We start from the raw sequence: 70460 nt of genomic DNA, 5'->3' as shown, positions 1-70460 counted from the left end.
AAAGCAAAACTGCGTTATAACAGTAAAGAGTATCCAATGGGAAAATGCTCCTTTTTTAAAACTCACTGTTCCCGTGACCTCATGCTCACACTTGTTTATAACTCACAGCTGGACTGCACACTGGAACCAAACAAACTTTTGCTCACATGCTAGCAGACAGACTCCCTGAAAAGGAGAATGACTGGATTATGTACCATACCAAATGCAGATCTATAACTCTGACTTTCAACAATCTGAAGATATTTTTGAGGCTGGAAAATATCTCCACCGAGACTAATTTCCTTCCTGAGGCTCTATCTGGTGACTGATTTATACCAGGCATGTGCTGCGGCCAGGGCACACAGTAATAGTGAAGTCATCATGAAGTCAAGTGAACCCACCATGAATCAGCGGGAGCTGTGTTAAAGCCTGGAACAGCTGGGAATGACGGTAGAAAAAAACCAGCATGCTCTTATGGTCACTTTTCGAGCCCAATTTACTTTACACACAAAAGAAAATGTATTTTTGTGCTGTTGTGTGGACTCTTACTGTGCTCTGGACTCTGAAGTCGGACAGAGAAGCCATCAGTTTGTCCAGTTCCAGTGTGGCTGATGTTGCTGAAGGCTTCGCAGAGCTAGAATAAAAAAGACAGTTCTTGTTTGCATAACCCACAATTACACAATTTCATCAGATTTTACTTGTATACTGCCCACAATGTATCTTTGTGAACATTGTTGACAAAATATTGATGGCTGTTAGTGTGCAACTATTTCAACTGGGAAAAAAGTCAAATGTAAAACCTGCATAAAACAGTATATGTTGCAAACGAACATGCACTAAAAGCACGCACGGCGGCCTCTCAACAAAGCAAGGAGACGCTCTGATGACAACAACCACAGAAGGAGAGCGACTTTATTCTCTTCTCAGGTAGACATTACTCCACAATATTATTTTACAAGTATTTAGTTGTTTGCTGCTATATAAATTCTCGCTCTGTATCCCGTATATTGCACCTATAAGATGCACAAAAACTCTACATGTATTAGTTTGCATTCATTAGAATTGACTAAATTGAATGAATTTGGTACCTGGAGGAGGAGGAGTTTGTGGCCTTATCCTTGATCTTGTCCCTCTCATCTTTCTTAGAAGAAGGGAACTGGGCCAGGATCTCATCTGATGACAAAAAAAAGGTCATATATAGGAACACATTCAACTCAGAGTTCTAATCAGAGCTCAGGGACATAGAACACACACACTAACCTGTGATGTTAAACTGGGTGGCATTCAGCTCCTGTAACAGATGGTCCAGTTCACTCAGACCTCCTCCCAGCAGCGAGGAGGAGGAGAAGGCTGGCGGAGGATCTGTGGTTCGTGGAGAGCGCGGTTTACACACTGTGCTGTAAGAAAGGCAAAGTAGGCGGTGTCCCAAATTAACACAGATCATGAAACATCCTGTCACTCCTGTGGACGGGTTCTTCATGGTCACTTGCCATGACTCATATGTGACTCTTGAACTTTGTCCATTCGGAAATGGCTCATGTCACAGCAGAATAACCTCATCTGTCTATAGCAGTGCTTTAAAATCCAATCTCGTTGCCAAACATTTTTTATTTGTAATACAATTTTTGAATGTGGTTCTTAATTAGCTTTGGGCTATAGATATTTGACATGCAAACACAACGAGAGTGAGTCACTTTCTCTCTTTAAAACCTGAAGAACTTATATTCACAGAAATCTGCACCCTGGTAATCAGAGTGTGTGGCCACTTTGTTACATTTATTCATTTTTAATAATATATTCTTGATTACCGGTACACTGTGTAAAACAAAGGGAATTACCTGTATAATTTGTCTGGGTTGGAGTTTTGGGAAGATTTCATTGCAGCAGAAACCGTCTGAGAGACAAACCAGAAGAGCAAAATCAGAGTGGAAGCAGAATCTTCAGGGAAATAATTCAGTGAATCTCTCCTGAGTAGCTCTCGGTCTACCTGCTGTGGTGTGTAGGCGGGTGGCGGTGGCCGCGTTTGGGTGGACTCTTTGGGATCAGGGTCAGCATTTTGTGGAGGTTCAGAGGTCAGCAGGACAGGACACCGAGCCAGAGGAGAGCCAGTGTTCTCCAGATCAGCAAGGAGGGCATCTGCAAGGGAGGGAGGGAAAAGAAACTGATCCAACAGCATGAACGTGATGAAAGTCTGGTTAGATTTACAATTCAATTTAGCTTCAGATGGGTTTGTGATGAAAATGAAAGACCCTCAACTACCCCATAATATATCTCTTTATCTTTACGAATGCCCATGATAGTGTTATCAGTTTGTTTATACAGCATTAAAGGGAAAAGAGAAATGAATTAAGAAATGGATTTTTTTTTTTAAACATGCAGTACAGGTGGAGACGAAAACACACTGGATGTTAGACAGATTATCTGAAGTTAAGTAAATGGCGTCCGGGCAGACACAATGAAACATGCAGATGTTAGACAGATTATCTGAAGTTAAGTAAATGGCGTGCAGGCAGACACAATGGAACATGCAAACACATGCACAGGCAGTTACGTACCAAACACAACAATACGCGGACTGAGAGGGTAGTTAGGTGGCTCAGGCACTCCTAAGGAGAGACAGACAGCCTGTGTAACCAATAATACAGCAGCAGCATATCAGGCCAGACATCAGACACGACATGGAGGACAACGAGCGTCCTCAGACACTAATCAGTCCGAGGGCCAGACAGTCAAGACGTTTGCACAACCCAGAGATAATCCATCGGCACAGTGAAGTTATTAGAGCGCACACAAACTTATCCAAGACATGCCAGTATTGAAAGGAAGCAGAGGAGGAAGAGTGTTTAACAACTGATATCTAAATCCACTCCACTCCACCCCATCTCACTCACTCACTCACTCACTGTAAGTGGAAGCTGGCCATAAACTAAACTTGCTCAAGGATTAGCCGCTGCATTTAGTCCATGTACGTGCAACTGAAGGCCAAAGTTTGTAAAAAAAAGTGATTTAATTTCATTGTTTTTACTGGGTTAACACAGGCTTAAAAGGGACAGTTCACCCCAAAATTAAAAATACAACTTTTTCCCTTTACCTGTCGCACCATTTATCAATCTAGAGTGCTTCCACAGACCAACAACCATAAATAAGAGCAGGAACCACAGCTCCTACATGAAACTGCTCAGAGCAAGGTCTGTGAATTATCTTGAGGTCATGATTTCTGGAACATTGATGTTGAGTTTTTCAAATGTTTTTATTGTTTGCTGGTGCTTTGAGTACCACAAGCAAAATGTCATACTCCCATTATATTGGTGAGAAGGCTGATATCTCTACGGCCAATATCTCCATCACTCGGCAATTCACACAAAAACAAGCTAGTTTTATAAGTAGCATTGCAGGTAAGAGGGATAACATGCACCCCTTAATTGACACCCTTCATGTTAAAATGTGTTAATGTGTCATACATGTAAGAGGACCCTGTATGATTGTATTTGGGAGTGCAGGAAAATATAAGTGAAACATGATCTTTATGGTGCAACAGTGGATGCTGTTTGCATTCTTTATAAATACAAGACCATGAGTTGTTGATGTTTAGGTTTGGTTTCATTTGTTCAGTAGGTTTGCACACTACTACCAGTTGGAGTAAAAGAAGTTGAATGCTTTTAATTTAATCCAATACGTTTTTAAATCTCTTTTGACCTCTATGCTTGCTTGTACAAGTATTCACACACTGCCAACTGCATGTTGTAGTGTTCACACTGACTCAGGATGTGTAGTTGGCTTACAACAGCTGGCATTTCATCAGTTATTAATATACAATAAATATACATCTTATAGCAATGGCAGGAGTAAACTCTGGGGCACAAGTACCTCTGGTTGGGAATCACTGATTTACTGGGAGATACTTTTCAGTAAGAATCAGGCGCAAAACCAGGTACCTCAAATGACACTTGTTTACTGTTAGAGCTGTTTTAATAAGGTGCTGTCCCTTGTTAAAAAGCTGAAACTATAACCGTGCGCTGAAGACCTCATCACACTGTACACACCAGTTCACTTTGCTTTGGTTTGTTTTGGTAACGGTATATTAAATTGTAGTTGTAGATGACATCCAGAATTAATCTTTGGGAGCTCACCGTATAGAGCGCGTGCCTCACCGGGTTCAAGTCCGGCCCAGTCCGGTTAAATGACTTATCTGTCTGTCTCACCATCAAATAAAGCAGCTCCAAAAAAACATTAAAAAAAAGGGACGAATCTCTGAACCTCAGGTTTTGGTAGCCTTTAGACTGATATCATGAATGCTTGATCCAACCGATTAAACATCTTTGGTGATCAGTTATGTGACGCGGTGAACATAGCCTATTTAACCCGCATTAGTTCATCCCTGCGGTCACCTCTGCCACAGATGAGTCACACTTCTGGTACGACCATGTGGTGAGAAACTTGTGCATATACTACTGGCCCTCGCTGCTGTGTGTGTGTCTCTCTCTCACACACACATTTTTACAGACTGATCTGCTCATATAAGGAGCTGAACTTCTCTCAATGGGAATTGTGACCATATTTAGAGCTGCCTGTCGACTTGTTTGTCTTGGCCAACAGCCTCTCTAACGAGTGGTCTCTCTCACAGAAAAGCCCCGTCGGATCCAAAACCTAAACGTACAACATTATTAGACAACAGCATAAACAGAGTGTCCCGAACATGGCCACCGCCTGACTAACGCTCAGCCAGTCGCCCAGTAACTCGGGTTTCTCTCCGTGTGCAATCCGATCCAGATGTGGCCAGATGTGCTTGGTTACATCTAGCCATTCCTTCCAGAATTGCTTGTAAAGCATAAATCCCCTAATTCTGAAGTGGATAAAAGTTTTTGAGAAAGCCAATGGGCAGCTGAGTCAAAAAGAGCCTCTCTATTTTCATTGAACTCTGTGGCTGTTTTTTTTTTTTTTTTTAAATAGCAGCGTGGCCCTGGGCTATTTCAGGGCCTTCCCGACACACAAAGAGTGAGCTTCTCATAATGTTGTTTTGAGAAAAGAGAAGAAATCTTCCTCCGACATCTTCATCAAAAGAAAAAGACAGAACAAGTCATTCTCCCAGACGCCGGTCACAGCCCTCTTTGATGTTTTCAAAATGGAATTCTCTGTTGAGCATTATGTGGCTTCTCTCCATCCCCGACTTGTTAATATAAATGGATGGGAAAGCCCGCCGTGGATCCCTTTTAATCTAATTTACAAAGAATTTATTGAATTTGCAGGGCACAAAGCACTCAATGGCGGCCAGGCAGAGTAATGTAGTAGCAGTTCTCGTGGTACCTGTGTGAGTGTGTGTGCGTTTGTGGCCGGTTTGGTTGAAAAGGCAAACAAAATTCTGCACAAAAAAACAAACACTTTTTAAATCTCAGAGGACGCTGGAGGGAGAATTACTGTGAGCAGGATAATATCATAAGAAAAGGAGAAAAATGTATGCAATGTTTTGACAGAGAAGTTGTATAATATTCATATTTAAGGATGTTGTATAGCTTTTCCCTGCTTTCACATATTATGGGAGCCAATAAAATCCCCTTTTCATCACAACCCACTACATGTCCTCCTGGACGGAAAAGGAAATTCTACTCCACTGGGATTGCCAGAATGAACAGACCTTATTTCCTCTGTTTGGGCCACAGACTGGGAGGTTTGGGCACACCACCCCTTCCCAAAGATCCCCTGAAGATATCTCAACATGTAGCAGAAGAACAGCAGTAACACTTACCCAAATCGTCCATGATGTGATTTCAGCCGAGTGTTTTCCTCTTTGTGTGACACAATACGGACGTGGACAGCATTCATATGTAGTGATGGAAGCCTATCAAAGCCCGCAAGATAGACCAGTCTCGGTGCTATTGTCTGCGTCGGTCCTGAATAACTTCTTAGACACCGTTATCCGCCAAGAGAGGAGGAGGAGGAGGAAGAGGAGAAGGAGGAGGAGGAAAAGGAGGAGGGCGTCCCGTTTCTTTTTTCCTACACGACTCTCTTCCTGTGTAATGCCGAGCAGGACCTCAGACTGGAAGAAGGCGTAGTTAAATAAATGTGGTTACAAACCCCGCATTCCCCGGACACGCGACGTCATCCTGGACATTCCGAGTCCATATTTGGGAGAGAAAATTAGGGACTCGCTGTCGTCGCGAGCTGCACAACGTGCGAATTGACGTCCTGCTGCGGAGCTGTAGCTCCATGTGAATGATAAAGTATCGGACGATGCTTTTACTGTCCTTCACAGGAGGATAAACACTTAAGGGGCGGCGTCCCCTTTTTCCAAGAAGGAGTTTGGACATGCTTGTATTTGGAAATGTTCACGTCCTTTCTACTTTTCTTTTTTAATATATGCATGTTTTATACCGGCCCATAGGCAGGATTCATATAAATATAAGTATAAAGCTAAGCAATTATCTGACGATGAGAACAATAAATGTGATAAAATAAAATAAAAAGAGTGTGCCTTTTTACACATATCACAGATACCATCACACAAGAGGGGGTTTTGGCCAGTATGAACAGTAGAAATAACTACACTGAGTAAAAATGTATCAATGTGAGTTTATAAGCATCTTTTAAGATTTTTTTTTTTTTTTTTTAAATAAGTGTATCGCATTAAGTGTATTCCCTAAACTGTTTGGGGCCCCTGTTGCCTCTCAAGTTCCACTCAAGTAGACAACAGGCCGCACAACACCAGATGGCAGCAGCAGCTTCATTAGATTTAGCAGAGACCCATGAACCCCCCTGTTCTCTGATACTGGATTACTCCCCAGGTTTGCTGTATGCCAGTCAGTTTAAAGTAATTTGTTGAAACAACTTAATTTAGGAAAATGTGAGCGCAATATAAGACGATAAACATTCAGAAGAACTAGCTTCTGACACAACACAGTGGTGGTGCATATTCCCAGACAAATGTGCAAGTAATGTCAATATCAAAACGCAACTGCCACAGTGGACCTGAGACTTTTGGGGACCCCGGAGCGCTGGAGAGGGTTGGTTTGGTTGGTTTGTTATGGATATTCACTGATAAACTCCTTGTAAATAATACTAGCAATGGCTGAAATGAATTTAGCAGCTTCAGATTCATGCTGTGCATGCTGACTCACTGTCACCCCTGGTAAGGCCTCTGGTAGCTACTGCCTGCACAAACGTCTTCAAAAAACTTCTTACATTTGGTTATCTTTAAATGTTGATGTAAGGCTGCATTTCAAATTTAAATAAAAATTAGCCAGCAGTATAAAAAACAAAACAGGAAAAACTTTTAATTATGCAAGCTCACAGTTACAGGCAATGTTTGTGTGATTAGGGGAAGGTGCCACATTGATGTTGGGGACATGTGGTGATGTACGCATTTTCAAAACTTAGGTTTTAACGCCAGACTACTCTCCTCCTGTGTATACTGTGTGCCACAGACAGAATGTCCTTTGACCAAAATAAAAAACCCTCTGTTGTCCAAGAGGTACCCGCCTTTGGTCTCAGTGCATGAAACATACAACAAAGAACTGACAAGTAAAACATAATGAAAAAACAAAATGATGACACAAAACTACACAGAATTATTATAAAGACTTTCTTTCCTGGTATGAAATCAAATCAGAAATGTACAACAAAACTGGGAGAATCACACCAAGGAAACTTATCAGTTTAAGGTTTATCCGTTTCAGTGAAAATAAAGCCTTTGTTTTCAATTTTCTTCATGCAGTTCGTCGATTCAGACACCTGACTCCTTACTTATGCATGTTACTTCTAGAGCACTGTGACACACAACTACGCTTTCACCGTTTCCAAAATATTAATGACAATAATTATAATAACTCACGCACACGCACAATCATACCCTCCAAACCAACATATTCACTCAAGAAGTTTTAGCCAGTTGGTGCTTAATACCAAAGTCAAGGAGCAGAACCGCATGTGATGTGGAAACTATAAAGAGTTCTTTTTTTTAGGATTTGTGAAGCAAATTGGGGGAGATGTTGGGATGATAGCATGAAGGTAACATGGATAGGCTTGGTTACCTATAATGTCCCCATCCATCAAGTGAAATTATATTACATTATCCTCCACCCTGCTACTTCTCCACTGCAGTTAATCCACACACACCCACTTCCATCCTTCTAGCCATTGCTCGTTTCCTCTCCATGTTATCACTGCACAGCCTGTTCGTTGGCAGTGCTACCGGAGTCTTGAGGCTTCATCACATCAGGGAGTTCTGGTGGGCTGGAGAAGGCCTCGACGTGGAGCTGTTCGAACATCTCATCTGAAGGGCAGAGGACACAAGGAAACATTAGCTCCATTAAGACAGCAGAGCATGAGTTACAAATATGATGGAGTGAACATTGACTGTGGTATGTCTTTCTTGGTGGATATTCTGAAACTGAAGGGCAAGAACTACTGTGGTTAGTGTTTTTTAAAATCAATGCATTTCCTATCTGGAACCAATGAGAACCTTGTGAGAATCTCTTTTGGCATATCCACATAGAATTGGATTGATTTAATAATGTCTGGACAGAGACACAATTCACATGGGATACAATTTGTGTGAATCATATTCAAACTGTATTCATAGACAGTTTGGGGTTCAATTAAAATCTAATCTCTAGAGATACTTCTCAGGCTCAAATACAGTTAACTGACTTTGTCCCTAGTGTAGTCTTGCATTGTGAACTCATGGACATTGGGATGAAAAATTAGCGTAAATCCAAAATAGCCATGGCTTTGTGATTTTGTTGTTGTGATTTTTACTGAAAAAGCATAAAAACTAGCAATATTAATGTCTTGGCTGCATGGATTTGTCCTTGTATGACTTTTGAACACTGCTGCAAAATTATAAATATGCTATCTACTAAAGTTGTAAATGTAAGACAAATCACCGACTGAAGTACACAAGGCAGACTGATGTGGAATCAGAATAACCGATTAAAGTCACATTTCATAAGAAAATATCTTCTACTGAATCAGATTGATTCAGATTAACTTGCACAAAGTAAAAATTATTCTCATCAACCACACAATGAATTACTGACATTTAACTAAACTGGACAATTAAGTCCAAAACAAGAATTCTCAAATAATGTCCCATCCTGAAAAGCTGAGAAGAAGCAGAAAGACAGTAAATACTCCAAAATCACCCTAATATGAGGAACTAGAACGACTGCTTGGTGTCTGTATTCCATTCGCTAACAAGTCATGTTGCAGTTCAAAATTGAATCACTTCATAATTTGACCTTTAACCACCAAAATCCAATAGGATATATAGGCCATGAGGTTACAGGGACCTTGACCTGTCCTTTATAAAATCTAATCAGTTTATCAATTAGCCCAGGGGGACGTTTGTGCCAAATCCAGACCAATTCCCTCAAAAGGGGATTTCTGAGCTATTGTGTTCACGAGAATGGACCGGACGCACGGACAACCCGAAAACATAATGCCAGTCCCCGAAACGGACGCATAAAAAACTAATTATCCCCAATTCTTAAATTCTGAACATACCATTTATGCGGAAGGCCAGACCAACTGTAGCTGGAGCTTGAGGTCTGGCAGTCTGGTTGGTGAATCCACAGTCTCCAAGAGTTTTGCTGTCCTCTAGCGACTGGTCATCCTGTGGGACAAAAATTGAAAAAGGTCACAGGATCCACTACTCGCCTAAAACGTATGAATTTGCATCAATGAATATTGAGACAGCATGTGAGACATTCCGAGGAATATTTAAGTCACCCTTTGAAAAGACAAGTTACATGCCACTACGTCACCTTGACAGAACTGTGATGTTGTCAGATGTGTGACTGGACTGAATTAGGTATCACTGGCATGCTTGGCCCTAAACTCACTTTGTACAGCCTCTGGTCTTCAGGTGGTCTCTTAAGAATTCCTTCAACAATACGCTTCAGCTCATACACAGTGGTAGACTCCTTGGCATCCGTGAAGATTGTAGTCTTGTGACGCCGGATCATTAAGAACACATCCTGAGGGAAAGCGTGGATAGAAAAATATGATTAAAAAACAGTGCAAAGGAAACAAGCTTTGTGATTTTATCTTAAAAATGATTGTTTGAAATTGGTGCTAAAAATGTTCCTCTCAAATTTGAATGGCATCAAATAGCCTTTGGAGGACTCTGCGGCTCCTCTAACCACCTTCTTATTTGATTAAACGCCTCAGTAGACCATGTAAATTGTGGTCTACTGTCTAGTGTTTATATGGCTAATGCTTATTGCACACTACTAAACTGTATGTAACGTTAGACTAAGCTAGTGTTGTTGGCGAATCCTTTTAAAAGGAAAGTCAAGTCTTTAGTTGGTTGATATGTTCATGTATCAGGCACGTTTTTTTCAGATACAGATGAAGTAACACTGCTGACAATTCGTTGATTCAAAACCAACGTTAGCAAAAATCTGCGAACACTGTGTTCAGCGCTGAGCTAACAGGACAGATTAGCCGATACGAACGAGCCTTGAGATGTTTGAGAGCTAGTTAAATGACAGTTACATGAATAGACACTGTCCTGTTCGTATGACAACGACAGACTGGCCTAACTGGGTTAATTGGCTAACGCTGCATCACTTCCAAGGTTAGCCAAGCTCAGATAAGTTACCTCTCGTGATAGCTATCTGTCGCTAACGGTGGACGAGCAGGCGAAGCTAACTAGGGAACTTAGCACAGTTAGCTAGCTTGCTAGCAAACACAAACGGAAACAAACATGCCCACAACGGTCGGTACCGGTCGTTACTATGAGCACAAATACTTTTGAACGGAGCGCCGAACATTTATTCAGTGTTGTGTCTCGGCATCAATCTAAAATAACCGATCGATAATAATAATAAAGTTACCATTTCAAGTGCTCAGCTAGCCAGTCGCGCCAGCAGAACCCCAGACTGCACCGCTTGCGGAAATTGCGCAACTCAGATCAGCATTCTGTATTCACGGAAGCAAATTGCGCAGCGCTGCGCATCATTTTCAGAATTTGGCGCGAGGTAACGTTATTTACACGCTTGAAGGGTGTACGCGCAGTTTGAGTTGGACCCCGACGAGCCGAGCCCCACTCTTATGAAGACGGTCAGCTTTTACCACTGGATTATGGTCTGTTTAGTGACGTTACCTACTTATAAGCTACCTCACGAGGAGCTGTCAGCTAGTAGTTTAGCGTTAATTGTAAGTTAGCTCGCAGGCGAGGTTGTGTTATGATGTTGTTTACTGTGTCCGTTAACGTTAGTTTAGTCGAGGTGACATGTGTCAGTGATGCCAAAGAATGAATGATACTAATGTTAGTCATAGCGAAGTCAGCAAAGTTATGTTAACTGAAATAAACATACATGTGAAAACTGACGTCATCACACTAGTCGGGTTAACCGAGCTACGTTCAGGAGCCACCTCTTTACCCAGATAGCTGTCTACTGGTTATACCTGCTCTGCAAGTGAGCTGCCCATCAAAGGATCAATAAGAATGTATCGATACTTAACATTATATCAGACAATTGGCCGAGAAACCTGTCAATCAGGATGTCGGATATCTCTATCCGACCCACTATTTCCTGGTTCTTATATAAGAAACAGTCATGTTTGGTGCCTGAAGAGATTGGCAGCTGAAGTTTTGTCAGTTTTTAGGGGGACATTTAAGTAAGTATTTGCTTTGGTTCTGTAGCAAATGAGTATGACGGATTCATTCATAATTTTAGATAAGCAAGGCTCTGTGTATTAGTAGGAAAATGCTTGTTGAATGGGCATGATCAGTGTAAAATGGCATTGATACGTTCCTTTTAACTGGCAGTCAAGATTGTGTGTGCTTACATTTTTTTTCTTTTGAATGTTCCAGCTCACTCACTATCTTTGAGGAAAGGAGCTGAAAAAGTGCCGACACAATGTCTGTGGCCATGGAAACTACAGGGTCCAGAGTACCTCTCCCTCTTCCGACCCACTTCTCCAATGCAGAACAGTCCTTCTCCCTTAAAAAGCGACATCTCCCTTTTTCCTCGTCATCTACGTCCAACTCGTTCTGCTCTTCCCCTGCCCGGCTCTCACATTCTCTGCCCCCACTGCCACCCTCTAAGGGATGTCCCCCTCTGAGCCGGGTGTTTCCCCAGAATCTATCCCACTGGACCCCTTTGTCGTGTTCCCTTAGTAAGTCTCCCCCTCCGAATTCTGTATATGATCCCAGCAAACAGCAGTCCTATTTCAGTCAGTGCTACACTAACTTGGGCCTGCTGGGAAGAGGATCCTTCGGAGAGGTCTACAAGGTGAGCAAAGTTGTGTGAGCATATATTTCTGGAAATGGTGTAATTACATATATTGAATTATATGTTGTTGTTTCTTTACATTAAGGAAATTCTGCATTTTAAGGACTCTCATTTTGTGCTATAATAATGTTTAAATAAGCTGCTAGCTGTCTATGATGGGAAATTAACAGTCTATAATATGTAGATCATACATTTAAGCAGTGCCCACTGCCTACTATCTCATAACTTTCCTTGTATTCTAATCCTGTAAAAAAACATTCCTGGACATTGGATTAGGTTGAAGCGAAGTTGTGCTACACAGCAGAATGTACATACAATCTTAACAGCTGTGCTTGTTATGGCGAAGCTCTCAATGCACATTTAGATATCTCTGTAAGCCTTTTTTTCCCACCTGAAATGTAATTATGAGATCCCTGAGAAGAAGACAAGACCTCAACATTTTATTTATTTTTCTAGGTGGAAAGCATTAAGGATGGCCGTCAGTATGCAGTCAAGCGCTCTGCTCATCGCTTCAGGGGCAACAGTGACAGGAACCGGAGCGTGAGGGAAGCGAAGAACCACGAGCGCCTCTGTCCTCACCCTCACATCCTGAATTTTGTGGCAGCCTGGGAGGAGTGTGGCCGACTGTACATTCAGACGGAGCTGTGCAGCACCAGCTTGCTGCTCCATGCTGAGAACCAGCCTCCTGGCCCAGGTATATCCAAAAGACACAATCAAATCTACCCAGACGTTGTATTAGCTGTCATATTTTGCTTCGTATAATGCATGGTATTCCTGCTCCAGACATACTGACTTGGCTTTCGTTTCCAGATGAGCCTGCAGCCTGGGCCTACCTGTGTGACCTCCTCTTAGCATTGCAACACTTGCACTCTCGTGGTTTTGTGCATCTGGACCTCAAGCCTGCCAATGTTCTTATTACTGACTCCGGCCGTCTTAAACTGGGGGACTTTGGGCTGCTGTTTGAGCTCAAACAGAAGAGTGCTGAGTCTGTCGAGGGGAAAGTGAAAGACGACGTCCAGGAGGGGGATCCCAGGTACATGGCCCCTGAGCTACTTCGTGGGAAGTATGGACCTGCTGCAGATGTTTTCAGGTACAACTAACATACATAAGACAATTAAATGATCTCCTAAAACATGTAACTGATTGATCTGTTTTAATTTAGTGCCCAATAATCCTTTTTCATTTAGTTTGGGTGTTTCTATTCTGGAGCTTGCCTGTAATATGGAGGTTCCAAATGGCGGAGAGGGCTGGCAACAGCTCAGACAAGGCTGCCTCCCCTCAGAGTTTACTAGTGGTAAGATCCACTTTCTTTTAAGTCCTCATGAATTGTTCCATTGCTCTATCTTTGAAATGACTCGTGTTTCTACTATTTCCGTCTGTATTTGCAGGCCTTTCATCTGAGCTTCAGACAGTACTGCGGATGATGCTGGCCTCAGAACCGTCTGAGAGGCCAACGGTCTCTGAGCTTCTTGCTCTGCCCTCTATTAGGAAACACAGGTGGAAGAGGCGCATCTATCTTTTGGTCGCAGAGACCGCGCTGACACTGATCTCCTTCTGTCAGGTATGAGTCTATTGGATCTTCAAATAATTAAATGAACAACATGGAATGTAATCCTGAAACAAACAAAAAAAACAAATGTTCCTGCTCTTTTTTCATAGATGGTAGTGTGCTTTGGGTGTAGACTCCTGTCCTCCCTTCACTTACTTCCTCACTGGACCAAGCCATTGCCCTGCACTCCTCCTCCGGGTAGCTGGGACAAGGATTTAACCCTGCCCCTCAGTGCCATGCATGCTGACTCTGGGAGCCCAGAGGATGATGCTGTGTTTCTGTTGGATCCCACAGACCCAGAGCTTTCCCCCACCTTCTCACACAGGTAGATAATCATGTTAAAAACATAGCTAATTCATGGTTTGGTTCATGTTATATCTTGGAATTGCATGGCTATCCAGCGACAGTAAAATATCGAGAATTATTTGGACACTGCCTTGATCTCAATTTGATATTTCTGTCAAATTCCTTGCTTATTTTTTTACATTTCCTCCATCCCACAGGGTTAAATCTAGACTGTCTGTGGAAAGCACATCCACTCCTCTCCCAGGATCCCCGAGACACAATCAGCGAAGAAGTCCAGCCCACACACCGTCTCACTCAGATCTGTGCGATTGGTCCTCCTGTAATTTAGTGCAAACTCTTTCCAGCATCCACTCAAATGGTTCTTGCCACACACTGACACCCAGTGCAAGCCCCATACATGCAGAGCTTCATGCAGATCGCATGAATGAAGACTCCATGCACAGCCATCATTCTTCATCCACCAAGTCCTCGCAGCGAGCTAGTCGCAACTGGGTCCGAACCGAGGAGGCCTTACCCCGACCCAACTTTGAACCAAAGAACCTGCTCAGTCTGTTTGAGGACACAACTGTAGAGGGACAGCCATGAGTACAAACTGCCCGTTTACATTTAAGGGAAACGGGTTTACTTTACAATGTCTGCTGAAGAGGAACTAATGTATGAATGTACCTAGTTTGTATGAACTGTTTTTGCCATATTGTAACAGCCTTACAACAGCTTCTTTTTATGTGTATTTGAAAAACAAATTATTTAGGGAAAAGGGTTGAACTTGTAATCAGACCTTAAAGCACTTTTTATGTTTGTGTAAATGCATCTGTCGCTGAAATGACAAGTCATTGTGTAATGGTAAATAAGTTATCATTCGCTATATGTACTCTGAGTCATTAACCTCGTGAGGTACAGAAGACAATAAAACAATAAGGGAAACAATCTAAACGTGCATTATATTTCAGGTAAAAGGAACTTTAAAAATGTAAGAAAGTGTTTGTGAGTGTGTCAGATCAACAATTTTCTCCATTTTTGACTCGACAGATTTATACTGAGTCGGACTGTAAGGCATATAAATGAGAAATCCATACTCTGAGACCAGCAGTGCATGAATGAATGTTGACGTATTCAGGATATGTTTGCGTAATCACCAGTAGATGGCAGCATCGCATGTCAAGCTAGATGCCAGGCGCCTTTAAAAACCCAGGAAGAGGATGATGTGGGTGGTAATGTTTCGTGCACAGGATACCCGCATCTTTAGAGATATTTATATGCCAAACCATTTCAAAGTCTGACTCCGTTTATCTCCTTGAAAAGCTGTATGCCAAATGGACTTCCGGTCTGCCTTGTCCTGAGATAGCATTCTGCAACCTAATTGCGAGATTTGCACGAGTGGGAATGTTGTAAACAATGAGCGTTATCATCTGGATCACTACTGGAAAATCTGAGATGCATTAAAGGCTGCGACATCATTTAACGGTATTGCATTGGGTTCAAGGTATGCTGTTTTTTCTTTAGTTAAGATGGTACTACTGTAGCCCATTAAATAGTGAGATGATGTTTTATGTTTGTATATGCTTTTTCGCTAATATTGTGGATCTGTATCGTTGCAGTTATATCTGAAGGCTATGGTATCTTAATAAATGAGCATTTGATAGTTGGTATCTGTAATATTGATATAAAGTTTCCTGCAGATATCTACGAAATACACACTCAGATCGAGACCTATATTATCTTTTTGTTCTAATTATCAGGCAATAAAGATGTCCAAAATTGAACGTCTGAATGCTCGAGTGGAAAAGCTGCTGTCTAAGGCTCTGCAGGAGGTTCTAGAGGTGGTGAAAGAGACTGTGTCAGAGTACCAGGAGAAAACCACGAGAACCCAGAGAGAGAACCAGAGTCTGAAGAGGAGGCTGCAGGAGCTGCAGGAGAAGTTACAACTGGAGAGCAGTGGTAAGTCAGACTTGTGTCCGGAAATGTTGAAACTGTTTGATTAAAAACAAAACCTGTACATTTCTCTCTCTTTTTGTGCGTTGCCATCTTTTTTTGTCATGCAGAAGTTGTGGCACAAACTTCCCCTGCATCCCAGCAGGATGACGCGGAGCAGCATCTGATGGAGCAGAAGCAGAAAGAAGAGGACATTGCAGTAATCTGTCCCTCTTATTCATTTGAAGACCTGGACTGTGAAGCATCCGTCACATCATTGGCCACTTCCGGTCTCTCCCCTACGACAGGACCACATTTAGGTGGCGATGACGTGAACGATCCCACAGCTCTTAAAGCAGAGACCGAGAAGGGGCTGCCGATTTCCAGCCATGTCGGCTCCATCACCGCGGGTTCAATGTCTGGAGACGACCATGAAATGAAAGAAGAGCCTATTATGTTGGACGAAGGAGCCATGCGCACCACTAATTATTTCTATGACGGCACTAGCGCTGCATCCTCACACGGACTGAGCCTAGAACCTCCTCCAGCTCACTCTGGACTCTACAACGAGTCCGGGCTCATCTTCAGGCTGTCAGAGGAGCCCCAGTCCCAAAGATACAACAACACAAACTGCGTTATTGGAGCAGAAAAACCACACAGCGCTCAAACAAATACAAAAGCAGCCAGCTGCGCGTCCGGCTCACGCGCGTTCCCGAGAAACGTGAGAAAACACTACTGCTGCTCGCTCTGCGGTCGCACCTTCAGACACGCGGGCGACTACAAGAAGCACAGCCGGGTGCACACCGGAGAGAAGCCGTACTGCTGCTCGGTGTGCGGGAAGCGCTTCAGTCAGTCGGGCTACCTGACGGTGCACTTGCGATACCACACCGGGGAGAAGCCGTTCGGCTGCAGCCACTGTGGGAAAAGTTTTAGTCACTCAAGTAACATGAAGAAACACCAGCAAACTCACCTGTGAGACTGCTGCTCCCAGACTTCCTCTTTTCATATTATGTTGGTGTACAATGAACACTGTTTTGTAAGCCACAGAAACAAAAGGTGCAAATTGCTGTATTCGCAAAGTTCAATGTAAAGTTACCCATTATGGTTTACTGAGCATATTGCAATCCCGTTTAGGAAAGTTTCAAGTGTCAAGCGTAGTCTAATAATTCTGTTTTTTGCCAATGGAGCCTGATTGTCCAATTTCCAAATCAAATAAACATATGTGTTACTTCTTCGGGGTAATTTGTTCTGTATAGCCTACACAATTTCTTTAAAACTATCAACCTGAATCCCACAAAAATCAAACCTTGTGTATCAACTTGAAAACTTCAAAGCAGCAGAGCAGTGAGCACATTGTAGCCTGCTGGGTAATTTACCTAGCCGTGTGAGTCAGTGCATTTCAAAATATTGAACTTTGATTTTAAAGTTGATCTGTCTAAGACTAATTAGTTGTCAGTAATGAAATGAGTTGCAGTCTGGTGAATGATGTATGGCAGTTGTGTATTTCAACAGTAAATCATTCCTTTATATAATCCATATCAGCATGGAAAGTGTATAAATCATAAATTATTGATCTCTGACTGTTTAACAAGGCGGGGCATATGAAAAAAGACATCCCCAACAAAATATCCGTCGTGGGCAAAGTGGAAGCATTAACAAAGACTAGACTGGCCTTTGAGGCTTTCAGCAGAAGTGTAGTTATAACCTGTCAAAGTGTTGTATTCTTACCATTTTATTGGGCCTCATTGTGGCTCGTATAATCTTTTTTAATCGACACTGTGTCTGTCCATGTATCTGCCCTATCTGTTGTAGACCAACATTGGCTAGTGAATTGCTTTACATTACAAACATGTTCTACTTGAACTGTGTTCAGCATGATGTGTTCATAATATTTCACTTTTTGAGATTTAATTGAGATGCAGTGGAACAGTTACCTGCACGCTCGCCCTGTCAGATCAAGTGAGTAACATTGCAGCACCTCATGGCATCACTCTTCAGATGATGAAATATCTTTGCCAACACTTTGAAGGTGTTGCCCAATCCCAACATGTCCACACTTCCCTTTCCTTCACAACAAAGGCAAATCGTGTTTAAGCTTGATGCTGTTCAAAGGACGGCCTACTTAACCAGATATGTCACTTCTATAGATTCTTTTTATTTTCTCATCGACAAGCTGTAAGACACACTGCCAGAAGACTGTGGAGCAACATATTTAAGAAGTAAGTTTGATCTGTAGTCTGTTTATTGATATTGGTTCTGTTTATATTATTGGTCAAAAATAATAAAAAAAATAAACACATGTTGTTATTACATATTGTCCTTTGGCTAGCTTTTTAATTCAGTTTGTATTTCAGTTTGAGCCTGAACAACACAAATCAAACCCATTTCACTGTTATCTTGATCAGACAAACATTTGTTTACAGTCTGTGCATGTGGGAAAGGGAAATACAAATCAATTTAATTTGAAACCTCTGTGGTATGCTTAATCCTCCAATTTTTTGTTTCTAAATTTCTGGAGGCGAAGTTGTCATAATGCCGTGTGTCAAGTGCGTGGTCGTTGGAGACAGTGCAGTAAAGACCTACTTATCTTCATCTCCATCAAAAAAGTATTTCTTGAGGTGTACACACCCGGTTTCTATGACACATACAGTACCCAGGTGAATGTAGATGTCCAGACTGTCAGCCTGAACCTTGTGGACACCGCTGGCAGGGAGGAATACAACCGCTTACTACATCCAAGCCGATCATCTTCTGCTTCTCCACTGCCCGACAAGCCCAACATCTTATGAGAATGTCAATCACAAATGGCATCCAGAGGTTAAACACCATTGCCCTAATTTAACCTACAGTATATGATAATCAGGAGATCCAGGAAAATTGGGGAGAGCAGAATCAGACGACACCAAGCAGCAAGGAAATATCTTGAGTGTGCTTTGATCAACCAGCATGGACTGGATGAGGTGTTTGATGAGGCTGTGCATGCCTTTCTCAGTCATTCAACTACCAGCAAGAAACCCTGTGCACTCTTGTAAGTTAAAGTTGCATATACATATTGTATTGTGATGTTGTTAAGTGCAGTAATCTGTGCAGCTTTATGTGCTTGTGGATGTCATGTATACACTTTAGGAGACTACAGAAGTATCCAACTTCATATCAAAATGTAACAGACACACTGTGTTATAGTTTTTTACTTTAGCACGTGTGTCTTTCTTTATTCATTTCAATGATAAAAACAACATTTTATATGCATACTGTTTTGGACACTTCTAATCATGGAGGTTGGACATTTTAGTTACTAAGTTGTTCTTGTCTGTTGTTGTGACTTGGATACATTAACTAACTATGCCTGAAATCCCAGTTTTGATCATTTAGTTCTGGGGCATTTTATTAGCTGTATAAAATAACAGGACAACAAATATTACAATTATATTTGACGCAAACAGAATACTTCAGTTGGAGGGAAAGATAACCGCTCGAGGTCAGATGTCACTCGCACTTTTATTTTGAAAAGCACCTGAGTCACACAGCGGATGTAAATGAGGTCCTACTTCCGGAGGTAGCGAGCTCTTATGTTGTCGTTCAGATTTGTGTTTTGCTTGATAGTTTCTATTTTTTTTTTGTTTCATTGTTTTTACCAGCCAAGTTGGCTGAAACTTACTGACAAGTCTTGCTAACACAGTAACCACATGACGCGTTTGTTTGAACTTTTAAGGGACAACGCACCGAGCTAACTAGCTATCCACGTTACAGTGTAGCTGCAGACTTCACGACTCGCTAGCTTGCAGGTACAGCGGTTCTACACATGCTTTACGTTAGCTAGAGAGCTGACAGGAGCGGTCATTCAACACGTGTGTTATATGTTTGCTCTGATGTTGATAGCATATACACCGCTTAGCTTGAACAGAACAGTACCTTTCAGTGGAAATACTGGTCAGACTGTGACGCTTAGCAATCATGCTACTTGATTAATGTACAGTCCCATTGCAAATCACTTCAACTGGATCAGCCTGTTGTGAGATGACTGCACCGCCATAATATCAAACTATATGTAAAAGTTCCATACCAAGAGTAACATGGGAATGCTGGAAACTGCATTAGCCTAACTAATTAATTGTTCTTTTTTAGACAAATGTTTTTTAAATGAATGAGAACAATAGGAAGTTGTGCTGTCACACAGCAGTGTTTCTGTTAATGACTATGCAATACGAGTTGTATACTTATGACTCGCTTTGAAGAGGATTTTGCACAAGCATTCCACAGTAATTTCTTAACCTGAGTGCTATTTTATTTTAGGATGTCTAAACTTGAACGTTTGAATGCCCGAGTGGCCAAGCTACTGACTGAAGCGGTGCACGAGGTACTGGGGGCCGTGAAGGAGACGGTGTCAGAGTACCAGGAGAAAACTGCCCGAACACAAAGAGAGAACGAGAGTCTAAAGAGAAGGCTGCAGGAGCTTCAGGACAAGATGACGAGATCAAGCATAGGTGGGTAACAAGTGTAATTTCCTTGAATCATAGATAATGTTGCCATCCTATGCTGGTTAAAGTGTGTTATTCATGCGTTACTTTGTCAAATATAACAATTCCTTCTTTTGGTCTTGTTTTCACAGTTGTTCTACCTACAAGTAGTCCATTACCTGAAGAAAAAGAAGACAGGCAGAGTCAAGAGCAGGATTTGGTGCTCGCTTTGAGGCAGGATCTAGATCTCGCTCTCGCAGAGCAAAAACAGATAAGCAGCCACGAACCCAACCGTGACGTGAAGCAGGAACTGAAACCACGGCAGAGCTACAATAACACTGAACCACAAGCAGAGTGCAACTCTGAACAGGCAACAGAACATTGCATAGCGCAATCAGAGGTAGTGACACAGATTATTGAGGATGCAATGGCAGTCCACACATCACACAGTGCAAACACAGAAATTAGTGCTGTCTCACCCAATAACGCATGCACCTCTCAATCGAGCACCTCACTCGGGGTGAACCTGGCGATTATCAAAAGAGAGTTTGAACTAACAGACTGCACAACATCAGAACCACTGTCTCTTCAACAGCAATATAGTGGATGTGTAGATTTAAGCTGCAACTCTACTCGTCAAAACGCTGCCGAGACGCACAGTTCACAAGTTAGTGTGGAATCTCACGACCGTATCTTTCTCCACTCCAGACATGCCATACCTAGGAGGCATGGCTTTGCAAAAACCAACAGGGCTGCATTTGATGGGAGAAAAATCCAGTTGGAGCACTTCACGAGAGAAGAATCACACTTGTGTGTTGTGTGTGGAAAGACGTTCAACAGGGTCGGGAACTTGAGAATCCACCAACGCTGTCACACAGGAGAGAAGCCGTATGGCTGCGTACAGTGTGGCAGACGTTTTAGTCAGGCGGGAGACCTGAAAAAACACAAGAGGGTCCACACAGGGGAGAAACCGTACTACTGCAACCAGTGTGGAAAGAGCTTCAGTCGGGGGGAGAATCTGAAAAGGCATCAGAAGATCCACATTGGAGAGATTTTAGAGTTGCAGCAAGTGTGGAGGGAGCAACAGCAATGATTGCTATGCTCGACTGACCGCGAATCAACTAAATCAGCACTTACTTTGTTTAGAATATGTGAGGGATCTTTTGGGGACTTTGCCCTGCGTTTTAGTGATAGTTGCAATTCTAAACTACAGAACCTATTGAAAGGCTAGTCTTTTGAAAACTCTTTTGGAATTGTAGTGTGTTACAATGAGTCACTTGCTGTTCTGGTGTGTAGCCAGTTGTATGCTTGTTACGCTCGTCTTTCTGTCCCTCTGATTGTGATGAAACGGGGCTGGAACCAAAGAGGCTAAAGCTTTACAGATAGAGATGCACTGATATTAATCATTATCTGTCTAATATTGTTGGCTAACACGATTTGGTCAATTGCACCTCATATAAATGTTAAATAAATATATTTAAAGTCATGATACATTCATACAGGTGATTTCGATTATTGTGGCTGATTAAATTCAGGACTTTGTGGCATCTCTGTCATTCTCCTGTTAGCGTTGTTGCACCAAAAGTTCCAACTTGTTCATTCTTGTTAGTAAAAAGAGTTTAGTTTACTCTATTTAACCTCACCTTTTAGTGGAGGTCTAATCAGCCAGAATAAGTGAAAACACCTGCAGGGGTGTGCAGGGCGTTTTAGATAGGCATGAGGAAATTGCACATTTTATTTAGCACCTTCAGTTGTCTTTTTTTTTTTTATTTACAATGCACAACATTATCAGGAATGTGTCAGACAATGCAGATGGGAAACTTCAGACATTAACATTTTAAAAGCTGTTATAGTGCATCTCTACTTTGCTGTAACAACTATTATTGATTTTTGACTAAATATTTATATACATTGAGCCTTCTGTCTAAAGAGCAGGTTGAAACATTGTAAGGTGACACTGCGTAATATTTTGTAACACATTTTCTGATAATATAAAACAAAATCAGTTCTGTCAAATAAGGAAATGGTGAAGACAATTATTACAACTTTTTTGAATCGGGATAGCATGATTGTAATTGAAATTGGCTGATTTTCCAGACTGATTGAAGCTTGCTGTGTGCTGGATATATGTATTGCAGTTTTGGGGGTTATTAATGATAACAACAATGAAAATAAAGTTTGCACGGCGAATACAATAAATTCAGTCTGTTCTTTAGAAGTCTCATTAACATCACTCAAAGGCTTGTCTATGTATTCACAGGTGTATTGTGTCATGGCAATTCATTTAAATAGTAAGAACAGACAAACATCGCCTTCCATGTGGCTGTTTTTAATTCTTACCTCAAGTAATATTATTCAGCTAGAATGTGGAATAAATGATCACTTGACTTTACACACCAGATATTAGTGATTTTAGAGGAGTTATTTTGTATGTAGCCAGTTACATATGCCCCCACTACCAAACCACTACTGTGTATGTCAACTCCCCAGGCAGTACGACGCACAAGTAAACATGGCAGCTTCATTATATGACCAGAGACCTACTATGACAAATTTGCTTCACGCTAACTCAAGTACAGTACATAAAATGTCTCCATGTATACATTATATTGTCCAGGGCTCCTATAACAAATGATAGAAAATAAATGTAATAAAGAATTGAACATGTTATTTCAAAACAGAGTCACAATACTAGCCACAAAATGATCTAATAATGCTGAACCTGTTTCAGTTGTCACTTGATAAATCAAATTTACTAAACCAATTGATACAGATACTGACATGTAGGCACTTGAAGGGCCATGGGAAGTCTGGTCCACCATGCCAGACTGGTTTAGCAGACTGTTTTTTTTTTTCATACTTGGCCCCTAATCCTCTTTGTATATTTATAGATGTTAATTAAAGTTATTTTACTAATGTAAATTACTCTGGAAAGGACATCTATGGGTGAAGTAATTGGTGTAATGATCAGCAGAACCACAGGCCAATAGGCTCCATTACTTTTCAATGCCGTTGACGTGGGGCTGCCCTCACCTTAGCCACCAGGAAGTGATTGACACACTCAGAGGAGGAAACTGAAACAACGTTACACACTTCTCCTAAAAGGTGAGTAATAAATAACTATGTGGAGGAGAGAAGCAGTCCGGCTTCGCATTTTGTCTCTCGTTAAAGTTAAACATTTTACACTTTGGTAACCGAAATGTATGAAGCATATTAACAGGCGCCGACTGTAACGCGGATGTTAAGAGACGTTGCCGCCTTAAAAACAGAAGACTAGTTATTAATGGCGCTCAGTTTGGCATGTTTCCAACGATAATTACGCGCTGTATCCTTATTGTGTAGTGTTTATACGTATTAAACCGGTGGATGTGGAGCATTTCCTCATCGCAACACTGAAAACGTGTTTGGCCCACAGGCACGAGCTTATCCGTGTGCATTATTAATAAGCTCGTTCACATTCTCCATAAACAGACATAATTAGTCATAAATAGGGAAGTAGCCACGGATACATTGTTGTTGTTTCATGTGTTGCAGGTTCAGGTCAAAGCAGCCTGTGATGTAGAAATGAAGATTCATGAAAAGATTGTCACCTATTTTGAATCTTGCACCTCACAAGTGGACAAAGAAGGTTACCTCTCCAAGAAGGTAGGGACATATAATTATATGAATATGAAAATGTAAGAGGAGTAGCCCGGATGTTGTTTTTATTTGTGCCTTCTCAATAATTAAAAAAAGTGAACTGAGGTTTTGACACACCAATAACCACTTTAACTTTATTTACAGGCAGCCTTCAAAACAAAGTTACAAAGTGCTTTCTATGATAACATTTTATTGTGCTACAATTATTCATGTATAAATAATGTCATATTTTGACTTTCTAAGCACATAGAAACAAACAAAAACAACACAAATTCTACTTCCCTTTTTGGTGTATTCATAAAACATTTAACCTCCCTGTAAGATGCTAATTTCACCACCAACTGTTGTGTAAGAAATTGGGTACATTAGTTATTTGTACATGAGTGAGTAAACCTCAGATGACACATTGTCACATAGGGCGAAAAAAAGACTTCCTATCAGAAGCGCTGGTGCGTGCTGAAGGGGAACCTCCTCTTCTACAAGGACCGGCCGTCTGACCGGGAAGTGACGGGAGTGATTGTTCTGGAAGGCTGCACCGTCCAGCTGTGTGAGTCCGACGAGCAGTTTGCCTTCTCGCTTGTGTGGAGCGAGCCGGGACTGCGAACGTACAAGTTTGCTGCCGAGGACCAGGCCAGTCAGGAGAGCTGGATCAAAGCCCTGCTGCCAGCCAACCACAGCTACTTGTCCGTGCTGGTGATGGACCTGGAGAAGAAGTACAGAGGTGAGAGGCAGACAGACGGGCTGAGTGTCTCCTTATGTCTGTGGACGAAAGAACGCTGCCTTTGTTCCAGAGAGCAGCTGTGTGAGGCGTCACTGTTTACAGCCTCCACATCACACGCCGTGTAGATCATGGCACATAGTATACAGACATCATAACCCCATTGCATCAGTCTGTCACAGGCATTGTGAACACTTTGAGTCAAGTTTAAGGCAATCTAAATGTTTTAAACTTTACTACAAGGGCTTATTGAGGGTGTTTTTGTTTTTTTAATTGTAATTATAAGGCATAAATGAAGTCAACAATGACTGACTGAACTTGATACATTTCATAAAGTTAGTTTAAAAAAAATATATAATACATGTGTTTGTTTGTTTGTATGCCTCTACAGTATGTAGCCAACTGTGACCCTGGTGTTACACCACTTTTTATCCTCTGCTTTTGCAGCTTTGCTAGAAAATTAAATGCTTACTCTAATATACAAGAAAAAAAGGGCAGTGTAATGTAAGCAGCTTTTGCCTCTCTGTTAATGTAACTTAAGATGTTATTTATGTGGTTCTCTGTTTGTCTTATTTGCTCTTTTCCTCAGATGCGTTAGTGGAGTTCTCCAGTGAACCAACCAACCCGTTCAGCAGGCCAAATTTCAGCACAGCAGAGGCGGGATATCCTGCAGCCCATCAGAGTGCACAGTCTTTAACGCTACCTTCGTATCTAACAGCAGGCGCAGCAGCAGGACCCAGTCTGAGCTCCAATCAGATGCTTCTACCTACGGCCATTTCGTCCAAGGCCAGCAGTAAGAGATCGCCCAAACTCTGGCCCAAGAGGAGTGCAAATGTTGTGCCTGTTAACACTCCTGCTCCTCCTTTGGGGGAGTGGTCAGGGGTCTGTTTAGGCACCAAGGAGGATTTTACTAAGTTGCATGAAGATTTTGGAAAAGAGGTGAAGGAACTGATTGTTGTTTGGTCAAAGAGGGGACAAGGTGATGACGTTGTTCAGGAGGAAAACCTAATCGATTTTGGATAAAAAAAAGTGTACAATTAAACTGTCTGAACCGTATTTACTCAATACCTGTGGTTGCATTACAAAGCTACAGCATTATGTATATATGAATTAGAACTACAACAATAATTGTTGAGATTCTTTTGTGTATATTTGTTTTTAAGAGCATGCTGTTTTATTTTTTACTTATTATGCCATAAATGATCTCATGCTATATTGATCTTTGTTGCTTGATCTTAAACAGTGATGTGATTTCTACAAGTAAACCTTTAAAAACAGTTCACACGCCATATTTTTAACACTAACACCAACTGCAAACAAAGACCCACAACTTTCATGTCTGGTTACCAAAAGGAATCCACACCTGTCACAATTTAAAATGCTCTGTGGCCATGGTATGAAGTTATATCATTATGTTTTCCGGGGTTATCTGTATGTCTGTACCATTCTCTTGAACTGGTATTTCTCTGGAGCGCTTGAGGGAATTTCCTTAAATTTTGGCCTCAAGGATGAGCTTATTAGCATTTCGTGGTCAAAGGTCACTGTGACCTCACGAAACACATTTTTGGGCATAACTCAAGAATTCACATGCCACTCGTCACTATGACGATATCACACAAATGTTTAAAAGGATGCAATTTTGGACAGACATGGATGTAAACTGCAACTTCCCTGTTTGGCAGAGACGTCCAACCCAGAGATGGTAATTCTATTGATACGAGCTGACTTGAAACCAGAGTTTCTGTATAGATATCTAAATGGTACCTTTTCTGAAACCTTGCCTCTCTACAAAAGCCTTGTTTTCATTTAGAAATTGTTGAACGGTGTCCAAACAAACATGAAGTTACCAAATGATGGTTTTAAACCAGGGCCCAACTGATGAAGTAATAAACAAACAGGATAACAAGATGTTTGATGCCAGCTTTGTTGTTTGCTTGTTTTTCTTTCCAAAGTGAGGTTTGCTACCAAGCCCTGTTAGTCTGTAAAGTGTTATTGATCAATGAATTACCCAAGTCGTCTGTATGCCAGTGAATTCAAGTTCCAAACCGCTTTCACTTTAAAGCAGGCCAGTGACTGGGTAAAAAAAGGACTGGCACTTGTATGGGGCCAAGAAGGGCGAAGTCCGTCAAATTTTAGAAGAGTCAAAATGGCTGACAAAGAGAATGGTGGGGGGAGGCAGCGCTATTTCAGGCTCTACAGCTGTCTTGTTTTATGGTCTTTGACAGAGCTTGGCCTCTTTCTCCCTCTGTCACCTTCAAGCCCATACTTGAAGCGTCTGCTCTGCTGCCCGTGACCTTCTTCACTTAGGATTTAACTTTTTATTTTATTTTTAATAACCAGTGGCAGGATGTAGGATCAGATTAAATCAAGAACAGAAAAAAAGAGGCAACTTGGTCCCAAAGTATTGGTTCACGCTGGTGCTGGATCCCAATACATACCTTAGCTGTACAGTGGTGAGATTTATGGCAGCTTATGGAGCTCATATATGGAGTTAAGTGGGTAGGCCACTGTCCTTCTGTTCTAAAGCAACTATACTGGGAACCTCCAGAAGCACCTCAAATTAGTGCACCCAAAGCTGCTTATTTAGTCCAATCATCATTGGTTGTTTCCCATCACACATGTGACTTATTGTGACATGAACAGGCCCTACTTCTACAGATATATTAAATATTTGAGAATTTCTCATGCATGTACTATGAAACATTATTGTTGTTGTTGTTCTGAACTTTTTCTTTGTTTTCTAAAGGTGTATGACATTTTGCACCTCTACCAGACGCAAAGCCAAGAAGCAACATGAAGAATAAACCAGCAGGCTGCCTTTAGATTTTCTTTCTTTCAAACTTAAAAAAGTAAACAATTTTGAAAGTATTTCCTGCTGCCAGTGTCGATATTAAAGGACTGTTTACCTTTATCATTGTTGCAAGGTCAGTGTTTGAAGCAGCTTAGTAGTCATGTGTCATCGCTGGAGCAGCCAACTGTTTTCAGGTTTCATGACTGTTTATAAACCCGGCTGGCCACTACTGATCTGGTCGCGGGCACGAACCTCAGACCAAACCTATCATGTAGACAGGTGATGACTTCAAAATATGTCAACCGCGAGCACATGTTGGCACCTTGAGCAGCTTGAGGCTGTTAATTGATGTAAATCCTATTTGCGTGTGTGTATCAAGGAAGTAGAGAAGCAGCAGCTTGTCAGCAATTGCTGGGTTTTGTTCTCTCAAGGTGGGCATAAAAGGAACAAAAATAGCCACAACAAAGACTGTCAGTGTGTCAAGAAGAAGAAGAAGAAGATGAAGAAGAGGGGTAGAGGGGCAGATTGGTTGTCTCTCAGCATGTCCTATCAGTTTGGCCATATTAGTCCACAGATAACACCAAAGTCGGGACTGTGTGTTGGCATTGAATTCACCTCATTCCAAGACTCCTGGGGCCTATTTTGGAGCATCGGTAAGCTGATCCGTCCCGCCACCTCTTCACTCCTCCCCATTTCTCTTACTTTCCCTCAGCTCTGTTTTCCTGCCAAACCTGATGGTGCGGCTAAAGTTAGCCCCCTGTGGGCTAGTATATAAGGCCCCTATGGTACAGTACTTACATGTCAGTCACATCGGCTTCGCGTAGGCTTCTCTTCTTGACCACCAACAATCCCAAAAACTTGAGAGATGGTGAGTTTGGCCATGTTCCTTGGAAGAACAGTCTCGAGGGATCTAGGATCTTTGATGCGATGAAAGCATCACTGATGCATTTGCCGATCTGGATTACCAACAGACCATAAAGTCGTCTCACTTGAGCCAAACGGTGAATTTGGACCCAGTCAAAACTTTATCTGCTGGCTTGAGTTAAACCATTTTGCATTTTAGTAATTCATCACGGGAATTACCAAAATTCAAAATCTTTTGGGATCACCGGCTTATTATTGGGTCCCTAAAACCAATAAATTGTACTTGACTTTAAATTGGGTGATAGATTCAAAATGAATAGATTTCTTTTACGGGAAAAACAACTTTGTGATGAAAATATGTGATTTGTTTGGCAATTTGGCAAATGCCACCAGATACAGTGATTTAATTAAACTTGTTTGAGTATCCTTTCCTTAATCTTAGCCACAATAAGGATGAAAAAAGTTTCAGAAACAAGCAATTGTATTTTATTTTCGCTTAGAGTTAGCTAGGATCACTGCATCAGATAGTAAAGCCTATTTCATTAATGTTTTGTATGTTTAATTAAAGTGTATATTACCTTTCATTTCCCAGGCACCCAAGAAGGCCAAGAGGAGGCAGCAGCAGGCTGAGGGTGGATCCTCCAATGTGTTCTCCATGTTTGAGCAGAGCCAGATCCAGGAGTACAAGGAGGTAACATTTTCTTCATCACATCTCAACTCCGTCAAAGCTTGTCAAAGTTTTCAACCAGTATAAATGTAGGTCTTTCGAGGTCATGTGAGAGAAGGGACATTTTGTACACTCCTATGGCTGCATGTATCGTTTGACCTCTGCAGCTATAGACCTGATCAGGTGGCTGCATGAAAGCAAGAATGCCCCGTTAGCATGACAGGACAATAAATCAGACTCTTTCTGTCAGGGCAGCTCAGTAATCCTCTTTAGAGACTCAAAACACTTGCTCTGTCACCCCACTGGAATGCCGCTCAACAGCTGCTGGACAGCAATATTAATCAAAGCAGGAAAGAGAGGCTCAAGGTGGAAAGAACAAGAAAACATTTGAGATCTTAAAGTTGAGTCTGCCTTTAGCTATAAGAGAAAGGAACACAATGTTTTGTTGTTACCTAAATAACGTTTTTCTTAATATTGAAGGATGTAGCACCTTCCTCAAGTAGAAAATGTCTGTTATTCACAAGGGTCTCTCAGGGGCTTTCCCTTAGTATACCAGTATAAATAAAAGAGAATACAATGGTGACAGTAGCTTAGCTGGAATAACATTGGGAACAGGGTCATCAGATTTAGTCGCATGGTAAAAACAGGAAGGGGGGTGGAGGGTGCCAGCTGTAATCAATACCGTCTCCCTAAATGTCGCAATGGGCTTGTCTCACATTCCGAGACCATTTTAACACCTTAGAAAGACAAGTGGTCGACCAGCTGCCAAGTCCCAAAAGGTTTGAAATGCCATCTTTGGTTTCATTGGGTGCTACGCCCAGCTATGTGGGACAAGAGGTGGAGAACACCTCCACATTTACACGTTTATGTTAGCAGGCTATCGCACACAAATAATCATCACAAGCAAGTCTTATGACGAGGACTTGTGAGAAATGTGAGCACCTCAATTTTCACTGTTTACAATTGTAGTTTACAGTTTGATGGCTTCTGAATGTCACCTGATGAGGTGGTGAAATGTTTGATGCAGCCCCAACAAATTAAATATTTTTTTATTGACTGACCACTTAATTGTAGTTTCTAGTGTAATGGCTTCTGAATGTCACCTGATGAAGTGGTGAAATGTTTGGTGCAGCCCTAACAAATTAAATATTTTTTTATTGACTGACGCACCACTCCCTTCTTACCTCACTATCGCCGGCAGGCTTTCACAATCATCGACCAGAACAGAGATGGCATCATCAGCAAGGACGATCTCAGGGATGTGCTGGCCACTATGGGTCAACTGAATACGAAGAATGAGGAGCTGGAGGCCATGGTGAAGGAGGCCAGCGGCCCCATCAACTTCACCGTCTTCCTGACCATGTTCGGAGAGAAGCTGAAGGGTGTGTTCAGTGTTCACACAGCTTAAGACAACTATGCTTGTGTCACCTTTTGTCTCATTTCGTATATTTCCCCTGCATTAGATGCTTGATATAACTCAGGATTAATATGTAATTAATATTATTATTATTATCATTATTATAGTTGAGACTAATTGGCTGCTTTTACTTTTAGGTGCTGACCCCGAGGACGTTATCGTGAGCGCTTTCAAGGTCCTGGACCCCGAGGCCACTGGCTCCATCAAGAAGGAATTGTAAGGGCTTTACTTTTAATTTACCGTTCATCACAACAGCCGTTGCTCTTTGTGGTGATCTTGAATCAAGATGGACCATCTGATATATTTCTCTTCATTTTCCCTCTCCAGCCTTGAGGAGCTCCTGACCACCCAGTGCGACAGGTTCACCGCTGAGGAGGTGAGCTAAACCGTCTTTGTCTCGCTCATATTTCCTTTCTGTCTTTCGTTGCTCAGGGTTTGTGAGTCATGCCTTTAATCTCTCCCATGCAGATGACCAACCTGTGGGCTGCTTTCCCCCCTGATGTGGCCGGAAATGTGGACTACAAGAACATCTGCTACGTCATCACACACGGAGAAGAGAAGGAAGAGTAAAATCCACCTCCCTAAAGATCTCCACCTCCGTTAAAACCCCGTACCATCGACTCACTCCCCTTCTCTCCGACCTCGTGGCTTCCTTGCATACTTCCACACTCCCGGCCCGCTCTTTCCGCTTGCCAGCTCACTATGAAAAGACTTGTTTCGTTTATTGAGATACTCAGTGAGAGGACTGAAGGCTGTGTGGGTTGTTTGTGTGTGAGCACCAACAGGGGGACATGGGATTATTTTCAATAAAAAATAGTCTTGTGGCACCGAAACACTCTCTCTATCTCGGTCCCTGTCTGTTGTTTCTTCTTCTTTTCTTCCGTCATTCATTCTGTCCTTCTGCGTTGAAACCAGCAGTGCATGCATCATACCTACAAGCGATGCAGTCCCTGTCAGTCAGAAGTGTCTTTTGGGTGCTGTTGTGCATGCACAGTCACTTACTTGAAACAAGTAAAGCAGTCTGACCCAAGTGGTCTGTCAGTCTCAACCGAACACAGAGAGTTTAATGGATTTGTTCCTTTGTTTGAAAATTGAGAGGAGTGCACAGTAAGAGAGTGTGAGTACTGAACTATAATAGTTTGGCTACCCGGTTCTTAATTACGTCGCTCCTTCTCTTCAACACAGGATGAAAGGGAAACGTTGCAGTGAAAAATAGGAAAACATGATTTTTTTTTACTTCAAAATCTTGTAAATAGGGAAATAGATGGGGAAATATGGTGAGTGGGCAGCAGGACAGAAATGAACAAAAGTCAAAAGTCTTTGTTTATGACTATTCCTCCTCCCACTCACTGCTGTTTCTTCCTGTTGTGATTGTGTCTGACTGTAACAAATAAAGAAGTACAAATAAAATCCACCATCTTTTGTATTACACTGTGTCTATTTGTTTAAGTGTGGGCGTGAATAATACTTTAGCACTCACTGCTGGTTGACCCTGGACTTGTCGAGCACTGAGTGTAATATGCATATGGTGAAGCATTACAAAGGTTTCGATTGATTAGCCTGCTTTTAAAAGGTGATTCAAAAAAATGTGGATAAGTGATCAAAATCCCCAAGTCGAAAATATACCAAATGTGTCATGCTGAATTTCAGTAAAGTAATATCTCCACGCAGGATCAACTCATTACTCTTAATGTGCAAGACAAAGGGACACAACAATGGAAACACCTCATATTATGAGAATAACCTGGTTAGGAGAAAGCTGTAGTTTTTCCAGAGATGGCCTGTGGATTAAGGGTTGCAAGATTACATTCCGCACACAACAATTCCTGTGAAGGTAAACTTGAGCAAAGCACCTTTTTTAGTTTTACAATTTAATTTCATGAGGTCTCTTTTAATGACAGCATGTAATTACTTATGACTTATCAGGTTCTATTTCATTTGCTTGTTGAACAGAGATACAATATGTTATCCCCATCCTGATTTTACAGTCAAATGAATTCAAAGCTGGGTGGAAAATGATTGTCTGTGAGACAGAGGTGACAGATGATGACAGATGATCATGTCTACTTTAACATTCACAGCAGCACATACATTATTCAAATCAAGAGAACTCACTCAAACACAGCTGCCATATTTTCATTTTACTTACAGCAGCATATTGTGTTCAGTTGCTCGATGTGTGCTTTTAATTGATTAATGAGAGACTGAACGGAAGGTCTGTGTTGCTTTGTTGTTACCAATACTACAAATCCAAATGGTTTGGTTACTTAACATCACTGACTACTCTAATGCAACAGCTGATATATGTCAAGACCATCTGGAGGGTGTTATCTTCTGTTGTCGTACTTTTGGACATATTTCAGAAAGGAAGAAAAGAAACCTCATTCACCCCCAATGATGTTTTTATGTCAAATCTCACTGTCTTGAATGGACTTCATTCGGTCCTTATTCTACCAGACTTTTATAACCTGTCAAGCAAGTATGACATATTTATTAACTTCTTATATTCCTTCAATGTGTGTGGGAGGCCTCTCTTCATAACCTGTATCTGTCTGATACCTGGCTGTGGTTCATCCTGTCACTTATCGGGTGAGAAAGAGTTTGACTCCCAGGGTTCTGATGGCTGTTGGGGTTTGGACTGTAATGGTTGCTGTTGGAATTTATTTTGTTATAAGAGGTGGTGGCAGTTTCTGTGACCTTAGCCCAATCAGTTTTTTTTATTGACTCTCCCTATTGTTGGATTTTGTGACTTCTCCATCCTCTGGACCCTGAAGAGATCTAAACTTGGAGGAAAAGACGTCCACCCCAGAAGAAGAAGGCTTTGAAGATCATCATCAGCAACCTTCTTATTACATTTACTTCCTGTGTTCCTCCAATAATTATTATGACGGTGTCCCGTTTTCTGAGTGTGGATTAAAATGTTGGAAGCACAAATGAACATTATTCAACCTCAGTTTTCAATAAAATGTGTTTTCTATTGGGCATGCAGTGTGAGAATGTAATACTTCATATGTCACCATATAGTAGCTGCATACAATATATTCATCGAGATTGACAAACAGTTTGATATCTGAAGTTCACAAACAGAAAAGGAATATGTTGTTGTTTTTTTACTTAAGGGAAAACGTTCAGATTTTATTCTGTATTATATTTGGCTCTGAATGAAGAAATACATCATAAAGCCTTTTAATATATAACTTTCATAGTTGTAAGTATTGATGGGACTACATAGTATGATTGTATGGACAGGATCATGCAAAACTATTTGGATATCATTATAATATTTATTTTTGGATCTTTGAGGGAATAATGCCAATTTCAATCTATTGTTTATCATAGGGTACCTGGTATACTCAATCTATTTATATTTAAATCTATTATATCTTCTGGTCAAAACCTGTCTGCATTTTAAACCAGTTTGCATGACTGAATTAAGGATTTTTATCGAACTTTTCTACTTTTTCTGCCAAAGAGTGATTGCCAAATGTTTTCCTGTTAAAAATAAGTTGATAGTAACTTTGCTCTCTAGTTTTGTTTAAACCTATCGTCGTTCTGGTCGTTCTGCTTTTAACCACTTGATTTACCTAAAAGGCTATTTAATTTACCTTTTGCTAAACACTGATGTTGACAGGCGGTGGAAAATGATCGGTGATGAATGAGTGTGTAAAGTCAGGGAGAAAAAATATGTTCTACAGTAGGGAAGACATCTGTTATGTTACATTGGTCTTGGATCAGTGCCTGTTGTTGTTATATTGTTATTTTGTATTATAAGCAGTTATTATTGTTGTTATTGTGGTTTCTTTTATTTGTATTACTATCACAAGTTCCCCAAGTGTATTTAAAATCCTATACTGTAATAAACAAAAACAAATATCATATCATGATATAATATCGCACTGTCATATATCAATATATTTATACGCATTCACAAAACCAATAGATCAATTAATCACGTGACACGGTGACGTTGACATCAAAACAGGAAGTAAAAATAATAAACAAAACGTTCTGCCTTCAAAACAAAAGAAACAAATATGTCACTTTAAAATACCGGTACTGAATTTGACAAATAAGTATACTCCCAAAACAAGAGCTATTCGCTTAAAGCTAAGTGGAAAGATTTGATTGAACATTACTGATAGTATAGTCATAACTTGATGTTTTGTTTCTCAAAATAAAAGCGTTCACCAGAGAAAGTTTTATTTTGGTAGTGGCGCGTCGGAAACGATGTGTGAGCTGTGAAACTTGCCCTGGCGAGAGAAAAGGGGAAAGGTGGCTACACCAAACTGTAACTGTAAAACATTTCATGCCCGGTTTGTCACCGCTAACTAGGAATGGCTTTCTGGTAGTGTGGACCGCCGGCTGTGGAAGCCATCGATGCCGCTGTCGTCCCGCTGTGCCTTTGAGAGTCCGGACGAACCGAGACCCGCCAGCATGGCCGCAGCTTTACCCCGCTGCACATCTGTCCGACTCCCCACTGTGGCCACTGTCGCCCTGCTACTCCTGCTGTCGGTAAACACCGTGCAGTCTTCTCAAGGCGACAAGGAGCCGGTGTACCGAGACTGTGTGAAGCAATGTGTCCGGACCAACTGCACCGGAGCTCGGCTGCGGGGCTTCCAGTCTGCACAACCGCAGTATATGACGCTCACAGGTGAGTTGTTGTCATTCAGCTAACTCGGCTTGCTAGCACTCTGTGTATTTCTAAAGAGAGTAACGTTACCCGGTGTACTTTACTTTTATATTACCCAGCTAAATGCACCCATTGACTGTATTTGTGAACAGTTAACATCCACGCGTTCACTCCATCTATTCTCGTCTGTGGTGGCTGAAATGTGTTTTTAAACACAGTATATTTTCTCATCTGAAACTTGTGATACTGATTGAGAGTGGAAAGCCAGTTTTTCTGGCTGAGCGAAGTGTCACAAAAGACCTATTGTATATTGTGCTTTGTATACTCCACCCTCAGTAAATCGTTAACAATTGTATAGAGTGTTTGTGTGAGATTTAAATACACACCATTTTGAAAAGAAGAAGCAATTGATACTGTAATCCAACCAGAAAAGAGAAACTACATGTAGTGCTTCCTTCTCTGTAGCTGCACATAGGGAGTGCACATTTTAAGGGCTGCCACAAACCATTATTTTATTTTCTCAATGAATCAACTTTTAAATGTCAGAAAGCAATGCAAAGCCCTTCACAGTTTCCCAGAGCCGTAAAGCCCAGATATCTCGTTTTGTTCAACCAGCAACAGGACTCAAAAATATATCAATTTTATTGATATAAAACAGAGAATAACTGCAACTTATCACATTTGAAGAAGAAAACCAGAGAACGTTTACAAAACTTCAACCATTGGGGAAAAAAATAAAATGTAGTTGCCAACTAATGTCATTTAACTAATTGTTTCAGTTGTGCTTTAATGGCAGATGCTTTTTATGCTTGAATATTTGTCCCTATGTATTTGAACCCCTTTGACCTGAGCTCCTCCCTCCTGTGATGCAGGTTGGACATGCCGTGATGATTGTCGCTACCAATGCATGTGGACCACCGTGGGCCTTTACCAGGCCGAGGGGTACAGAATCCCACAGTTCCACGGCAAGGTTGGTGCTTCTTACTGAGGCCCGTATGTGCATCACAACAACGCTATTTTGTATTAGAGAGAACGCTTGGCTCAGCCCTCCAAAATAACCTCTTATTCTGTTCACTTAAATCAGTAGATATATGAGACTAGAACAAGTGCTCCAGTGTTGTTGTTTTTACTGATTTGAGTCAAATGTGAAATGTGTTTTCTCTCTCATAGTGGCCATTTGTGCGCTTCCTGTGCTTTGAGGAGCCAGCTTCTGCCCTGGCCTCTCTGCTGAATGGCCTGGCTTGCCTACTCATGCTGCTACGCTATCGGAGCACGGTGCCACGCCAGAGCCCCATGTACCACACCATCAACGCCTTCTCTCTGGTGAGATAGAAAGAATGAAAGAACTTGCCGCAAATAAATACACAAATACTACTATGTTCATACAATCCGGACAAAATGTACCATGCGTATTTAACAAGGGCCTGTGTTGTTCTTTAGGTTTCTCTGAATGCCTGGTTCTGGTCCACAGTTTTTCACACCCGGGACACCTATCTCACAGAGGTAATGCTTGTTGACTGCCTAGAGATACATGTAAAGCTGCGCCAGCTGGTTTATGTCCACTTGATGGCAGAAAAAAAGTAATATAACAAAAAGAATGATTGGATTGTCGAGTTTATATGGCCTGATACCTGTGACTTCCAAAGTTGTGCTTTCAGAAGAAACGACAGCATTCTTTCAGGGTTTCCTTTCTCTACCTGACTGATGTAAAATGATTACATTCTCACCTTTCAGTTGCAGTTTGGGCCACTTACTTTTTTTTTGTCTCTGTGATATTCTCTTCTAGAAAATGGACTATTTCTGTGCAACAGCGGTCATTCTTTACTCCATCTACCTATGCTGTGTCAGGTAAGCTTTAAAACAGGTATTCCTGCAAATGTTTTCATTTGTCATTATCATTGACACTGTTGGAAGTTTCTGTTTAATGTTTATAAATTCATGATGAGAATTAATTATTTAGTTCAACTTCTGTCACGGAAGTGGAAGACAAAAACTTCTTGTGGGACTCTTGTGTTGTGTTTAATGTAAAAGGTAACACTTTCTGTTAATCAATGTTTTCTGTTCACGCTCTCTTTGTCAGAACGTTGGGTCTGAGGCGACCTGGGGTGTCAAGCATAGTGGGAGTTCTGCTCATCTTGGCCTTTACCTCGCACGTGTCCTTCTTGACCTTTGTCAGTTTCGACTATGGCTACAACATGGCTGCTAACGCCACAATTGGTACGGCACATGCTCAAGAGTCTTATTAAATCTGGCTGGTTGTAATAACTTAATTTTGATACTTCTGTTATTTTTCTGTAGCAGCTTTGTGCGTTTATAATGTAGTGTATATACTTATCAGTACTTTCAATTACACGTTTTATTCATTTGTTTTCAACGGTTTTGGTATTTAAAGGCATAGTGAACCTCCTGTGGTGGCTGTGTTGGTGCTGGCAGAACCGGCGGACCCTGCCATACTGGTGGAAGTGCGCCCTGGTGGTGCTGCTGCTTCATGGTCTGGCCCTTCTGGAGCTGATGGACTTCCCCCCAATGCTCTGGGTCCTAGATGCTCATGCTGTCTGGCACCTCAGCACAATACCAGTGCATTTCCTTTTCTACAGGTTCGTCCCCTCAAGTGCTTTGTCTTGTGTGTCATAGCTTTACTGAAGAGAAGCCTTTCAGGCAGCATCTGATAAAGAAAGAAAGATTATATTCTTGCCTTGAATAAAAAGAAAAGGAGATAATTCAAAGGATTATTAGTGGAGATAAATACCTGAAAAATGATCCTTGCTTATTAATTCTCCCTCCAGTTTCCTGATAGACGACAGCCTCTACCTACTAAACACAGAGAAGATGGGCGTCAAAGTCGAGTAGAAGGAGCTCATCACCTCTTCACCATGGCTACACCGTCGCACGTGTTCAATCAGGGCAGCCGGACACCCGAACACGGAAGTAGCCCAGCCTCCCAGATGATGCATGATACCACATTGACTTTCATCAAAAGTAGATTTTGTTTACAAGTCTTTTATTATAATAATTTTTAGTATTTATTTGGGGGGTTACTTTCTCTATTTTTTGGGATCACAATGGATGTTTGCTCTACTTAACTTTGCCTTGTACAGACATGTGCTCTACGATTCTTTTATCATCAAAACAGAATGAAGGAAAGGTTTTGTGTTTGACCACAGAAAACTGTGATGATTGGCTTGCATATCCAGTTTTCTTCAAATCTCTGATCCTTCTGAAATTGATCCCCTGAACCAATGATTTTGAATCTTGGATGTCCCGCTTAGCTCTGCACAAATGGCAGTTTGCTGTGGCTGACAATAGATGGCATCAAATCCCTTGCCAGGCCATCATATCCTACTGCGTTTGGTACGGCATATATCAGATCAGAGTACATGTGTGCTAAAAGTGGACTCGTGGACACGGAGAGTTGCCTCTTGTGAAGTGGGCTGCCAATGGATTGTTCCAGAGAGAGAGGTGGAAAGGGGGTTTATGTTTGGAGGCCATTCTAGCTGACGGTGTTTTTTTTCTTCTTTTCTCACCATCACACATGTATTTTTGTGCCTGCATTGTTTCCACTGCTGCTTTTGTCTTTTATACTCTTGTGTATAATTTCACATTTCTATTTTAATTTATATCAGCTGCCTTTAATTGTTTTTATTATGTTTTCTTTGACCAATTTGTCTGCTTTATTTTGTTGATGTATTACATTTTAATTACTTGATTTTGTTTTAATTTGGGTGGGATATTCTGGATGATCATGAAATAGAAATATTGTTTTAATTCACCTGGATTGCCTTTTAGTGTGAGGGGAGAGAGAAAATGATTGAGGTAGGAGAAATAAACTGCAACAAGAAGCCGGGGGCTTTTAAAAAATTTTTTTATCAAATGTTTCGAGAGAGAGAGAGAGATTCTTTTACACCTATTATCTGGATTTGGTTGCATTTCTTGCTGTAATGATCCTCAGAATGACACACGTGTACAACCAGCTGCTGTTCAGATAACTGTCCCATCATGTAAAACACTCCCTATCCCTCCATGTCTGCCTTGCATATCATATCAAACCTGCTTGTCATAAGCGTGTCTCTTCTTTTTTTATCTTTCTGTTCCTCTCAGATTAGGCACCAAAAAAACTAAATGTCTTCATCCCTCAGAGGTTCTCTTACGTATGTGCACTTTACGCATGTGTGGACATTTACGTGCATTTTTGTTTTTGAAATTCTGCCCATGGCTTTGTATTTCTGTGTGAGAACAATGACCAGTACAGTATGTGTGTACACGTTGCCTTGACGCCATATTGTGTTGTTTTTGCCATCGTAAACTGTCTGTGTGTTCGTGTGAGAGAGCTAGATTGTTCTGGATCCATTTGTAAAACTACTGGGGTGTGTGTGTGTGTGTGTGTGTGTGTGTGTGTGTGTGTGTGTGTGTGTGTGTGTGTGTGTGTGTGAGTGTGAGTGAGAGAGAGAGAGAGAGAGAGACGATGGATAAATTTAGCTTTGCCTGTGATGTGATGGGGGGTGAGAAAGAAAGACGTGTGGAGGTTGACATAGGTTTGGGTGGAAAAACGTTTCCTGAAATCATGGCAGAGATACTTGCCTTATGGGATAAGAAACATTATATATATTGCATATTCTCATTTTGTATAATTTGCTCAAAATGTCCATATTCTCAGATGTAGTGATGTGTATTAACCACTGACATTCATGGGATGGTGTCTGTGACAAAGCCAGAACAACTAAATCTAATTTTGATTTATCCCAAAATCTCAGCCTATTCAAACCTGAAAGTGACCTGACTACTGTTAAGAAACTTATCTCATTGGTTTCTGTTATAATAAGTTAAAGATTTCCTGTGAATTAGCATAAAACAAACACCATGTTTGCTCTGTAAATCATCAGTTTATTTTCTTTATTTCCTTCTTCCTTTACCAATAAATAACCACGTCCCTCTTCCCCCGCTCCTCTGGCGCCCCCTGCCTGCTGCCCTGTGAACCATCACCTCTCCTACTGAGTGCACTTTCCTCATCCTCACATCTAATATTTGACCCCCCAAAAAATGGAACAAATAAAATTGTTCTTTGTTGATAAGGAATTAAGCTTGTTTGTTTCCTTACTAGAGACGTGGTCTATTATCCTGTGAACGTGATTCTCTTCAATGATCTTGTTTTAGTGGTTCTCCAACCATGATGAATATTGGTCGACAAGAGGGAAAACCATCTGAACATAACAAAGACTAAGCGTTGTTTGCAGTGAGGCAAGGAACTGTCACGTTCAAGACCCTCTCAGCTCTTTTTTGGTATATATTAGTTGAATTAATAAGGCCACAACCACCTTTCAACAATCAGTCCAATAGTTCCCAACATAGGGGGAATTAGAAAAAACAAACTTCTGCTCCACAAATCTGTGCTCATTTGTTGGACATCTTTTCTTTCTTTTTGTGAAGCGTTGGATAGATTCACCTCTTTGTGTCTCAAATTATTGTTTGAAATGAAACTATTCGGAAGATTAGAGAGTAAATGTATCTTTGGTGAAACTGATTACAGCTCAAAGACATCTGTAGCCGCCACCAGATAGTTATTTGGTAAAGCATGTCAAACATTTTTGAAACCACTTGTTTAATACAATGCATTGTATTGCCATTTTCAGCCCTGATAATGTATTTTCTCCATTTATTGCTCACAATTCTTTTTGGTATGATACATAACATGATTGCATGCTCAATGTCATAAACAAGGTGCAAAGAGAACATCCAGGACACAAAAAGTCACTCCAAATTCAAAGTGACGTATAGTCTGTGATTCATCCCTCCCTTCTTTCGCTGCAGTTTGAAGGTCCTGCTGACCTTGTACCATGTGTGCCAGTATCATATGAACAGATTCTTTGTAAGTTGTTATTATGTCTCTAATATCACCTGGACAGACTCCTCCAGTCTGTCCAGCCTGTCTATGTTAGTTGAAAGTAAGAAAGCACAAGTAAGAAAGTACAACTCATTTATTCATTGTCTACAACAAGCCTTTATTTCATTTGCAGGAACTGTATTTTTTGCTGCAAGTCACACTTGGACTCTCTCACTTGCACACATATCTCTATTTCATGAGAGACAGACAATGTAATGTAATGGTGTATTTATTTTATGAAAACTAAATATTGGGGCAGAAAATCCATATACATTCGAAAATCATAGCTTCATAGCTAATGTGACAACTTGCATGTTTCTACAGCCAACTTTATCAATGACTTAAGAACTCATGGTGCATTAATTTTGCTGAAAGTTTACAGCTGAGACATATTCTGTGGTAAGCAGGACCCGGACCACTAATCATTATGAAAAGTCTGGGACTTGTGTTCTGAACGGCTCAGTGACTAGCTTTCTGTTGTTTCCTGATAGCTCTGTGCAGTAAAGCTCGGACTCTGACCCTTGCTGCTGTGGGTGGAGAGAGTGGATAGATTTGGATGAATAGAGTTTATTCTTCCTCCTTTAACTCCTGATTTGTGACTGTGAAGTGAAGGGCATGAGAAATATGAAGATGCTCCAAGCTCGTTAAACGCAAATCATTCCCCTTTTAATAAAGTCAACGACACACACACACACACACACACACACACACACACACACACACACACACACACACACACCCACACACTCACACACACACACACACACACACACACACACACACACCCACACACTCACACACACACACACACACACACACACACACACACACACACACACACACACACACACACACACACACACACACAGCCTAGTTATAACTAGTCTTACTTAAGTAAAGGAGCTGAGTACTTCTTCAGCTACAGTTGTTTGGTTTGTCATATTTCATAACTTGATCACTTTACTGGTGATGATAGTTCACAAGCAGACATGTTTGTTTTGATACGTAACAAGTTAATCTGCTTTGAGGGACAGTTTTTATTTGTAAGTAACATTTCCTGGTGAAGACATCGTAATGATATATATGATGCAATAGCCCCATTGGGAATTAGACTCAAATGCTGCACACATGATAAGATACATACCATATTGTCTTATCATAGTTGTCTCCAGTAGTAAATAAAAAGGAAACAGACAAACAAAGTAATTTATCCAAAAGCACATCACAACCACACACCAAACAGATAAGAACAAGCAACATATTGCACAATCCCCGCATAATAAAATAATAATCAAGAATCAACACATATACAAATATCGTTTGTATATTTTAATGAATGTCCACCGGTGGCTTTAAGTTTCCTAATCACATTTTTGTAAATTGAACCATGACTAGCCCCAAAACTAGTTATGATGTCACTAAATCATCTGGTGAGTACAGAGAAACTTTTCCTGGTCACATCAATCTGCACAGTGAAGGTCAAACATCCAGTGAAGTGACAATAAGCAAAACACATTTTTGAATGAGTATGTGTTTTATTCAGTCAATCATTACATACAATACAATAAGTAAAGCCATAATCTAATATACAAAAAAGAAAGACTGAAAATGTATAGGTAGAAGCATAATGCTTATATATTCATTTCCTACATTCTTAGCAATTCTTTTTAATTTTTTTATGAGTTGGAGCTTTAAAGTACAACCCAACAGTGTATTCTTCCTGAAGGAGGGACCACTAGGATAACATGTACGCGTTAGAATAAGGTAAAGTTGGAGCAGCACTGCCCTGCAGATAACAGTCTGAAGTGAGGGCGGGCTGAGTCAACCTGCCACTCCCCGCTCAGGCCTCCGCGGGAGCGCGCATCTGTTCCTGCGCGCTGTCACGCTTTACTACCAACAGGCACGAAAATTCCAGGGAGGAAGTCACTGAGATTGAGAAACGAACAACAACTCCAAAAGGTGCCAGGAAAAAAAAAGAAGAAGAAAGGGGGGGAAACAAACAAACTTGGAGACGAGAACAAATCGGAATACGCCAAGTCCTCATTTGGGAACAGTAGGAACACCTAACTTTTGGATATGGACTAGAAGCGCCGGGAGCTCGCAGCAGATGGAGGCGGCGAGAAGTTTGCTGTTCGTCGGGGCCGTGCTGCTCGGGCTGACGGGCGCGTCGGGCAGAGAAGGTGGGTAACTTTCACGGCCTCTAATGGCAAAAGTAGTTTGGAAAGTAGACACAGTAGAACACGCGGGTTGTGTTTGAGTAGGTGTTGGACGTCCAGCTCGGCACAAAGAGAGTGATATGTCCAGCTATAGGACCACATTCCTCCGCGAGCCCTCGTCCTCTCTGAGGCTCGTGGGGTTTATGAAGCACAGCTCGTGAGGGGGGAGAAATCACACCTGTCGCAAAGTACCTTCAACCCACAATTACTGTTTTGACTAAAACTCCCTTTGTTGCACATTTTTGTTGCACAAACAAACCCCGCTGGAACATAGTAGCTGTTTAGTAGTTGTAGTAGCAGCTACTATGTAGTCGTAATAGTGGAACAGGTGATACATCTGAGAACCTGCTTTGCAGCTTGGGGAGACCGAGAGACGGCGGTGCGTGCAGGAGGACGTCAGGCTGGTTTGCTCTCCGCGTAAACAAAAACAAACCAACAATAACAGACAGGGCATTGTGTGCCAAGGATCATGACGATGTCAATTATTCACTTCTGGCACTAAAGAGGACATTGTCTAATAGAGGGCCACTTGTCACAGTTAGAGCTTGAGTGCATGCCAGTAAAACAAGAGCTAAGTGAAAGTGCAAACCATCACTTAGCGTTTGCATATTTGCAAGATGGTACGACATTGTTTGCCCTGTTTTGTTTGCACCATATATAAGTATGAACTATTATAATTCTAAGCAAAAGAACATTTTGTAATTTTTTTTATCTGGACGAATGTGGCTTTTGCATCAGTTTCTTTTTCCTTCTCTTATCAGGGCTGAAACAGTTAGTCATTAATTGAGGAGTCGATCTACAGAAACTTTGAAAGTAAAATTAAATGAGGTTTGGACTGAAATAATACAGAAAATGTCAGTACTCAAAAGAGAAAAAAAGCAATTTGAATGCATTACTTTGGCCTCCATGATATTTCTTTCTCATTTATAGGCCACACAAGTAATCTTAACCATGAAAATATTGGTTATTTGCAGCTGTAGTTTGTAGTCGTGGCTGCATAGGCCTCCATATTGATATATATATATATATATATATATATATATATATATATATATATATATATATATAATTTAAGTGGAGTCAGATGTCAATAAGCTGAATCCCATGATTTTAAAAGCATTTAATAAGCTAATGGGAAACATATTCACAACATCAATAACTGAGAATTCCTTCCAATACATGCTTTATTGACACGTACTTGTCAGCGTTTATCGACATGCCCATGTGAGGAAATAGGCCAGTGCATGATAACATGAAATATCACCATGTTTGGATGAAGTCCTCTTTACTTCTAAAAAGACTAATATGAGGAAAACATTTTGTAGTGAAGCTTCTTTGTCTTTTATTAGCTGATACCCCCACTGCTACACACACAAACAACACCAATAGTCGCAGGTGAAGTGATTTGCGAACACAACTGCATTGTTGGTGGGAACAGGTTGGTACACTTTACTCCACAGCGTCGATCTCTGAAGCATCAGTTCAGCGTGAGTGCTGTAATTGGCCCATAGCAGCTGTATTTAGCAATGCACCAAGCACAAGTCTTACTTTCAGTAATGCAATATTGTTTTTGTCCACACACACAAACACACACACACACACACACGCACACACACACACACACACAAACACAAAAACACACACACACACACACACAAAAACACACGAAAACATCCTGTGGTCAACAAGTGTATGATTCCAAAGGTCAGAAGTTGTTTTTTTCCTTCCATGTTCTGGACGAATTATTTCAACAACCTGCTCCTGTGTGAGATTGTGTGAGAACATATTGTGTGTTTTGTGTTTGGTGGCCTCCGTATCCACAGAGTGCATGTCCTTGTCACACTCTGGTGCACCTATTGACTGAAACTCCCCGTGACGTGATTAAACCCTACTGGATCACCCTCGGTGGCAGGTTAGCTCAGCCGGCCGTGGCTCACCAGTCTAACCTGTGTGTCACTGATCAGATAACGTTACTTTAAAAAGTAACAATCATTTCAGATCGGTATTGTCATCAATCATTTATCGTTAATCTACTGTAAGTAGAATTACATCTTGATTAAAAATCAGGATACAGTGCTTTTGTGGTTCTTCAGTCTGTTGGTACCAATTTTCAAGAAGGCCTCCTTTATTATTGATAACGTTACTACTAACAGCTTAATTAATGGTTCATAAATCCTTTAGCAATGTGTTATAGATCGGTTACAATAACTGATTCATAACTCTTAATAAAACTAATGTAGGTGTCTGCAGAAATTTCCCCCCAGAAGGTAATTGGCCATAGAGGACCATTGCAGGGGTCTTTTGTTACCATTGCCTTTGTTACCTATTATAAATGGTGCCTGATGCTTATTGTCATTATTATTATTATTATTATTATTATTATTATTATTATTATTATTATTATTATTATATTATATACCATTTCACCAGTCTCTTGTAGAGTAAGAACTTAATCAAAATGCTAATTACAATCTTGCATAAACTTGCTTTAACTTAAAGCATTTTTGAAAACATATTCTTTTGCACCGAGCATCACTGTAGAGGTCATTGCAATAACATATATTGCAATGCAGTATATTAATACTTGAATTGTGTAGTTGTGTGTTTTGAATATGATGGTTGTTCAGCTTTGGTTGGAATGACATACCAGTATGTCTGGTTCATCTATCTATGTAATTATAAAACATTGATCTCTTTGAAATTAATTATACATTTGAATGCATCTGCTTTTGAACTGTAGTTAATGACTGTGTAAAAGTATGCAGGACATGTTCTGGTGCAGTGGTGTTTGTGATTGCAGTCGACGCATGCCGGGGTGAATACACGAGGAGCTTGTGTGTGTGTGTGGCTCCAGTATGGTACGGATCCTGTTCTGCTTGTCTGTTGAGCAATACCTGTTTTTCATTCTTCGATCGTAGAGTGAAGAGAAAGGAAGATTTTTTTTTTCATGAGGTTGGGAAAAATGTGTCATTTATGCAGGCAAAACACGCTAGGATTAGCATTGTGTTAGAATTATGACTGACACGTTTAATCTGAGGGATAATAAACTGAAGACCTGTTGGATCAGCTTGTTCTGTTTATGTTGAGCTTTGAAGGGATCTGATCCAGACTCGAGTCGAGGCCCGAGGATCCTGTTGACTGTTGAGTGACTGGTGTGTAAAGCTGCAGGCCTTTCCACCGTGGTTCAGTCTAACTCCCGCAGTGGCCTTGCTGCCACCGTGTTGCTGTCACTTACCGTACATACACACACACACTGGTAAACACACACGCACACTCCCTGTGCTAACTGGCACGCTGCCACACGCAGGTGTGGCTTCACGCTGGCGTTCAGTTTGCAGACAGTCCCAAGAAGCACTGTGGTGCAGGACACAGTTTTAACTCACCACTTTCACTCTTACAGGAAGCCAGATTAAGAGCAAATGACTGATCAAGTCTGTATTCATTCTTACAAGACACAGTCTGGTGTGACAAAAATAGCCACTTTCAAACTATGACATAAAACACTGGGAATGTGTCGTTGATGCATCGACAGTGTTAAAACCTGTCTCTGCATTCACGGCACTGACCACTGAGTAAAGAAAAACTGCTGGATGGTCCGTGCAAAGAAGAGGGCACTGATTTAAGAAACAAAACGTTAAAAAGCTGGCAAGTCTTTCTCTGGTGTACAATTGATCAGTGGAAGTTTCCAGAGCCAAGTTGCCGCGATACGCTGTGCTGAAGCCTGCACTAACACCTTTAATTGTGTACTCGGATGTCAGTGGCAGTCATTAGTTGTCCGGATAACCTTCTGGACACTGAGATCTTCTTGTGACCTGGAGGGTCTTGAATCATCACTGAACTACAACCTGGCTTTTCTATAACCTCCCGCCTCACTGGTGTGTCATCTTCTTGATATGCAAAGACACGCATTCCTGTGAAATGACACTTTCCAAAGTCTAAAGAGAGTTGCGCAACAACTCATGCACTAAACTGACAGGAAGAAATTAATGAAAGGAAAAGAAGGGACATTTTGAGAGGACTCGACGCAATTAATAAAGTAGATGTAGTGATTGAATTTGAAAGAGGAAGGCAGTGTCAGTGGGCAGAGAGAGCAAAGTAAGTGATAAAAAGAGGGAGTATTTTAGGCTGCAGGGATGGAGGGGTGGGCAGCTCCTCACAAGGCCACGCATGCACATACAGAGCCGTTGCTGAGAGACTTTTGGAGAGCAAACAATGAGGGAATAGAAGGAGAGGAAGCTGAGAACTGGCTGAACACAGACTTTTTAGAAATGGAAAATCTGCTCTGTTGGGCTCTCTGTTACGGCACATTTACTTAATCCCCAGATCTGTAGATGTCTGTGTTGTTTGTGTTTGTGTGTGGTAGTTTGTGCGAATCACAGAGTTTCAGGGAGTCAGATTTTGTTTCTGTTTAGATATTCTATCTTGTTAAAAATTATTTAAAGGCTGGGGAATAAAAGCACGACTCCCCTCTTGGCCTGACGTGTAAAACTATTTTCCATGATGACATCGCTGAGGGAGGCAGTGATTAGTCATTTGATTTGATATTTGACACATCGACTGCATGTGTATTTTTGGCTGTCACTCTATTAATTATAGAGACATTTGTTGCAGTAGCTGCCAGATTTGAACGTGGAACTTATTTATTTACACTTTATGATCCAATACGTTTTAGCAGTGGCCAAACTTTACACATGGCAGATGCACATAAGTGATAAGAGCATGTCTTGAGCAGATATCTTCTGAACTTTGTTGAACCCAAGAGTATTATGGGAATCACCCTCCTGCAGCCTGCCAGTACTTCCTATCCCTCTGATTATATATGCAAGTCCATCGAGCTGTGCTTTCCAAAAGGAGGGACGGCGATAGCATAGGGGGGAGGGGGGCTACAATCAAGAAAAAGGGGTTAACTATAAGGGCTGTTGGAAAGGGGCCAGAGGAAGTCATTTATAACCTCAGCAGAGGAGGGACTGTCCACTGTGTGCTAAAGCATGGGAGCTATGCGTGTGCGAGAGCCCCCATGAATTGTGGCGCTGTATGACCCTGAATGTAATGCGTGTGTGACCCACTGTGGGGGAATCTGCTGCCAGTGGAAACTATATCATGTACACCGAGAGACAAGACTGTGGCAGTGAGTGCATATGGTTTGTATTTCAGAGGAACCATTCAAGGCCACTCGTAAACAGTTACACTGTCAAGATATGTGGAGTCTTAAGTCCTTACAGCCTTCACTTTTGGAGCCTGAATATATAGACCAACACAACGTCTGTAACTATAAATGTGCAGCACTCCTTCTAAGGTATAACAGCTGAAAACAAATCACATTTTGAATTCTTATTAAATCTGTTGATGACTCTTTGAATTAGTCAAATTATTGTTTATATAAAGACATCTTTAAAGTCCTTAATTTGTCTGACCAACAGTCCAAAACACAAAGATATTCAATTAATAATGAGAAAAACAGCATTTAAGAAATTGAGATATTTGGTCATTTTGCTTGATAATATATTCAGATAATGAATTGATGCAGTGAACTGAATAATCAACAAGAAGGTGTTCAGTATTCAGTATTTTAACAGGAATATTGGGAACTTATAGTTGACATCTGTTTTGAGGTGGCTTTTGCTGTGAATTTAAATGTAGTTGAAAGACATCAAATACATTTTTGTATAATAATATTTTTTTATTTTGTTGTTGTTAAAAGTAGTTCTTGCAATTCGTTCAAACCTGCACAGTGTTAACAAGGCAGACTCAGTGTCCTTTGTGTCCTTTTTATATTTTTTATATAATGCTTGCTTTCCAAAGGATTTTGAATGACAGTAAAACATAAGTAGCTCTTAAACATCATGGATCTTGCGTAATGAATTGTACAAGGTAAATGTTGTATAAATGTGTTATCTGCGTTGCAGTGTGCCTGGGTACAGACATGAAGCTGACCCTGCCCTCCAGCCTGGATAACCACTATGAGACCCTGAAGCTGCTCTACACCGGCTGCCAGGTCGTCCACGGAAACCTGGAGATCACACACCTTCATGGAAACCCTGACCTCTCTTTCCTACAAGTATATACATTTTAATATGTATATGTATGTGTGTGTGTGTGTATATATATATATATATATATATATATATATATATATATATATATATATATACATATATATATATATATATATATATATATATGAGGAGATACAATTATTTAAAGACAAAACAAGGACTCAGTTGCTTCAATTTTTTTTCAGTCCACTTATTTTTGTTGCCACAACAGACTCATCCTATTTGTTTTCTCATCCCCTCTTCTTCAGGGCATTGTGGAGGTACAGGGCTACGTACTTGTAGCTCATGTGTCGGTGAGTCTGTTGCCTTTGGACAACCTTCGCATCATAAGAGGCAGCCAGCGGTACAACTCCAGCTATGCCCTGGCTGTGCTGGATAACACTTTGCGCGGACAGGGGCTGCGGGTGCTCCGGCTTCGTAGCCTCACAGGTAGGATGATAGTAGGTTGAGCTATTAGTTGATACCCAAACCCAGTATGAACTGGTTGAACTTGACTGGGGTTGGGACTGAAATGTTGATTTGTTTTGACTCATTTGTTTTATTAATATCTTCATCTTTAAAACTGTTAACAGCGTTTTGTTCCCTCCTTTCATCCGGCATCTGTTATCTACTGTAACAGTAACTTAATAACCTCCTCTCATGTATCGTCTCCCCTGCAGAGATCCTATTGGGTGCGGTGTATATTTGGGGGAACCCCCAGCTGTGCTTCCCGGACCCCCAGAGTATCGTTTGGAGAGACACTTTGGACCAGCAGAACCTCCACGCCAAGCGGCACCGACTGCAGCCTCGGGCCTCTGAATGTGAGCAGCTGATGGATGGGTTGAAATATTGAACTTGTTTCTCGTGTGCCACAGTAAATACAAAACAGCAGACGGGACAGCACAGTATGTCCATTCATGTCTTAAACAACACCAACTCTGTGGCCCTAGTCTCCGTGGATACATTTTCATGACTTCGGAAATCCTCTAATTATCCAATACGTTGTTTTATGGCTAAATACTAGAGATACACCGATGCTGACTCAGATACCTGGATCAGGTATCAGTGACAATGGGGCCAGTCTATTAAATTCTATGTTTATATACTATATACATTATATACTGGAATTGTAATTCTTGTTTAGGCCTGACAAATGTGTTGCTGCAATTTCTAGTAATTTTGAAGATTTATTTTCACAAGTTTCTGCTGTATTATTTTAATAACAAACAATTCAGTAAATTTATATGCATGTATTTATTTTTTACATTTTGTTTTGCAAAGTTAGGAGAGTAATGTTTAAGTCAAGCCTGATATTCATAAAATAAAAGATCCCAGTCTCTTCTGCAAGACATACAGCTTATCAATCAAACACTCGTCAGACCAGTGCGGTAGCATCCAATGGAATTGCTATCGGTAATAAGTCAGATCGGTGCTTAATAGTCCACATCTATACTACAAGAAGAGTTAAGAAGAGTCCACATCTATAGATAGATGTATAGATGTGGACTCTTCTTAAATTGTGGGATAAGTGCTCATTTGCTCTTGTGTTTCTTCTTGCACAGGTCCAAATTGTTCCCCTATATGTGGGAAAAGTTGCTGGGGAGAAACTGCACAGGACTGCCAGAACTGTGAGTTAACATCACATGCAGAGTATAGGACATTGACACTATTTGGTTGTCAGTGGAAAACGTCCAGAGCAGGTGAAGTACAGCTACAAAATATTCACTTTGTTCATAGTGACCCGTCTTCCGTGTGCGAATGGCTGTCAGCGGTGTAAAGGTGCCCTTGCCCATGACTGCTGTCACATGCAGTGTGCTGCTGGATGCACAGGACCCAAAGACTCAGACTGTCTGGTAAATGACAAACTCCCACACGTATTCAACATGTATTTGTTGTGTTCACTGTAATCTCATTGTATTGTCGGACCGTCTGTTGTCATTTCTGGAGTAACGTGTTTTCTTCTTCCTCTTCTCTCCAGGCTTGCCGCCACTTCAACGACAGCGGCGTGTGTAAGGAGAACTGTCCTTCCCCCACCATCTACGACCCCGTCACCTTTCAGACCAAACCCAACCCAAACAAGAAGTTCAACTTTGGAGCCACCTGCGTCAAGACGTGTCCTTGTGAGAACTGATTTTGAACAAACCTTGTTTATTCATGAAAGCTACAACACAGCGCTCAGCTGGTGGCCACTGTGCAGCTCCACGGGTGCAACTGCTGATTAAGCGGCTTGCTGTAGGGCGCCATGACGGTAGTAGATGCTGAATGGAGAGGGAGGAGAAGTAGATTATTTATTCAGTTTCCTTGCCAAGATTTCCACACATACAGAGGAAATCTGGCAGTATGACAATCAAATCCCTGCTACTTTAACGCTGTAGGCTACCAGCTTCCCATTTCATCATACTATTTTCTCTTTGCTCCAAAGATGCCCTTTGAACACTTTGTGTCCCTGTCTGCAGATAACTATCTGGCTATGGAAGTGGCTTGTACTTTGGTTTGTCCCAAAGCCAACCAGGAAGTGGTCATCGCCCACCCTGAGGGAAACGAGATGCAGAAATGTGAAAAGTGTGAAGGAGACTGTCCCAAAAGTAAGAGTCATTGTGTCTTTGTGGATACATTTGCATTGAGTCACAATACATTGTTTACATACACTCAATGGCCACTTTGTTAGGTTAACCAGAACAACTATAACGTGCCATGTCACAAAGACTAGTCATCTCAAACTCAATGTGAAGCCGCCAAATGTGCAGCAACTGTGTAATGCGACCAAGTCAACATGAAACAGAATCTGTAAGGAATGCTTTCTGCACCTAGTTGAGTCAATGCCAGAGAGAATGCAGACCGCTTTGGTGGCAAAAAGGGGTCTAAGGTAGCTGGTATTAGAGCGGTTTTACCTGATGAAGTGGCTAATGAGTGTAAACAGTAGCTATGCAAAAGTCCAACAGAGGAAAAACAATGTCATACTAAGTGACTCAAATGTTACATAACGATCTTACATAATGTTGTGGAGTAATTTAAGTGTTGTATTCTCTACGTGCATGACGTGCTGCACGCACTGATGTTCTTATGCAGTGAACCAAGTGAACCAACCTGTTTCTGCAGTACCAGTTCTGCAGAATCAGGACATTTAGATTAATTCGGAACATGTGGATCATTTCTTTTACATTCAGTTCAGGCTTTTACTTCGTGGAGTTGACTGGATTTCTAAATAATCCTGCTTTCGTGAGACAGACCCCAGCTGGTACATAATCTCACATTTTATTTAACTTTTTGGCCTAGAGTTGGGACCTCTTTTGCTAAACATGTTAAACATTTTAAAAGTGCATTCAAAAACTAAATATATCTAATAATAATAATAATAATAATAATAATAATGAATAATGACTCTTATTTTTCAATTATGTAAAAATATAAAGATGCATACGTTTATACACCGAAACCAGACATGGCTGATCAAAGAAAGCTCAGTCAATATTAGTCACAATACTGGAATTACTAACTTACCTTAAAATAATATTGAGTTTCAACAACATTTTCAATAACACAGGGAAAAATGTATGCAACATTGAGGGAATTTCATTTTATATTTTAAACTCTTTTTAAATATTCACTATCTATACTTTGATAATTTTGACAACACTTGTTGGTATAATACCCGTCAGCTCCTTTTTAAATGATCAATCAATGGAGCATAGAAAGCCTTTGACCACCTTCAATGGCATTATCAATGGCAAGTAATTGTTTGGAACAATTTGTTAATATGATATTATAATAGTATATACATAAAACAAACTCTTCATAGGAAGGAAGATTTATTTATATGGAGATTTGTTGACCATTCTTTTCCTGTGATGTTGAACCTCTTTAGGAAGCCCAGCTTAATTTCTGGATTTAAGATAAATTGGTTATAATTCTTTGTGCTGCTTTGTATTGCAGTGTGCTACGGTCTGGGTATGGACAACCTGGGCGTCATGGACAACCATGGTGTCACCATGGTAACATCTACTAATGTGGAGGAGTTCAACAAGTGTAAGAAGATCTTTGGTAGTCTGGCCTTCCTTCCTGAGAGCTTTGCAAGGTAAGAGACACGCAGGCCGAATGTAGAACATAAATACAGTTTTACCTCACAAAGGTTCTTTAGAAATTATTCAATTAAATTATTTAATTTAAACTTTAGAATCATGTGCACTTTAGTAACCACAAATAGCAGCTTTATGGGCAAGACTTCATACTGTCAGTGAGCCACATCCCTCGGGTTCAGTCCTTCAAATATGTGAGTTTGCAGCAATATTTGTGGAAGGTTCTTTGTCTGAGTCGAGTGGAAAGTCACCACCCAGGCCAAACACTTTAGATGTACTGTATTGTACTCAAATGTACTTCAAGCATCTTTATGTTAACAAAGAGTACAGTATCTAAGTATGTAACTGCTTTCGCGTCTTTTCTCCTCATCATGATTATTTGATTTAAAAGAATCAAATTGATCCGGAATGGAGACATGTCTACACTCCAGAGTTAAAATAATAATTTATATACAGTTATGATTTATACAGTGTGGATCAAACTACTCAGCTCACCAGTCCCTCTGTGGATGTTAAATTAAAGATTGGTGGATCGGCCTACGTGACCGAAGCTCAGATCCCAAATCCCTGATAAAGGATCTTGCCGTCCTGGGTTCAGTGAAAGTGTAAAATGTAAAGACAAATAGAGCTAACCTGCACCACTGGATATTATCAGTCAACATACATTTTTCAAGGTGAAACAATAAACTTATTTATTGCCTCTTGCTGTGTGAAAATTGTCATTTAAACATAATGCTGTCATTGTCCAGGGACCCTGTGAGAAACACATCAGGTCTGAGCGTCGAGCAGCTGAGCAGCTTTAAGCAACTGGAAGAGATAACAGGTACTAAACACTGAGGAGAACAGGAAGAACGTGTTGAATCCTTTAAAAACCTTTATCAAGAAAGTAAAATCAGGTTATTATTTTATTTTAAATTGTATTTTATTGTTATTATAGTATTACTATTATTATTAATTAATAATAATGAATCATTATTAGTAGTTATAACAGACTAAGTTTGGATGTTTTATAGGTTATTTGTACGTTGATGCCTGGCCAGAGGAGTTGACGAACATGAGTGTGTTTGAGAACCTGAAGGTGATCAGAGGCCGGATGCTCTACAAGTAAGACTTCTAAACTGTCTGCATATTAATCATATGGTCCTAACATCAACACTCCCTCACACAACTGTATGTTTCTCAGCATGTGATTTTAGTTACCTGTAAGTGTGATATAAATGTGTTCATTTATTTATTTTTAAAATAAAAAAAATGTGTTTGGATTGCATTATCAACAAACCCCAAAACAACCTCATAACAAATATTGGACCCATTGTTGATATTATGAATGTAAAAACAAATCAAAATAATTGAATCAATCACTCAGTTATAGAAAAATAAAGAGAAAAACTAAGAAAAATATATATAAAAATGAGCAAACACTTAGGCCTTCTACTTCAATGGTCAGACGTAAGAATACAAACTAGACTTTCTACATGTGCACGGAGCCGGATGTGTTTCACATCTTGGAAAGCGTTCCCACTGCAAAAATATTATAATAAAATTAAGAAGTATTTTTAATGCAAATCAATGTATCTGTTTATTTATGTGTGGTGTGTCTCTAAATGGCACTTTCCTGATGCCCACCCACACACATAGTGTCTTTGTTTGTTTATTTTTTGTGTGTCTTCGGTTCAGTTGAGACCGTTTGTTCACTTTCAGGGTTATAAAGGCTAATTATTAGCCAGCACAGCTGCTCCAACCAGGATACCAGTATATGGCAGGCTATCTAGTGTAGCATGCTCAAATTAAGTCAAAGTGACAAATGTGAGATCTGCTTGTCTGACAATGTTTGACAACAAGGTCTGATATTATGGGCTGTTGTTCTACCGCACTGTTTTTATTTCAGATTTCCTCAACGGAAATGACACATTAAACCCTATTTCCACACCTGCTTGCAAATAGATAAAGTATAGATTATATATATATGTATGTGCCCAACACCTTTGTGTTAGAGAGTAGGGTCTTGTACACTACATGTATGTCAATTCATCCACAGCGTTTAACCAAATTTGAAAACAAAAGATAATCATAAAAAAATAATAATAAAAAATAATCATTCATTTAAAATTGACCCCTGCCATTCATTTCTGGTCACTCACAACCTCTCTTTCTGGTCAGGGGTGTGTTTTCACTGGCCCTCCAGAATCTACACATCCGGTCTCTTGGGTTGCGTTCACTACGCAGCGTCAGTGGAGGTTTGGTCCTGTTGCACAACAATTCCCAGCTGTGCTACACCAATTCACTGCCCTGGGACAGTCTGCTCCATCCCACCCAGGGACCTCACCGCATCGTCAGCCAGAACCAGGACGCCCAACTCTGTGGTGGGTAAACGCACTAATGCAATGCCAAGGTCCACTGAAGATACTGTGGGTTACACTTTGATCAGCCACTTTTCACTTCATCCAAGTGATATATCTCGGCCTGATACAAGTGTCCATTCCCTCAGAAATCCTGCTGCAGAAAATACATTTTGATGAATTGCATTTTAATCAACATTCGTGGATGTTGTTGCTTTGTACATTTGCAATTGATGAACAAGTTGGCACTTGTCTGCAGAGTACTCCTTGAGGGTTTTTCTTTGATTTTCCTCATTGAAACAGATTTAAACATTGCAGTGATAGTGCGGAGGAGAGTCCAATAGAAAGTACAGTGTGCATCTGTTTTCTCTGCATGTTTTTTCAGAGGAAGAAAAGCGTGTTTGTCACCTGCTGTGCGTGGGGGGCTGCTGGGGGCCGGGGCCCAGCCAGTGTGTGTCCTGCAAGGCTTTCCAACGCGGCGTTGACTGTGTGGAGCAGTGTGACATCAATCAGGGGTATAAAAGTTTGTGTTTGTTTGGATGTGGCTGCACTAAATCAATAAAATCAAGTGATAATGTTCCATATAATACAGTATACTGTGTATCATAATCGCCAAACAAGTTGTCCTGCAAAAAAAAAAAAGAATCATCTATTTGCCTAAAAATGTAAACGGGTGGATTTAGGTGGGGTTAATTGGATGTCACAAATGTCAAAGTAGTCACAATAAATCAATCGGAAAGCTTTTAAGTTAAATTGTGCCCTTAAGCAACTGTAGATCAATGACAAAGCCAATGCATGGGTATCTACAATTTATTTAAAGAGAATCTAAACAGATTTTTCGCATGATGTACATGTAAGTAAGATACATATTTACAAGATAACCCACAAGTAAAATATGTGTGTAGAGATTCATTTTTAAGCTGTTAGTTGATATCAGTTGCCCTGCAGTTTGATGACGTGTGTGCACGCTTCACACAGTCCAAAAACATGACCTAACATTTCATATGTGTTTAACCTTTGCTTAATAATAGCACTTCTACAGTGAAACAGGAGTCCTGTTTTTTTTGCTCAGTGATAGAGATAATATCAATATTACAAATATTTATACTTATCACGATGTGGCAAATGTTGAAATACTAAAATATGTTTTTTTTTTTATTTTCTTGCTGATAGTTAGCTGAGAAGTTTAACGCCACTATCATGCCTGTATGTAAAATAGTAAGCTATAACCAGCTGCCAGTTAGCACAGCTTAGCATAAAGACTGACATAATGGGGGAAACGGCTAGCTTGACTGTCCAAAGGTAACAAAATCCTGCTTCAAGCGCCTCTAAATCTCACCAGGGGGGGTTCTGACTGACTATATCTATCAGCTAATGCTGGTTGTAGCTTCATATTTATTAGTGGTATCAATCTTCTCACCTAACTAAAAAACAGAGCAAATAAGCGTGTTTTCCAAAATGTCAAACAACTTGGTCAACAAAAGAATATCTTCATATCACTCATAGTTGTTAAACAATAATAAACATTGTTGTCCAGCCCTTTGTGAGAACAAGTTATCCTGTGCAGGTCATCTGGAGAGGCTAACACTGTTATTTGCAGCTTGGGCCCCCTTTCTAAAAATGTTTGTCCTTATGACAGTGTCAGGTGCTTGAGATAAAAGCTTCCAACAAATGCCAGACTGTGTGTTATGGGACGTGATGTTAAATCCCCGCTGTGCTTGTGTTGCAGGTCTATCCGTGAATACACAGATGGATCTTTGTGTGTTGCCTGTCACGCAGAGTGTCAACCTCTCAATGGCTCTGCTTCCTGTCATGGCCCGGTAAAATGTTCATGCAGCTTACATACCAAAATAAGATCTGAAAATGACAGAAATGTATACACTGCAATGCAAATGAAAAGTCAAGTCAGAAATGATGACTCGTATAAACACTAATCCTGGGACCTTTGTTGCATGTCATCCCCTAGGTCTTTTACCACATTTCCTGTCTGTATCTACTGACTATGGCCGAAGATTATCTAAATAAATTCACATCATTATACCTTTGTGTCAGTGTGCGATACGTTGTATGTATAAATGTACTGAAATACTTCTCTCTGTGTGTCTTCAGGGTGCAGAACATTGTTCAGAGTGTCGAAAATACCAGGACGGGGAGTTTTGTGTGGATCATTGTCCCAGTGGTGTGAAGGAGGATCAGCAAACCGTGTGGAAGTACAGCAACGCTACAGGACACTGTCTCTCCTGCACCACCAACTGCACGCCGTCGTAAGTGGACACTCATCACAAACACGAACAAAAACACAAGCACAGACTGCTCACACAAAGAGAATGATTTCACACTCGACGCTTGTGTGTTTCAGCTGCACTGTGATGGATGAGAGAGGCTGCCCCATCGACACCAGGACAGGGTGAGCTGCCTCAACTGTTCAGATACTTGAATGATGTGGTGGTGGATTTTCCCCGTGCGTCTTTTGAGGATAAGTTGAACTGTTTTTCTCTGTTTAGACCGGGTACAACTATCGCAGCTGCAGTGGGTGGAGTGGTGCTCTTCTTCATCCTGCTCGCTCTGCTGGTCTTCTATCTGAGGAGACAGAAGAAGCTCAGGAGGAAGGAGACGATGAGGAGGATCCTGCAAGAACATGAGGTGGGCACCACTGGTTATAAGTTGTTTCATAAACAGAGGCTTCCGTTGTGTTGTTAAGCGTCAGTTTACTCCCTTGACAATAATGCTATGTTCACACCAAAAGCGCTGGGAATGTTACTCGCGCCTGAAAGGGGGCGTGGCTTATCTCCGTAAAAACAGTTACCGTTTCCGCCATCCATCATGGAAATAACCACTAGTTCTGCTTTATGCTTGTACATTTTACATACGTCGGAACATCAAACTCCATCGTGTCTGGGTTAATAATAATATCCGTAGTCCCACGACAGCGTCTGAATGACGGCCGCTACCAGCACTACTTCAGCAGCAGACCGGCAGCAGTTTGATTCAGCAACAACAAGATGGCGGTGATGACGGGCGGAGCTTCTCAACACTGATTGGCTTACACCACGTGAATTTTTTGCCCGAGTTGAAAAATGTCAACTCTTGCAAATTTGCGCGCCCAGCAACCATTCACGTCTGTGCATTGACTTTGCATGTAATCTACTCGCGCATCAAATTCGCTACGCTTTTGGTGTGAACGCAGCATTAGATTCCCCTTAGGTGTTGTAGTTTGTAATGAAGTAATCTTCCATCTGCTTCCTGCATGCTTACAGCTTGTGGAGCCTCTGACACCCAGCGGTGCGTCGCCCAATCAGGCTCAGATGCGCATCCTGAAGGAGACTGAGTTAAAAAAACTCAGGGTGCTGGGTGCAGGGGCCTTCGGTACCGTTTACAAGGTATGTGGGCCAGTTCTTTAACACTAACTATATATTTACATCTTTTAGTGAGTTTTTGAAGGTTTTTCATTGTTTTGTTTCAGGGAGTGTGGGCACCTGATGGGGAAAATGTGAAAATACCAGTGGCCATTAAGGTGTTACGAGAGAACACCTCGCCAAAGGCCAATAAAGAGATCCTTGATGTGAGTGAAACCCAATTAGAAACAGTTACACGATTTAAGTTCTCAACTCTTTGCTCTCCATTTACTGGTCGTTCTACGTTCCAACCCTCACCTATGGTCACGAACTCTGGGTCGTGACCGAAAGAACTAGATCTCGGATACAAGCGGCCAAAATGAGCTTCCTCCATAGGGTGGCCGGGCTCAGCCTTAGAGATAGGGTAAGGGGCTCGGACATCAGGGGGGAGCTTGGAGTCGAGTCGCTGCTCCTTCGTGTCAAAAGGAGTCAGCTGAGGTGGTTCGGGCATCTAGTCAGGATGCCTCCTGGACGCCTCCCATTAGAGGTTTTCCAGGAACGTCCAACTGGTAGGAGACCCCGGGGAAGACCGAGGACACGCTGGAGGGATTATATCTCCCGGCTGGCCTTGGAACGCCTCGGGGTTGCGGGTGAGAGGGAAGCCTGGGTCGGCCTGCTGAACCTGCTGCCACCGCGACCCGACCCCGGATAAGCGGCTGATAATGGATGGATGGAAGTTCTCAACTCCTGAGCATCTTTCCTCTGTCTTGCTACAGGAGGCCTACGTGATGGCAGGAGTGGCCAGCCCCTATGTGTGTCGTCTGCTGGGGATTTGTCTGACCTCCACGGTGCAGCTGGTCACTCAGCTGATGCCGTACGGCTGCCTCCTCGACTACGTCAGGGAGAACAAGGACCGCATCGGCTCCCAGTCCCTCCTCAACTGGTGTGTCCAGATCGCCAAGGTATTTAAAATGAAAAACAGGGTTATCATCTTTGTGGTATGCATTTGATTAAGGTGCACAGACTTGAACGACTACTTGAAGTAGTAGAAGTAAATGTCTTTATTTTTCTTAGCAAAACAGCAGTGTCTGAATGTTGCTGTTGATATCTCGTCTTATGTTTCTTTTCAAATTTGATGTGGTATATGTGTATTTGTGGACACATGGGTTTGTGAGTGATGGATCTCTCTCTCTCTCTGTGTGTGTGTGTGTGTGTGTGTGTGTGTGTGTGTGTGTGTGTGTGTGTGGGTGTGTGGGTGTGGGTGTAGGGGATGAGTTATCTGGAGGAAGTCCGGCTGGTCCACAGGGATTTAGCTGCCCGCAATGTTCTGGTCAAGAACCCAAACCATGTAAAGATCACCGACTTTGGTCTGGCCCGTCTGCTCGATATAGACGAGACTGAATATCACGCAGATGGAGGGAAGGTAAGATGTCTGTGACTGTAGGAGCGTCTGCACTAGGGGCGTTCATAATGATTTACATATTTGAACTGCTGCTTTGTATCTGTGTTTCAAGGTTCCGATTAAATGGATGGCTCTGGAGTCTATTCTGCACAGGAAGTTCACTCATCAGAGTGACGTCTGGAGCTACGGTCAGTATCACTCGGTGCTAGAAATTACATTAAAGACAAACGGTGTTGTTGTAGCATGATACTTCCTTTTTTAGCAAGAAAGATTTTAAGAAAGTGTTCACAAAAAATGTTGCATCAGTAATTTTTGTGACAAACTTTAAGTGGCAGACAAATCATTTTGGAACATAGCATTAATCACAATGCTTCAGAAAAGAAGTCGTAGAGTTAGAAAAATCATGCAATCAATAGTTGCATTAGCAATGAATGGGTTTCCAGCCTGCTCCAAATCCTTATTGGAAAAATAAATACAATTAAATCATTATTTGCTTAAATTGGTGTTTAGCTTTATTCCTTTTTAACACACTGACCTTAGTTTCATGCCAGAAAACCTTCCATGAGTCATTAATAAGTGATACGATTTTAAATTGTCATTTCGCTAGATATTTTATTAAATGTCATCGAACATTTCTTTCTCAGGTGTGACGGTCTGGGAGCTGATGACGTTTGGGGCTAAACCCTACGACATGATCCCAGCGAGAGAAATCCCAGATGTCTTAGAGGGTGGAGAACGGCTCCCCCAGCCCCTCATCTGCACCATCGATGTCTACATGATCATGGTCAAATGTTAGTCTTTTATTGTACATTTTGTCTGTGTCTCAAGGTTTAATCGTATTTAGTAAATCAACAGGATCATCTATATAGAAACTGTACATGATTATGGATGAATAAGTGGATGAATTGGTTCATTACAATGTTATGTTTTACCTAGTTGTCATTATTACATGCCCCAAACAGAATTGATATATTAAGATGATTGATTGACATTTGATTTTAATGTTTGGATGGCAGGTTGGATGATCGACCCGGACAGCAGACCGCGGTTCAAAGATCTTGTGAGCGATTTTAGTGCTATGGCCAGAGATCCACCTCGCTATGTAGTAATTCAGGTATGTGAACGTGTGTTTCATGTTGCAGATGCTTTGCTTTTTGTGTCTGTGCTTATCCAAGGGGATAAATAAGACTTACTTGTATATTCTTAACGTGTTTTCCATCCGTGTTGTTCTTTCTCTTGCAGAATGATGAGCAGATGAGCATGTCCATCCCAGTGGACAGCCAGTTTTTTCGGATGCTTCTTGAGGAGGAAGGGAACAATATGAGGGAACTGCTGGATGCTGAGGAGTATCTTGTGCCTCAGCCGAACCACTTCTCCAGGTCTCAGGTAGACGGGGCTCAAGCCAACGGGCCGTCCAGACACCAGCCGTACAGGGTCAGTGTCCAGTATTTTACTCTACCCTTCCTCTTTATTCACATAGCCATCCATTTCTGGGAACCTTGAAGTGGTTGAATTCAGCTTGTCTATTTCTCATTAATTTCTCCTCTCTTTCCAGCAGAGCAGAGATCAGGGTCTAGATGTTGATTCCTCTGTCCCCGGTGGGCCTCAGAGCATGTACTCCTCCCTGACCACCCTTGGCCGCAGCCAGTACCCTACCTTACCTTTAGGAGCCAGCACCTCCAATGGCATATGGATTCCACAGCAGTACCCAACTCTGGCTCGCAGCCCCTCGGCCGGTGGCCAATCCGACTTGGTCTTCCTGGACGGGTCTCCAGACGACCCCTCGCTGCCCCCGGCCAGCCCCGGACGCTACAGCAAAGACCCCACTTACTCCAACGGGAGCCATGGTGACCTGGAGGCAGACGGGCCAAATGGCTTTCATCATCCTAATCACCTTCATCACTCGTTGCCCAGACGGAGTCATGTGTATAATCCTAATCATGCCTTGCCAGGTGAGCCAGAGAGGAACTAATAATATGAAAGGAAGCGTTTGATAATTCAATCTAGGCATGTTTTGTCCTGACTTTTCTTTCTTCCTCCATCTGTTTAGAGTACGTCAACCAGGAAATTAAGGATCTCAGGCCGGGGATTCCCGAGCGGCCCAGCACGCTGCCTCGTAAAGGCTCCAGAGCAGACCGGCGCCTCCCTAACGGCCTGTGCTCCGGTCACAGTGTGGAAAACCCGAGATACTTGGTCCCTGCGAGTGCCGGGGCCGCCACCTCTCCAGCCTTTGACAACCCTTACTACCTGGACCTTGTGGCCAAAGCCAATGCTGTAGCTGAGGCGGCAGCAGGGGACGGTCCCGAGGCACTGGAGAGAGACGGAAGAGTGCCTAGGCCCGTGAACGGGTTTGTGACCTCCACTGCAGAGAATCCAGAGTACCTGGGACTAGCGGAAACCTGGACTGGATATACTTGAGGAGAGGGACTGGGAGTAATGTGATGAACTCAAGAGGAGTCACAGCTTGTGCTCGACTGAGGGAAATGAGGAGTGAGAAAAAGGGAAGATGAATATTTGTGAGAAAAACAAGCTGGTGTCTGATTGATATTGGGAATGGTACTTGCATGTGGAACGATATTGACATTGAGCGAAGCACCCAAATCCAAACTGACAGACGTTGTCCGGCAAAAGTCGATAAATCCCCCAGTTGTGACACACCATGACACCGTAGCATTAACCTGGTGTCTGTGGCATCATTTGTATTCCTGTCTTTTTCTTAGCAATCTTTGCTCTCAGTGTGACTCAGCCTCTGTATATATCTCAGTAATGGATACACAAAGGAGTTCACAATTGTCTAAACCAATATGGTACGAGAAGGGTTTGATTATCACAGAATCAAACAGTTGACTGGTTAAGGAATGCTGATTTATTTTATTTTTTTAAATGTCCATTTAACTTGTTTAATGTCTGTGATTGTTTGGACCACACATGAAGCATTTTTGTACGTCCTTCTGTTCCCTTATTATAGCATTACTCCATATGCTATTCCACCCGGCTAAACGGAGAAGAAAACTTAGAGAGCACTTTGACAAAGTGAGCCGTGATGTGTATTGAAGGTGGTGTTTAGTATTCTGGTCACTTTGTCTCTGACCTGATGGGGGTCTTCAACACACTCAAAGCCATTTTGTTTAGGCCAGAGAAGGACCCGCAGCCCATCTGGCCAGTGAACATGCTCCCTGAAAGAAAGGCATCCTGTATGGAGAAGACAGAGGCATTGTGCCACACTGATGTATGTGGTTGCTCGTGTCTCGGCTGCAGCTACTTTGTGGTACAACAGATGATATAAGAGGTGCTTATAGAATAAGCATCCAAGCTGCAAACATCTCTAAATGTATGTTTTTTTGTTTGTTTTAAAGACAAAGTGTATGTGTAACTACGTGAGAACCAACTCCAGGGATTTAAAATGTGTCAGATAATTAGAGAAGATTATGTGCATTTTGAGTTATGCACAATGCACTACATAGTAGGATACTGCATATGTCCCCCAGGCTTGTATTGTCACAATGAGCGTTTTGGTTATGTTGGCCTTTCACTGTGCTAGAAAGCATTACAAGCTATTGGTGAGTATATTCCACAAGAAGTGAAGAAGTTGCATGTATCTGTACATGTGTTTGCTCCCCTTTTTATAGAACAAAAAACAGTTCTGCTGTTTGTGAGCAACACACTCGCCACTGGAGCTGAATGTGAAACTGAGGAGGCAAAAACATCGGTTTGGATAATCAATGCATGGCTCAAATTCCACTCTGCGAGAAACACTGGCATCCCAGTTAATAATCAACGGAATTTCTTTTTTCTTAATGTTAACTGGTGTTGGGGCTGGGGGAGGTCAAAACTGAGTCAATGGAGCCATTGTCTGACCCTCATGTCCACGTAGGAAAGACGGAGCTCGCCCGACTCGCACGTCCCAACGACTGTTGTCTCAGCTTTGAAAAGAGAGAACGAGAGTTTTCTTCTGCAGAGAACGTCGTTCAATGTTCGGAGCTCGAAGTCCTGAAACGAGTCTTGAAACGACTCTCCATCAGTTTTACTCAGTCTTTTATCTTGATGTTCTCATACGGGTTTTGAAGAGTTTTGTTCCAGAATAAGGATCTCTAAAAGTAAACCTGATTTTATGTAACAATTACATAAAAATAACATGTTATAAAAACATGATACGTTTTTATTTTAATACCCTCAACTATCATATACTAACATTGTTTAGAATGGAATTATTATCAATGATAAGATTCACGTAACTGATTAGTTTTTTTCTTCAAATTTGTTTTTCATATATAACGGATATACACACCGTTTTTTTGTACTGAAACCCTTCACATGTATTGTTGCTGTCAGGTGAACACCTCATATCTCCACATACTGTCAGAAAATATGCACAAAAAGAACGTTTTTAGATTGGCTAAAAACATTTTTTTTGCATTAGTTCTGTCGTATTTTGAAGCAGTTTAAAAATAATTGATGGATATAGAATTTGCTCAAGACACATAGAGGCTTGTAACTGTTATATTGAAATTTAAAGGTGCACCCCCTGACTTTTTCTATATTACTTAATTGCACCATTGCTTCCTTAAAACATTCAGAAATTACATTTAAAAATAATAAATCAAATGTAGGGTTTTAAATAATTTGGGGATTTTAGTGCTATTGGGCACTCCAAAAAATACATTCACCTCTGCTGCAGATACAAGGTTTTCACAGGACCACAACAATGTTAAAGCACGGCTCACAGATGTTCCCACCTCCTTAAGAATGTGATATTTCCTGGATGTTATGAAACCTTATATACAATCACAAATAATGTACTGGTGTTTACACTGTAGTGTTGTTTTGTATAAAATATTCATTTTATATGTGAATGAATTGCCCGGGACTCTCACGGATGAGGGGCTGATCTGCTGTCCTCCTAAAAACCATGTACGTCCTTCCTCGAGTTTATTTCGATGTAGAACTGTTGTATTGAAGCTGTACGGAGCCTGGGGATCGGCTCTGCTTGTTGGTTTACAGTAACACCTGAAATCTTCCTGCCATTCTCCTTGTTGAAGTGTTCTTGTCAAAGTAATGAAGCGTGATCAGCTTTCTAATTGAAATCAACTAAATGTTGCGAAAGTAAATTGTTGTTTGTCCCTATTTAAATTATGAGATTGAGCAGAAGCGTAAAATGGACAAAATGTGTGTTTTTAAAAAGTCTCAAATGAGACCGAAGCAAGAAGCTGCGTGTGTTCATCCACGAATAAGCCTAAATTAACTAACTAGAGTGTGCTGAAGGTTTTATCAAGTTAAATATCTGTAATGTAAATTTTGAAGAAAATGTATCTTTTGTACTTTTCATTTGAATATGTGTTGACCTGTCACAGTTTGTGTGACAGCACATGGATAGTAATAACCATTGTATTGAGATTTTCTTTTTTTTTTTTAAATACATTTTTTATTCTTTGTTCGGTCAGTCCCACAATGTAAATGTGTAGTGTGTGTGTATATAAATAAAAAAAATCACTATGGTAGCTAGTTTGATTGAATACATTGTGACAAGTTGCTCTAACATGGAGGGAGGTGGGAGTAAAACCAAAAGAAAATATTTTATGAAGAAATTGTCATTTTATATGGAATTGTTTGCATATGTTGTGTGTCATTAAATACATATAAAACACTTAAAATGCCCAATGTTGTCTAAATGTTTACAGAGAGTGGACATCTCTTTCTTCATTGTCTAACACTTTGTGTGAACTGGATTAAATCCTGACCTCTGCACTAAAGGGAAATTGCCCATTACATGGTGATGATTCCTTGACAAAGATATTCCTGTCAGATTTTATTTTCACTGTCATTAATTGTCAATAACCGTATGTTTTCCTGCACAGACAAATACTGATTTAATGCATTAAGTTTTTGTCTGCCTAAAATGCTAATTAGTGTTATGCACATAATGAGCTGCAAAGATGTGAAAACTCAGACATGAAACACTGCAGGTTCCTGCCACCCAGTGGTGGTAACTGGAACTACAACAATGGTGTTTATGTAAAGAAGAAAGAGGATTCTGTAGCTTTCGCTGTTTTTTTACCTTCGTAAGGGAACATATGTAACCACCTCTTCCCTTTTCTTTCAAGTGATTCAATACAAACACTGTAGTTGTGTGTACTTTGTATTCCTCAATATAATATATAACATTAAAAAAACAGTGAGCCTATTTGGCAACTAAAGTTGTGCAATCTTGATTTGTAACAACTTAAACATCCAGTCTTTCTCTTTAATGTATCCGTTAAGTAGCTTTAAAGTTGTATAGATTATTTTTACATTGACTGTACAATCAGCTTTTTCAAGCTCTTCATTGAAGCTGCTGGATGTTTTCACTCTCAAATCTTCAAATCAAAGACCGTTCAAGGGCAGCACCATTTAATCAAATATACTTGATGGCTTGTGGTTTTTTTTAATCAATTATGTTGAAAACATTTTATGTCCTTATTAGATAGTAATAATGGGAAGATGCCAGGAAACCAGCAACGGTTAATTCATGTCCTCTCTTTTTTTTGGTACATATTGTAAGAGGAATGAAAACACCAACAACATGGTATTTATAATGAATAAGAATTACTTTCTTTAAGCAAAAGTAGCATTCATCATGTGTTCAAAGAGAAGATACACTTAGGTTTAAATTATGCAATTTAAACTGTTAAACTTAAACAAACATTTTACTGTCCAAATACATATAATGTGGTTATGTTTAGTTTGAATCCTTTCATCCCCCCGGGGAAGACCCAGGACACGCTGGAGGGATTATATCTCCCGGCTGGCCTTGGAACGCCTCGGGGTCCCCCAGAATGAGCTGGAAAGTGTTGCGGGTGAGAGGGAAGCCTGGGTCGGCCGGCTGAACCTGCTGCCACTGCTGCCACTGCGACCCGACCCCGGATAAGCGGCTGAAAATGGATGGATGGATGGATGAATCCTTTCAATGTGGAATACAACAAAAGTGTTTTTCTAGTGATTAAAGAGACGTTCTACAACTGGCCTGGTAAAGGTCAACCCCTTGACCTTTGACCTCTAAATATTTATCACAATAACTCATTAACATTGTACTTTAAAGAAGACATTAACTAACAGAATCTGAAAAACATGGAGTCGTTTGATTCTTTGTTTACAAAAACCTCAGTACAGACCAAGATTGAAAGATGATCCTCAATGTCACTTTCATATTCAAATCACAATTTACATAATGTAAACAAATTGACAGCTTCATTACAAAGTCTCGTCCCAAAATATGGTAATCAAAGTAAGATGACAATTAAATTGTGTCGAGAAACCTGGAAATTAGCGAATTTGGATTTGCCTCAGTGTTCCTGTTTTATTTCAGGCATCGGCAATCAACGGAGTGTCACTGCTGGTAAGAAATGTTTCTCCATGTGCATCCTCGCTGAACCACAGCGCCCGGGCCATGTTAATGTACATCATGGCGCTGCCCATCATTGTCACATGTGATGTCTCCATCCTCAGGACTCTGAAGAAGTCAGTAGGGTTTGATTATGATGTATGTCAATTACAAAACATAACTATCTGTGTCATCAATCAAGGGAGCCGCAAGTTTACACTGTTTACAGGTTATGGCTTTTGTTTTGCATGCAGCTAAGAGATATGCCGTAGTGGTTCTAACTGTCCTGGAAAGAGCTGTAAAAGTATATTTAACTAATCTCAATATTCATATCACCACACACATGTCATGCCTCCTGCCATGGCCCTGCTGATGCCCCTCCTCTCTACCTCCTTCTGCTTCATGGATCGTGATTATTTGGATCGTGGACCATGCTTACCACTCATTATAGATTAATTTCTGTCATATTCATTGAATGTGCTGTAACTCCGTTACGTTATTCATTCTGGTCACATGACATCTATTGCTTCTGTCCATCCGGGAAGAGGGATCCTCCTCTGTTGCTCTATTGAATTGAATTGAACATATATTGTATACTAATATATATATATATATATATATATATATATATATATATATATATATATATACATATATATATATATATAGTTGACTTTGTGCTTGATTATGATTATGAGTATATTTGCATACATGCTAATATATGAATGTGAATCTGTAAGATTTATTTATCCCACTAAATGTGTGGGATCAATAAAGTTTCATTTTATTGTGCTAGCATCATGATAAAACACATGTTAAGAAACATAATTGGACTTGTGAGATAAAATCACTATAAATTGTATTAATTTTAAAGGTGAGATTAAAATACTAAAACGATGAAGCACAATTCTGTCATTAAAAGAGAAAAAAACAATTCAACCCCTTTACTGTTTGTATCGGGTGTCTTGATAAAGACAAATCTATGCTTCTTAAAATCTCTTGTAACATACATCTTCAGAACAGTATGTAAATGTTTTAGTTTTTTTTGTCAATGCCTGCGCACCTGTATGTGCACAACTGTCAACGAAAGATGAACCTGCCCGCCATCATCATTTACATTTGTAATATGATCACTATGCACAAGGCACCAAATGTAAATCTATCATGAAATTAAATCTTTGACTTTAAACAGCAATCCAGTTGATGTGCTTGTGCTTAGCAGTTGGATTTCCCCTTACATTTACTGTTCTTTTCATTACTTGTAATTGTAAGATTAATGTCTCAATCTGAAGTATTGCAAATTATAGGGAATTATATACACATGTACAAAGTCTTCTAGATAACTTCGTGAATAGTTAATTTTGTTCTGATGTGTATTTAAAAGTCAATAGATTTTGTTTTTTTCTCATTTATTTTGTTATCATGCTGTATAGAAGCTGCCCACTGCTCCCGCATGAGTGAGGTAGTGGAGTTAAAAGTAGACTAAACTTCACCGAGTGCTGTGCTGTGAACTTGTCTGACAATGAATTGATTTACATTACATGTAATAATAATAAAAAACTGAGGTCAATGGCTTTATTGTAAATTTGACTTTTTAAAACAATCAACTATTGATTTGTAATCACAATATCAACCTTCATTTGAATAGACAGGATACATGCAGCGTTTTAAGAATGCCGATGTGACTATATAAGAAGACTTACTTTTTCATAATTTGGTTTCTTTTCTGATATAGGAAATACAATAATTTGTGCAAACATATAGCACAGGTGATAATAAACAACAACATACAAGAGCAACATAACATCAAATACATTAAATCAAGGACAGAAATCCATTACATAAATATATATTAGTCCTGATTAGAATATGCAAATAACAAGACGATTTAGTCAGCTATATGAGTTATTTCAGAGCTGACTGAAACTCGACTTTTGAAAGTTAAAATTGTTTTAGCTTCTACACCACCTGATTATGTAAGAGGGAGAAACAGAAAGGATCAGAGGAGTCATGAATTAAGACTTTCTGCAGCATCCAAGCCTGAAATTATCCAATTTTCCACGATTTTTAAGATGGAGTAAAGGCATGACAGCAGATCCCAAACTGGAAGTAATTGTCATAGGAATAGCAATCATACATACAAAGGTAGTCATATTGTTGATCAGGGGCCTCCCAATACCAAAGACAAGTATTGGAGGAAGGTAAGACAAGACTGTCATCACCAGGCTGTTGATGAGGGTCTGAACGGCTCTTTGCTTCTGCGGGTGGATGGTTTCTTTACCAGGGTCAGACTGAATTAGTGAATGGAGAATGAGAGAATCACTGATTCCAATTGTTGCAACAGCTATTATATATGGCACAATGGAAAACACGGTGAAATATAACTGGAAAAAAAGAAAGTATGCGATCCCAGAAGCCACTGTCAAAATCCAAACGATGCCAGCCATCACAACCCTGGGAGTCAGACTCTTCCTCTTGTGGTAGGTGATTGGATGAACCACAGCCAGGTAACAGTCCAGACAGACACAAGCCATCAGGAGGGGTCTCCCACATGTGTTCAAGGCATAAACACAGTTCCAACTTGCTTCAAATGGCCAACTATTCCAAATGAAATGATTTAATAATCCAGGTGGAATGAAGACCAAGAAGATAGCATCC

At 40.9% G+C, this 70460-nt stretch overlaps 8 protein-coding genes across 8 annotated transcripts in view; 6 read left to right on the top strand and 2 right to left on the bottom strand.

Moving 5' to 3' along the window:
* LOC306753791 (transforming growth factor beta-1-induced transcript 1 protein-like) overlaps positions 1–2155 on the bottom strand; it is a gene marked incomplete at its 5' end in the record, with an annotated part of 6226 nt that extends 4071 nt beyond the window's left edge. Inside the window, 5 exons of the mRNA XM_079237709.1 lie at positions 529–613; positions 1068–1152; positions 1240–1376; positions 1818–1873; positions 1967–2155. Coding sequence (XP_079093835.1) covers positions 529–613; positions 1068–1152; positions 1240–1376; positions 1818–1873; positions 1967–2155 — 552 coding nt within the window. The remainder of the gene's footprint in view (positions 1–528; positions 614–1067; positions 1153–1239; positions 1377–1817; positions 1874–1966) is intronic.
* A 5073-nt stretch (positions 2156–7228) lies between these two features.
* Positions 7229–10867, bottom strand: LOC306753734 (elongin-B). The gene is made up of 4 exons (XM_079237651.1): positions 10812–10867; positions 9816–9950; positions 9478–9586; positions 7229–8245 (listed from the first exon to the last, which is right to left on the bottom strand). The coding sequence occupies exons 1-4, from the start codon at positions 10812–10814 to the stop codon at positions 8133–8135; spliced, it is 360 nt and encodes a 119-aa protein (XP_079093777.1). The 5' UTR covers positions 10815–10867; the 3' UTR covers positions 7229–8132.
* Positions 10868–11840: 973 nt separating this feature from the next.
* Positions 11841–14956, top strand: pkmyt1 (protein kinase, membrane associated tyrosine/threonine 1; the record flags this gene model as incomplete). The annotated part of the gene is made up of 7 exons (XM_079237461.1): positions 11841–12215; positions 12672–12909; positions 13026–13305; positions 13403–13509; positions 13604–13776; positions 13875–14089; positions 14268–14956. 7 exons carry the CDS (start codon positions 11841–11843, stop codon positions 14653–14655), a joined length of 1776 nt encoding a protein of 591 aa, XP_079093587.1. The 3' UTR covers positions 14656–14956.
* A 3557-nt stretch (positions 14957–18513) lies between these two features.
* On the top strand, positions 18514–19013 carry LOC306753790 (uncharacterized protein; the record flags this gene model as incomplete). Its single annotated transcript, XM_079237708.1, has 2 exons — positions 18514–18587; positions 18845–19013. The coding sequence occupies 2 exons, from the start codon at positions 18514–18516 to the stop codon at positions 19011–19013; spliced, it is 243 nt and encodes an 80-aa protein (XP_079093834.1).
* Positions 19014–23978: 4965 nt separating this feature from the next.
* On the top strand, positions 23979–26688 carry LOC306750683 (sesquipedalian-1-like). The gene is made up of 3 exons (XM_079234150.1): positions 23979–24083; positions 24495–24798; positions 25385–26688. Exons 1-3 carry the CDS (start codon positions 24003–24005, stop codon positions 25816–25818), a joined length of 819 nt encoding a protein of 272 aa, XP_079090276.1. The 5' UTR covers positions 23979–24002; the 3' UTR covers positions 25819–26688.
* Positions 26689–28392: 1704 nt separating this feature from the next.
* On the top strand, positions 28393–31378 carry mylpfb (myosin light chain, phosphorylatable, fast skeletal muscle b). Its single transcript, XM_079234672.1, has 6 exons — positions 28393–28454; positions 29043–29141; positions 30319–30499; positions 30672–30750; positions 30862–30910; positions 31003–31378. The coding sequence occupies exons 1-6, from the start codon at positions 28452–28454 to the stop codon at positions 31102–31104; spliced, it is 513 nt and encodes a 170-aa protein (XP_079090798.1). The 5' UTR covers positions 28393–28451; the 3' UTR covers positions 31105–31378.
* Positions 31379–34968: 3590 nt separating this feature from the next.
* pgap3 (post-GPI attachment to proteins phospholipase 3) lies at positions 34969–40192 on the top strand (the record flags this gene model as incomplete). The annotated part of the gene is made up of 8 exons (XM_079233821.1): positions 34969–35185; positions 36037–36134; positions 36335–36487; positions 36605–36667; positions 36951–37012; positions 37245–37381; positions 37557–37761; positions 37951–40192. The coding sequence occupies 8 exons, from the start codon at positions 34969–34971 to the stop codon at positions 38012–38014; spliced, it is 999 nt and encodes a 332-aa protein (XP_079089947.1). The 3' UTR covers positions 38015–40192.
* Positions 40193–42978: 2786 nt separating this feature from the next.
* On the top strand, positions 42979–66084 carry erbb2 (erb-b2 receptor tyrosine kinase 2). The gene is made up of 27 exons (XM_079214089.1): positions 42979–43222; positions 49165–49316; positions 49563–49743; positions 49974–50114; positions 50856–50921; positions 51031–51146; positions 51272–51413; positions 51750–51878; positions 53227–53368; positions 54119–54192; positions 54383–54473; positions 55530–55732; positions 56094–56223; positions 57438–57528; positions 57818–57972; positions 58068–58115; positions 58213–58351; positions 58966–59088; positions 59172–59270; positions 59820–60005; positions 60311–60466; positions 60558–60633; positions 61090–61236; positions 61462–61559; positions 61688–61879; positions 62004–62397; positions 62496–66084. Exons 1-27 carry the CDS (start codon positions 43150–43152, stop codon positions 62861–62863), a joined length of 3912 nt encoding a protein of 1303 aa, XP_079070215.1. The 5' UTR covers positions 42979–43149; the 3' UTR covers positions 62864–66084.
* The last annotated feature ends 4376 nt before the right edge of the window (positions 66085–70460 follow it).

Source organism: Taurulus bubalis (genome assembly GCF_910589615.1).
Source record: "Taurulus bubalis genome assembly, chromosome: 2".
Classification (NCBI taxonomy): domain Eukaryota; kingdom Metazoa; phylum Chordata; class Actinopteri; order Perciformes; family Cottidae; genus Taurulus; species Taurulus bubalis.
Note: the sequence above shows the minus strand (reverse complement) of the source record. Positions and strands in the feature narration are given on the sequence as shown.

What these genes read in the sequence shown, in the direction of transcription:
- LOC306753734 (XM_079237651.1), bottom strand. An exon ending in AAGACCAGAGGCTGTACAAA is followed by an intron (nt 9,587 to 9,815) that starts GTGAGTTTAGGG and finishes TTTGTCCCACAG; the next exon opens with GATGACCAGTCGCTAGAGGA. An exon ending in TCTGGCCTTCCGCATAAATG is followed by an intron (nt 8,246 to 9,477) that starts GTATGTTCAGAA and finishes TCTGCCCTTCAG; the next exon opens with ATGAGATGTTCGAACAGCTC.
- LOC306750683 (XM_079234150.1), top strand. Translation starts at nt 24,003, where the DNA reads ATGAAGATTCATGAAAAGATTGTCACCTATTTTGAATCTTGCACCTCA. An exon ending in AAGGTTACCTCTCCAAGAAG is followed by an intron (nt 24,084 to 24,494) that starts GTAGGGACATAT and finishes ATTGTCACATAG; the next exon opens with GGCGAAAAAAAGACTTCCTA. An exon ending in CCTGGAGAAGAAGTACAGAG is followed by an intron (nt 24,799 to 25,384) that starts GTGAGAGGCAGA and finishes TCTTTTCCTCAG; the next exon opens with ATGCGTTAGTGGAGTTCTCC.
- mylpfb (XM_079234672.1), top strand. An exon ending in AGATCCAGGAGTACAAGGAG is followed by an intron (nt 29,142 to 30,318) that starts GTAACATTTTCT and finishes TATCGCCGGCAG; the next exon opens with GCTTTCACAATCATCGACCA. An exon ending in GGCTCCATCAAGAAGGAATT is followed by an intron (nt 30,751 to 30,861) that starts GTAAGGGCTTTA and finishes TTCCCTCTCCAG; the next exon opens with CCTTGAGGAGCTCCTGACCA.
- erbb2 (XM_079214089.1), top strand. Translation starts at nt 43,150, where the DNA reads ATGGAGGCGGCGAGAAGTTTGCTGTTCGTCGGGGCCGTGCTGCTCGGG. An exon ending in CTGCGTCAAGACGTGTCCTT is followed by an intron (nt 51,414 to 51,749) that starts GTGAGAACTGAT and finishes CCCTGTCTGCAG; the next exon opens with ATAACTATCTGGCTATGGAA. An exon ending in CCCATCGACACCAGGACAGG is followed by an intron (nt 58,116 to 58,212) that starts GTGAGCTGCCTC and finishes TTCTCTGTTTAG; the next exon opens with ACCGGGTACAACTATCGCAG.